Source organism: Bubalus bubalis, chromosome 13, assembly GCF_019923935.1.
Source record: "Bubalus bubalis isolate 160015118507 breed Murrah chromosome 13, NDDB_SH_1, whole genome shotgun sequence".
Classification (NCBI taxonomy): domain Eukaryota; kingdom Metazoa; phylum Chordata; class Mammalia; order Artiodactyla; family Bovidae; genus Bubalus; species Bubalus bubalis.
In genome coordinates this window covers 59459310-59524866 of record NC_059169.1, presented here as the reverse complement: position 1 = coordinate 59524866, position 65557 = coordinate 59459310, and the positions used below count along the sequence as shown (strand labels likewise).

Below are 65557 nucleotides of genomic sequence, written 5' to 3'. Positions count from 1 at the left end.
GTAAGCGTCTTTTAATTTCATGGCTGCAGTCACCATCTGCAGTGATTTTGGAGCCCAGAAAAATAAAGTCTGACACTGTTTCCACTGTTTCCCCATCTATTTCCCATGAAGTGATGGGACCAGATGCCATGATCTTCGTTTTCTGAATGTTGAGTTTTAAGCCAACTTTTTCACTCTCCTCTTTCACTTTCATCAAGAGGCTTTTGAGTTCCTCTTCACTTTCTGCCATAAGGGTGGTGTCATCTGCATATCTGAGGTGATTGATATTTCTCCCGGGAATCTTGATTCCAGCTTGTGCTTCTTCCAGCCCAGTTTTTCTCATGATGTACTCTGCATATAAGTTAAATAAGCAGGGTGACAATATACAGCCTTGACGTACTCCTTTTCCTATTTGGAACCAGTCTGTTGTTCCATGTGTGTTAGGAAGTTAATTTTTTCCTCATATTTTTTCCAGTTTCCTTTAGGCTTATGTTTTCATTTATTCATCTCTTCTGCATGGAGTTACTTTGAGCACCTGCTGTGTGCTGAGCACCGTGGCAGGTGCTGGGATTCAGCAGAGAACAAAGTCGACTGAAATCTCTGTCCTTGGAGGCCCTACCTCTTAGTGGAAGCTTCTAGTCGAGGGTGTCATTTCAATGGACACAATCATCTAGCTTCTAGAACACCTGTTTTCTAGTTAGATAAGTACCTATAATTACTTAAACATAATTGGTCCATTAATGCCATCTTCTCTTCAGAAAACCATTGTATTCACATGAATATGAAGCAGGAGACACCCCAGAGCTCAATCTAATGGAGAAAATTTGATAATATTTTCAAACAAGTATGACTGAAAGAAAACCTTTAAGCTTTCAGCTGGGACTCGAACACTTTCAGTGGTTATTTCCTTGTTTCCCTTCTATGCAGGTGCCTCTAAAATTTTAAACCATTGAACATCCCACAGTCTGGGGCTGGAGACATGGGGGTGTGTGGGTGGGGCTGATGAGAAAAGAGAAGTTTGGAGTCTTGTCTAGGCTCATGCTTATGTACCAAAGTACCATAACCTGGGTGATTCACAGACAACACAAATGGACTTCTCACAGTTGTGCAGCCTGGAAGTCCAAGATCAGGGTGCCAGCAGGATCATGCTTCAGTGAGGGCCTTCCGTATTGCAGACTGCTGATCTCTAGTTGTACCCTGACATGACGGAAAAAGATGGAGCTATCTCTCCAGCCTCTTAAAAGGGCACTAATCCCATTCATGACATCCCCACCAAAATACCTCCCAAAGGCCTGACCTCCAAATACCATCACAGTGGCAAATAGATTCCAACATGTGAACTTTGAGGCAACACAACATTTAGTCCATAACAGATCCCATAAGCAGACAGGAGTGCCAGCATTGTGCCAGGAGTGACTATATGGAATGATGATGTAACAGTCAATTTTACAAGAGAGTCTTTTCCCTCAATGGGGAAAGGAATGGGACCCTCAATAGTAGCAAAACTGCCTTTTTAGCAACCTGTGTGCACATGTGACTCAGGAGCAAATTAGGACTGCCCACCAAATCCTCAGCACTTGGAAACAACTCCAGAGAAGGGGATAGAGGGAATCCTGAATTGACAAGAGATTGTTTCCTAAGCAGCAGCAGAACAGGAAATCAAAAGAGAAATTGAACTGAATCATAGAAAGATAGAGTTATATTTCTTATACATCCGAAAGGTATCACTGTGTTTCTAACAGGAATCATAAGGCGGTGGTGAGGGATAGGGATCATCATTTAAACACTTAAATTAGAATTTCCCACAGTCCTGGGGATTCCCTGGAGGTCCAGTGGTTAGGACTGCAGGGGGCATAGGTTCAATCCCTGGTCAAGAAACTAAGATCCTTGTAAACACTGCAAGGTGGCCAAAAAAAGTCCCACAGTCCCTGAGGAGAAACTGAAAGTGCAAATGGAAAATTCCATTAAATTAGCATAAAAAGCTAACTTTTAAAGGTGCAGGTTGGAAAACCTAATCTGCTCCAATAATTCCAAGATGGAGTTCATCAATTCCTTCTTCACCTGTAGGCCACGCATAAGCACCATATACATAAATGAACTCCAGATTAAACATGGCTGCAGGCAGTTATGTTTTCCTAAACAGAACCAGATCAAACATAACTGACTCCAAAAGTTGCCCAACACAGATAAACAAAACAAGGTCTCTAGACAGTCCTACTCAGCAGATTCCTCCTTCATTTCCTCTCCTTGCACAGCACAGGCTCAACTCTGCAGCTTCCCTTAGTCTTTCCCTACCCCCTTTATCAGAAACTGGCCTCCATCACTCAGAGCTTTCTCCTAAGAAGCAAAGCTGGCTCTACCTAGAAGGAAGCAAGCAGAAGAAGGGTCAGAGAACCCAAAAGAAGGATCAGAAAATATGCTCAACATCACTAATCACTGAGTGAGTGAAGTCGCTCAGTCGTGTCCGACTCTTTGCGACCCCATAGATTGTAGCCTACCAGACTCCTCCCTCCATGGGATTCTCCAGGCAAGAATGCTGGAGTGGGTTGCCATTTCCTTCTCCAGGGGATCTTCCCAACCCAGGGATCGGACCCTGGTCTCCAGACCCGGATCTCCCACATACCAGGCAGACGCTTTAACCTCTGAGCCACCAGGGAAGCCCTGGTGGGGCTAATCACTAGGGAAATGCAAATCAAAACCACAATGAGAACACTTCACATCCATCAGGATGGCTATTACAGAAAGTAAGGAAGGGATGGAGGAAAGAAGGAAGATGGAGAAAGGAGAGACAAAGAAAGGAGAGAGGAAGAAGGAGGAGGGAGGAAAGAGAAAGAAAGAAAAGAGGGAGGGAGGAAGGAAAGGAGAAAGGAAGAGGGAAAGAAAACAGCAAGTGTTGGCAAGGATGTGGAGAAATAGAAACTTGAGCATTGTTGGTGGACAAATGTGAAATGTGCAGCTGCTGTGAAAAATGGTATGAAAAATTAAAAACCGAACTGCCATATGATTCATCAATTGTATTTCTGGATATGTTACCCCAAAGAAATAACAGTACGGACTCAAAGAGGTACATGCACATCTGTGTTCACTGTAGCATTATTCACAACCACAAAAATGTGGGAGCAACCCAGGCGTCCATCAACTGAGGAAGGGGTAAAGAAAATGTAGTGCATACACACAGCAGAATATGACTCAGCTTTAAAAAGGGTTAGGGTTGAATTCCGCCTTGAGAGGGAAATTTCAACTTATGCAACAATGTGGATGAACTCTGAAGACATGCTAAGTGAAACAAGACAGGACAAGTACTGTACAATTCCACCACATGAGGTACCAGCTGCTGCTGCTGCTGCTAAGTCGCTTCAGTCGTGTCCGACCCTGTGTGACCCATACATGGCAGCCCACCAGGCTCCCCTGTCCCTGGTATTCTCCAGGCAAGAACACTGGAGTGAGTTGTCATTTCCTTCTCCAATGCAAGAAAGTGAAAAGTGAAAGTGAAGTCAGTCATATCTGACTCTTAGCAACCCCATGGACTGCAGCCTACCAGGCTTCTCCATCAATGGGATTTTCCAGGCAAGAGTACTGGAGTGGGTTGCCATTGCCTTCTCCAGAGTGGACCGAGGGTAGCCATATTCCTAGACACAGAAAGTAGAATGGTGGTTGCCAGGTTTGGGCTTCCCAGCTGTCTCAGTGGTTTAAAAAAAAAAAAAAAAAAAATCAGCCAATTCAGGAGAATCAAGAGATTCAGGTTCAATCCAGGGGTCAGGAAGATCCCCTGGAGCAGGAAAGGGGAAGCCACTCCAGTATTCTTGCCTGGAGAATCCCATGGAAGGAGGAGCCTGGCAGGCTACAGTGCACAGGGTTGCAAAGAGTCAGACACGACTGAGCACACACATACTCCACAGGAGTGTTTACTGGGTGCAGAGTTTTAGTTTTGGAGATGGGTGATGGTAATGGTTGACAGCAGTGTGAGTGTATTATTGTCACTGAACTGTGTGCTTTAAAAACAAACACCGTTAAAATGATGAGAAAAGAAGAACTAGGAGGAAGGGAGGAGGGATGGGAGAGGAAAGTAGGAGCCAGAGTTGGAGGAAGGCCCCTCCCAGGTAAACCGAACGGAAACAGGAACACACACTAGAGTGGATTTGGCACGTGGAGAGCTAGAGTGAAATTTCCTCTTCGGTGTGCTGAGGGCACAGGGCAGCTGAGCCCAAAGGAGCTCTAGAGATCTGACTTCAGGCAAAAGTAGAATGAAAACCAGGCAGCTCTCAGGGTGTGGCACCAAGTTAAGGCCCCCACTCCCCTCCTCCGTGGAGCGGGGCGGGCGGGGGTGAGGGGGCTTCCAAGGCCTCAGTGCAGAAGTCAGGGAAAGCCGGGGGCCTGCAGTGACCACTTCAAGCGTCAGGGCGTGTCCGAATTGCCACTCCCTCCATAAAGGCCGTTCTGATGTCCCCCAAACCATGCATTCTCGGCGCGGGCCCTAGCCTCCCCCTCCACCCAAAGAGGGCAAACAGTGGTTCTTGCAGGTGGAAAAATTTTTCCATGCACCAAGCACAGAAGCGCATATGGCAAATTCACACCGCGGATCTGTGGTGTCATAATTTGGGAGGGTGGTGGTGGGTGGGGGCAAAATCCATGTTCCTCTCAGCTCCGGCGAGGGAGCACGGGCGACCTCACCCGGTCCAGCCCCTGCGGCCAGGCTCCCTGTCGCCGGGGTCGCGGTCACGGTCACCGCGCGCGGCCGCCACCTTCCCGCGCGAACAGGAAGAGGGAAGGGGGCGCGGCCGACCCCCAAGCCGCCGGGGCGGGGCCGGCTCCGATTCCGGGGGGCGGGGCCAGACTCAGGGGGCGGGGCCAGGGCCGGCTCCGGGGGGCGGGGCCTGCGGGCGGCGCCCTGCCCCCCGAGGAGCCCCCGCGGCTCCGCCCGAATGTCCGCCTGACGCCCGGCTCCTCCCGCCGCCTCCTCGGCGCGCTTCTCCGAGGTGCCCGCGAGGCAACGCCCCGGGCAGCTAGGGAGCCGCTGCGGCCGCGGAAATCTGTACACACCGCAGCGCAGCCCCGGTAGCTGGGTCTCTGTGGCGCAATCGGTTAGCGCGTTCGGCTGTTAACCGAAAGGTTGGTGGTTCGAGCCCACCCAGGGACGGTAGCGTTTTGTTTTTCCTCTATGGGAAAATTCATTTTAAAATGGCAACAGGGAGATTTTTATAATGGAGCGATACTGCGACGCTTCTAGGACAGAGGAAGACGACGTCCAGTTAATGGTGTTCGGTGCCGGTGAATCCGAGAGCGACGCTGCTGCGGCGTGGTTTGCTCATTCTAGTTCAAACAAGTATGTGGGGGAAACGTGCACCCATGGTCCAGGAGACCTGCCCGACCTTGTTCATCAACAGCAGACACTGCAATGGCAAAAACAAACCCCAAACACGCAATTGTTCATTGGCAGGTGAATGAATAAATAACCATTGGTTTCTCTAGGAAAACCCGAAAGGCAAAGTGGTTATGCAATTTTGCCTTATGTGCAGCCAGAAAGATTGGAGGAGCCGTGGAGATGCAAACAGGCAAGAGGAGACATCTCAGACTGTGGAGGCACAATTCATCCCAAGCCACTGTGGGCTGAATTAAGCTGTGCTCTATCTAGCTTTTGGACCCAGGACTTCAATCTAGGCAAAGGCCTTAACTATTTACTTTGTTTAGACTCCCAGCAGAATTTTTCCTGAAATTATAAAGTGTAGAGGTTCCTGTTAAAAAATCTCAAACGACGTGTTTTCAACTCATCGCACAGAAGACGCAAATATTTTTCAAGCAGACGATTAACACACGATTTCCTCTTTTTTTCTGATTTTATTGAGAAGTAATTGACATTAACACTGTATACATACGATTTTCTATAAAGATAGGGAACCGCATGACAATATGATAACATGAGGCTGTAATTCATTCCTGCCAAGACTGAGGTCACCTGGTGCTCAGTAGGTAGGTGCTTTTTCTCTGGGATGTACCTACCATGAATAGACTTTAGAGACCTAGAAGAAGGAATTGTTAAACTATCTCACTAGGGTGTCTCTTAGGGAATGCTTTGACAAATGCTGGCTGACAACTATTTATCAAGTTACTGTCGATGATAAAATATCCTCTACTGCCTTGTTAGGAGCCCTCAGGAAGAAGACACAACATTGCACTTTTGGTGGAATTCCAGACAGAACAGTAGCCCGTCCCCACCCCCCCACCCCCCCACCCCCCCACCTCCCCACCCCCCCCACCCCTACCCACTGCCCCCCCACCCAAATGTTCTTAGCTAGGAGCCTTTCTGAAGCTCCTGGAAATTCCAGACTTTCCACCTACACTTCAGGATAGCTAACAGTGGAAATAAGAGAATGGGGGGGTGGAGGTGGAATTATGTCATAAGATCATTTACAGACTGTTCAAATTGAGTCTCACATTTCAAGATGAAGAAGCTGTAATATTTTCTGTTAACTGAAGTGACGGATCCTTCCACTTGGAAGCTGAGTATATTTACACTAGACTCTAAGCTCCTTGAAGGAAGAGACCATATTAATGATCATTTTAGTATCCAGAGGATTCCCTTCACCCTGTTTCCGAATGAAACCTTTTAGAGGTTATAAGCACTTACCAGGAGTTCTTTGAAAGGTCCAGTCTGCCTTACACCCTCTTCCTGGCCAGATGTCTGCCCAGCGTGCCCTTCCCCATCTCTGCTTACCTGGGTCACATCTGCTGAGAAGCTACCCCTGGGGAAGCCTCCCCAACACTGCTTCCATCTGATATAGATGCCCGTCCTCCGCGATTCATCATAGCACCCTGCAACCAGGGAGTTACTTGTCCCCTAAAAGTGACCGTGATCTCTTTAGAGGAGGAACCATGCCTTTATTCACGCTGCTCGCTCACCTAGCACAGGCCTGTCCCATGGCACACACTCAGGACCAGAGCCATCCCTGCCTTCCTGGGTACATGGTTCACAGAGGCCGACAGTCACATAAAAATGCATATGACCAAGGGTCAGCATGAGGAACACAGAAAAATGTCCCCTGGCCCTGAAGAAAGAAGTCAACTTAGATGGGCTGAACTGTCTTCATGGAGGACTTGAAATGACCCTGAAAGATCTGGACAAGGCACAAGGCAGGGGAGGGACATTTTAGGCTGGGGAGATTTCAGGACAAGATGAGGGGGTGGTGGGGGTTGTGGGTGGACTATGTGTACTTAGGGTTCAGTGAAAATGTTCTTAGCTTGCAAAAGGGCCCTGAAGACTGAGGGAAGAGGCTGGGCTTGACTCTGTAAAGGAGTCACTGTTAAAGGTTTCTGTTTTAGGACAGAAGGAAATCTATTTTTGGTGGTCAGGCTGACAATAGCATCAATAAGAAATAAGAGATCAGAGGACAGTTGAGACACACTTATATTTCAAAAGAGAAGCAGTGAGGCTCTGGGCTAAGGTGAGTAAAGGAAAGAAGGCATGGATGAATTCAAGGGAAGACTGGTTGAAACTTCGGGACGGAAACAGGAAGGAAGTGTGAGGGTGAAGCCCACATTTAAAGCTTGTTGTGTTCAGACCCCAAGTCATGTCTGACTCTTTGTGACTCCATGGACTGCAGCACATCACGCTTCCCTGTCCTTCACTATCTCTTAGAGTTTGCTCAAACTCATGTCCATTGAGTCAGTGATGCCATCCAACCATCTCATCCTCTGTCATCCCCTTCTCCTCCTGCCTTCAATCTTTCCCAGCATCAGGATCTTTTACAGTGAGTCGGTTCTTTGCATCAGGTGGCCAAAGTATTGGAGCTTCAGCTTCAGCATCAGTCCTTCCAATGAATATTCAAAGTTGATTTTCTTAAGGGTTAAAGCCTGAGGGACCCAGAAAAATGGTGATGCCTTTGCTTGATCTGGGACTTTGGAGGATTCTTAAAGAAAACTTGAAATTCAAAAAATTATAAATTGTCCATATTTTTAGCTTATCTAACCTATGGTCTAGACCATTCAGGTATGACCTAAATCAAATCCCTTATGATTATACAGCGGAAGTGAGAAATAGATTTAAGGGCCTAGATCTGATAGATAGAATGCCTGATGAACTATGGAATGAGGTTCGTGACATTGTACAGGAGACAGGGATCAAGACCATCCCCGTGGAAAAGAAATGCAAAAAAGCAAAATGGCTGTCTGGGGAGGCCTTACAAATAGCTGTGAAAAGAAGAGAAGCGAAAAGCAAAGGAGAAAAGGAAAGATATAAACATCTGAATGCAGAGTTCCAAAGAATAGCAAGAAGAGATAAGAAAGCCTTCTTCAGCGATCAATGCAAAGAAATAGAGGAAAACAACAGAATGGCAAAGACTAGGGATCTCTTCAAGATAATCAGAGATACCAAAGGAACATTTCATGCAAAGATGGGCTCGATAAAGGACAGAAATGGTATGGACCTAACAGGAGCAGAAGATATTAAGAAGAGATGGCAAGAATACACAGAACTGTACAAAAAAGATCTTCACGACCCAGATAATCACGATGGTGTGATCACTGACCTAGAGCCAGACATCCTGGAATGTGAAGTCAAGTGGCCCTTAGAAAGCATCACTACGAACAAAGCTAGTGGAGGTGATGGAATTCCAGTTGAGCTATTTCAAAACCTGAAAGATGATGCTGTGAAAGTGCTGCACTCAATATGCCAACAAATTTGGAAAACTCAGCAGTGGCCACAGGACTGGAAAAGGTCAGTTTTCATCCCAATCCCAAAGAAAGGCAATGCCAAAGAATGCTCAAACTACCGCACAATTGCACTCATCTCACACGCTAGTAAAGTAATGCTCAAAATTCTCCAAGCCAGGCTTCAGCAATATGTGAACCATGAACTTCCTGATGTTCAAGCTGGTTTTAGAGAAGGCAGAGGAACCAGAGATCAAATTGCCAACATCTGCTGGATCATGGAAAAAGCAAGAGAGTTCCAGAAAAACATCTATTTCTGCTTTACTGACTATGCCAAAGCCTTTGACTGTGTGGATCACAATAAACTGTGGAAAATTCTGAAAGAGATGGGAATACCAGACCACCTGATCTGCCTCTTGAGAAACCTGTATGCAGGTCAGGAAGCAACAGTTAGCACTGGACATGGAACAACAGACTGGTTCCAAATAGGAAAAGGAGTTCGTCAAGGCTGTATATTGTCACCCTGTTTATTTAACTTATATGCAGAGTACATCATGAGAAATGCTGGACTGGAAGAAACACAAGCTGGAATCAAGATTGCCGGGAGAAATATCAATAACCTCAGATATGCAGATGACACCACCCTTATGGCAGAAAGTGAAGAGGAACTCAAAAGCCTCTTGATGAAAGTGAAAGTGGAGAGTGAAAAGTTTGGCTTAAAGCTCAACATTCAGAAAACGAAGATCATGGCATCTGGTCCCATCACTTCATGGGAAATAGATGGGGAAACAGTGGAAACAGTGTCAGACTTTATTTTTCTGGGCTCCAAAATCACTGCAGATGGTGACTGCAGCCATGAAATTAAAAGACGCTTACTCCTTGGAAGGAAAGTTATGACCAACCTAGATAGCATATTCAAAAGCAGAGACGTTACTTTGCCAACAAAGGTTCATCTAGTCAAGGCTATGGTTTTTCCTGTGGTCATGTATGGATGTGAGAGTTGGGACTGTGAAGAAGGCTGAGCGCCGAAGAATTGATGCTTTTCAACTGTGGTGTTGGAGAAGACTCTTGAGAGTCCCTTGGACTGCAAGGAGATCCAACCAGTCCATTCTGAAGGAGATCAGCCCTGGGATTTGTTTGGAAGGAATGATGCTAAAGCTGAAACTCCAGTACTTTGGGCACCTCATGCGAAGAGTTGACTCACTGGAAAAGACTCTGATGCTGGGAGGGATTGGGGGCAGGAGGAGAAGGGGACGACAGAGGAAGAGATGACTGGATGGCATCACTGACTCGATGGACCTGAGTCTGGGTGAACTCCGGGAGTTGGTGATGGATAGGGAGGCCTGGCGTGCTGCGATTCATGGGGTCGCAGAGTCAGACACGACTGAGCGACTGATCTGATCTCTGAACCTGTGGTCAGTTCTCCACCATGGAGTTCATTGAGAACCTAGTCTCAGAAACAATCATTTTTTTTTTTTTAAGTTTAAGTTCATTTTAAGTTAAACTTCATTTATTTAAGATGCGCTTCCCCGGTGGCTCAGCTGGTAAAGAATCTGCCTGCAATGCAGGAGACCTGGGTTTGATCCCTGGGTTGGGAGGATCCCCTGGAGAAGGGAAAGGCCACCTGCTCCAGTATTCTGGCCTGGAGAATTCCATGGTCTGTATAGTCCATGGGGTCACAAAGAGTCGGACATGGCTGAGCGACTTGCACTTTCATTTATTTAAGAGTTTCCAGCAGACCACTTGGGGTTTCACAGAGCCCTGTGAAAATCTGAATGGGAAGCTAAAGCTCTTCTCCGCAGAATGTACACATTCACTGATAAATTTTTATGTACAGCATCCAAGGGAGTCACAGAGCCTCTGGAGCAGGTTCTTGGCCCTGTTTTGTATTTTATCCAATATGTATTCTAATTACTGATAAAAGTCATAAAGCATGTCAAATCCAAAGTGTTTAGGTATGGAAAAGTTACTAAACTGAAGATTTTAAGGTAACACAAAGAACTAGAAGGGTCTAATAGTATTGACAAGTCACAAAGAGAAGCCAGTTCCTTTTTTTCCCTTGCTGACAAATTAAGTACATTTGTAAAATTAGTAATAAAGGACTTGAGACAAAAAGAGCTGCCTGGAGGTTTTAACATTTAATGTTTTATTGTTGGGGCTTCCCAGATGGCTCAGGGGTAAAGAATCTGCCTGCCAATGCAGGAGATGTGGGTTCGATCCCAGGGTCAGGAAGATCCCCTGGAGGAGGGCATGGTGACCCACTCCAGTATTCTTGCCAGGGAAATTCCATGGACAGAGGAGCCTGGTGGGCTACCTACAGTCCATAGGGTCACAAAGAGTTGGACATGACTGAGCATGCATGCTCTATTGTTAACACTCTATTGGAACCACTGGATGTACTCTGTGAAGGGCTTTAATATACTGATGCTTTCAGGGTCCCTTCTGTAGGGATTTATACCATCACCAGATACCAATTTACATTTCTTTCCTTGGGAGTTAATGACTCCCAGCAAACTGTCATATTTGCTGTCATGCGTCACCCTCTCATAGGAATTGAGCCTTTTTTTTTTTTGCAGTAAAAACAAACCAAAAATTATTGTCTGTCAAAGATGACTCAAACTAGTTATTCTGAAACAAGTAAATCAGATACACACTTTAAAATAAGGAGATCCTCAACTGCCTTAGTAATAAGCTGAAAAAGTAGAGCATAGATTATTACATGCACATGTTGAGTATAATGATAGTTTAATTATCTAATATATTCACTTGTACTAGCATATATAGGCTGAGCTGATAATTGGAATTCAGTATAGTACCAGTACAGAGGTGACAATCTGCAATGGATAAGAACTCAATATAGAATTAAAGATTTAAAGATAGAATTTTTCTATTAATGACCATCCACAGAGATGCTTTATGGTAACGACAAGGTCTGTATCCGTGGGACTCTAGATTACAACTCAACATTTTGCCATCCTTCTGAATAGGCCTGGCTTATGTCATCTTGGGCCTTGGGGGAGCTTTAAATATCAGGTGAGCTGTAGACACACTTGAACTTCTCAGCATATTTAGATCATCTCTGCCTCCAAACCCAGTGGGAAGGTTATAATAAAGAGAAAACTGGCAAGAAGGGTGCTTGACCCAGCTATTAAGTGCCTGCAGTAACTAAACAGAAAACGCATTTTCATTTTGAGATTTGAAGTATTTCATAGGAGCCTCTTTTCTCCCAATGACCTCTTGGTTCTTGGTTACATTTAATCTCCTGATTAAACTTCTCCAGTACCAGATTCCTTGGCACTTTGGCACTTGGCTGTTGTGAAGAAGTTATTTATATAAGTGCCTTTTGTGGGTTTGCTTTACTCAGAAATGTCCTGGTGTGCCTGTCAGCCACCTGTGTCTCTTCTGTGTTTCTTGAGGGAACATGGATGGGAGAAAGGGGGGTGAGGATCTCCTGGAGGCAAAAAGCAAGAGGGCCAGAAAGACAGTCTACCATTTAGATGCCTTTACCACCTACAAATAGCAACCCACTCCAGTATTCTTGCCTAGAAAATCCCATGGACGGAGGAGCCTGGTGTCCATGGGGTCGCAGAGTCAGACACGACTGAGGGACTTCACTTTCACTTCACTTTCACCACCTACAGAGTATCCACACACCATCTTGGCCTCCTGGTTCCTGTGTCTTCTCACTTGTCCTCAGCTCCTGACCCAACCTTGGCCTTGCACCTCCCTTGTCATCCTTCAGACCCCGTCATCACAGGTCAGTGCACTGTCTGAAAGCTCAGGCTCAAGCATACCACTTTCTAACCAGCTTACTTCCTCCATGAGTCCCACTCCAGCATTCTCTGAACCCATCTCCAGTCCATGGAGGTCTGCCACCACTTTTTGAATGACCATCCCTTATCCCATGCCCCTCCTAACCCTCCCTCCTTATCCTTTACTATAATCATTTTCTTGCCTAAAACCTGAACTCCATTCTCTTCTGTGTCGTTTGTCTGACAAAGCCTCTAACTTCAGCTAACTCTACCTTCCCATCTATTCTCAGTCCTGCACCCGAGCCACACACATGGTTGGAGAAAAACAAACAACCATTTTAGCTGGTCTCAGTAGAGTTTACTGAGGGTCGGACATGACTGAGCGACTTCACTTTCACTTTTCACTTTCATGCATTGGAGAAGGAAACGGCAACCCACTCCAGCGTTCTTGCCTGGAGAATCCCAGGGACGGGGGAGCCTGGTGGGCTGCCGTCTATGGGGTCGCACAGAGTCGGACACGACTGAAGCGACTTAGCAGCAGCAGCAGAAGAGTCAGGGGTTAGTTCTTGTAGCCACGGTTGGCCTCTGGTGCACTCGAACTTCCAGCCCTTGGAGTGTACAAAGGGTTTGGTGTGGCTATGCAGGGTTCCTGAGGCCTTGCCGAAATGCCTGTACACCTCTCTCCGCCCTTGAGAGGACCAGAAAGGAGGACAGTGCCACAGCCCTTGGGGGAGTCCAGGGCCAGCTGGTCGAAGGTGAGGCTCTTGCTCCCTGGCCTTGATACGACTCCGGGTGCAGCTGCTCACTCACAGAGCACACACCTTGTTTGTGCACTTCCTGGACATGCACATCAGTGATTATAGTTCCCACGATCACAGATGTTTTGCCTTCCCAGCTAGGAAACCCTATCTTCTGATCACCCAGGAAAGGGAACGCATCCAAAATTGAATAAATTCTTTCCTTTAAAGGTTTTCCTTCCCGAGTCTGTCCCATCTCAGTAGACAGAACCACCCATGTGTTCAGGCAATGAAATCTGAGCTCCCTCTTTGCATCCTCTTTCTACCCCGCAGTCAACCATCAACTCGACCTGCTGGCTCCACCTCTGAAATGCAACAGTGGTCCAGCTGTTTATCACCTCCACAGCTGTCTGAACTGAGACTGTCGCAAACTAGCACTTCCATTCTGACAACCGCAGTCAGTGATCTTTTAAAACCTCTTGACTAGATTGTACCATTCTCTTGTCTGGAAACTTCTGGTGGCTTCCTGTTATTTTCGGGAACCATATGTGATCTGGTTTCTGCCAACCTCTTTAACCCGATGTTCTAATTCTCCTTCCCTTGCTCACTGTTCACACTGGCCTCTTCCCTGTTCTCAACCATGCCAAGCACCCTCACACCGCAGGGCTTTGTTCTTCCTGGATAATGCCCTTCATTCAGTCACATGGTCAATTCCTTAACTTCACTGAAGGACCTGTTCAAATGTCACCCCCCCCCCAAGTCCACCTGGTCTAAAATAATCTGCCCATCACTTTTCTCCATAGCATTTAGTACCATCTGACATTTATCAATTATTAGCCTGTATTTGTGAATTTGCCTACTTGCTAAAATTTGTAACTCTAAAAGTCAATACCTGCAGTGCTTCTGTGGTCATCTGTGGATGTGTACACAGCACTGAAACATCTGAGTCCCTTGCAGAACATCTGGTCTGTGCCACAAGGTCCTCAATGTGCGGTAGAGATCACTTGGTGTGAACTGAACATGCTCATGTACATCTTGGATAGGACCAGACTTCAAGGACTGCTGGCATGGACCCAACGTCTTATGGACATTTTTTGTGCTTTTTGTTGGTTATTTTGTGGTTTAAAATTGCCCTGAAGCATGGTACTCAAGTCCTATCTCCTGTTCCCAAGCTCAAGGAAGGTGTGATGTGCCTTATGGAGGAAAATATGTGTGCAGGATAAGCTCCATTCAGGCACTGTTGGCCCCGTGTTCAACGTTAGTGAAGCAATAATATCTATTACATAAGGTATCTTTAAACAGAAAGACACAAAAAACACCATTTGTTGATCAAATGATGAAGATGTTGTGAACAGAGGTTCACAGGAACCTAACTGTACTGTATTCCCGCCAGGAGCAGTGGTTCAGTAATTGCTAATGCAGTGTTCAGGGCAACTTTACAGAACTACCAAACAGCAAGAGTCAACCACATCCATTTCCTATTACCACCTAACATTATAGATTTACCTTCTTGTTTAAAAGGCAAATGACTGAAAGGCAAGGATTTCCTTTTGTTATTATTTTTTTTTTATTGCCTTATATCAGCTTTATAACAATGCTTGACATTCAGCAGAAACCTAGAAATATTTGAGTGAATAAAACAAGTGAAGGATGGATAAGCAATGCCTCAAAGACATTCAAATGGCTAAGAGTTACTGTAAATATTCAGCCACACTAGTCATCATTGAAATGTAACCAAAATGAGCCAAGGTTCTCCCTCCCATGACCAATGCTACTTCCTAGTGCTGATGAGGATTCAGCAAAATGACTCAAGCCATTATTAAAAGACCAAAAATAAAAGTGCATATTCTTTGACCCAGCAATTCCACTCCCAGAAAATAAAACCTGGATCTGTGAAAAATTTTTGTCAATAGGTATAATTAACAATAACAAAACAGTACAAATCACTTCAAAATATAAATTGATGAAACAGTGGTAATACAATGTAACATTATGTAGCTATCCGAAAGGTGTCAAAAACTAAAGATGGAAAAAATGCTCATTAAACATGAACACAGATCATTAACAGGTATGACAGAAGCTTTTATTTCTTAAAAGTCTAAATGCATAAAAACATGAAAATGCAGTAGTTATTATCACTAAATGTTAAGATGAATAATCTGAAATCTTGGTGTTTTCTTGTATTTTCCCAGTTTCTCCTTATAATAAACATGTCACTTTTGTAATCAGAAAAAAAGGAAGGGAGGGAGGTTTGGAAGTAAATTTGATGAATCAATTCTGAAGTTCTGAGTCCCGAGCAAAGTATTCTTTCCCCAAGATGGCCACCCTTAAACCTTAGTAATTCTGCTACTAATTCAAATTAATACAGCAGGAGGTGCTGTTCGGGCACCCAAAGTTTAAATGAAGCTACAGGTTCATATAAGGAACCTTATATGTTCATATAGGAACATATAAATTCAGCACCTCTTATTGTTGTAGTAACCACTCTACTCATTCCCAGCTCTACAACTTATTAGCTCGATGGCGTTTCCTTAACTGTTAAAGGTGATAAGAGTACTTTGCTCATAGGAACGTTGAGGTTTAAATGAATTAACATTTCATTTATAATAGAACCCAACATATGCAAGCCTTACATGTACTGGCTATTTCTGCCAAAACATAACTGTTAGATGGTGTGTTCCACTTTGGCTACAGAAATAAGTGTCTTAGGGGAGAAAGAAAGATGATACTTATAATCTCTTAGCACATCAACACAAAAATACATTACTTTTTCCTTTTATAGATCATTTTTTGATCACAGCATTATGCAACATTCTAGTTATGAGTTTCCTGCCATCTTTTTTAAGGAGAGAGAGAGGAGACAAATTATATGGGGGGGAAGTTTACATTCTATACCACTCTACTGGTACAAGAAACACGCTTAGGCTCTTATCTAAGACCACAGCACCATTAGCAAAAACAGTCACATGCTCACATACCATATATAGTCACTTAAGTTTGTATCAACTAGTGTTTCTCCTGAACCAACAAAACTAAAATTTGAAATGTAGAAATTTAGTATACTCAACTGTAAAACTGCTAGAAACTATACACTACTTTTCATTTTTAACATTTTCAAATCCTCATTCACCTACAACCACAAAATGAAGCCAAAAAGAAGAACACATTCATCATTATTTAAACTTATGAAACAGATCACAGGCTTCATGGGCATGCCGCTGCTACTGCCAAGTCGCTTCAGTCATGTCCAACTCTGCAACCCCATGACTGTAGCCTGCCAGGCTCCTCTGTCCAAGGGATTCTCCAGGTAAGAATACTGGAGAGGCAAAACCTTCAGTAGCTTACATTTTGTTCATGACAAGGCCAGTGTGTCAAACACTACCTAGAAATACAGTAAATTTTTCCAAGAGTAGTAATAAATATTAAACTAAAAAGAGCCAAAAGCACTCAACAATTCTCAAACAGATATTCATCAAAATGAGGTAAGTCTAATGTGTCATTTGCTAAAGAATTTAATGCTGAAGCAGAAAAAAACTCATCAAAAATATCAGCCTTCATGGGACTTTCCGAGTTCAATGTTCTAATAAAGGCATTATTTGTGAGTGAATCTGGCTGAAGTTCACTCTGATTTTTCTTGGGGCTGCAGTAATTATGCTCCTGCCTCAGATGTGTGTTGTGGGCAATACTGTTTAATTCATTGGGAACTGGTGCCGGGATGTGACTATCTCCCACTTCTAAATACCTGAAGTCAGCCTCCCCGTTTTCTGAGAGCTCTGTTGAAACCACAGTGGCTGGGGACAGTAACTCTGCTAGAATTTCTTCATGCGACTGACCACCGTACGGGGAAACACCAGGAACCGTGGTGCACCCTGATTTATTATCGGCAATGTCAATTTGACGCTGCAGTTCTTGTAGCAAGCCTTCTATTGACTCACCGTCATTTGGAGACCCACAATGAGACACCTGTTCCGAAGGTTCACTTGGAAGTGTTCCGTTTTGGGGGGAAGACATTAGAGCGGCTAATTTCTTCTTTTTTGCCTTAAGTTTTTTAAGAAGTTTTAGACGGAGTTTATGAATCTGACCCTCAATTGTGTCTCCATGGTTTGGTGAAGAAACACCATTTTCATTTCCATGAGAATTGTGGTTGAGGTGAGCTCCACAGGAGGCACTTTCACATCTCTTCCAAACTTCCGAATCACCAGTGCCATCAGCACGGGGAGGGGAAACTGTGCTGGCTGGTGACTGATGGCTTGGAGGAGAGTTACTCAGCAGAGGCGGCTTAGCTGCCCTCCTGTGAGCTTTCCTGGAGGCCTGGCTGGCCTTTTGATTTGAACCTTTAGTTTGAAAGCCACCAAAATTACTTGCCCCCTTAACTGAAGGCTGCAAATCAGTCACAGTGTTTCTGTTATGAGCTGAAACACAAGAGGGCATAAAAGAAACACCCTTGCTTAATAAGCCTTTAACCCAACTTCCCACAAATGGCTTCTTCTGATTCTCTTTCAGAGGTGGATTCTGTAACGGCTTAGCCGTTACAGTTTGAGAAAATGCTGTGGTTTCTTTTTCCTTCCAATCAGATACCTGAGATGTAACATGTTGTTCTGGATTTAACTTCTCCGTTTCTGCTACAAGAAATTGTTTCAGTGAAGCATTCCTCTCTAGGGCAGCTATACCCTCAGTGTCTACTGACTTTACTTGCTGTGTAAGGTCACCGGCCTGAGTGTCATTCACAGGCTGAGTAACTGCAGTATCTTCTGTAGACACCTGTACTGATGGCATAGTTAAGAGTTGGGATGAAGAGCTTAAATCCATAGACTGGTTGTGGGTAAGCTTGTCCTCGCATGGGGCCACTAAAAAAGCTATGAGTGGCTCCTCTGACTGCAAAGTGTTTGCTTCAACAACCCCTGCATTTTCTGCCACAGGTTTGTGTTCTAATAAAAAACCTTCAGAGTTGGACTGTACTTCTTCAAGTGTCAAAGGTAAGATATCGCTGTCAACTGAACCTTTCAGATTTGGAAGGGAATGATGTCCAGGAGCTATGGCTTCATCCTGTGAGAGGGTATTAGGAACCATGGACACATCTGTGGGGTGCGTTCCTGAGGATGGTTCAGCTGAGGCAGCTTCGCCTGCAGAACATGCTGCTGGAGACGCTTGCTTCTCATCGCCAAAAGCATACTGGTCACTAGTCTTTTTAAGTGGATGGCAGGCAGGTGCTTTATCTGTCATCTGGGATGTTTTTCTTTCCCAAATAACAATATGTATCTCCGAAGCAGGAACCTGAAATGTCTCATGCCTTTCAGAACACAGGCCTTTTAAGTCATCACATTCTAGCCAACTTCCTGGGGAATGGGGAGTGAAAGTGAAAGAGGTTAGACGCTCGAACAGACCACTATTCTAGGTAACTTTCTTCTGGCCTTTTTAACTGCTATTATTACTGAATACCCACCAAAAGAGAACTTGAAAACACGGCCTTATCCTTATGTCACCATTTTTCTCTGCTGAATGTCAAGTCCTTGGATTTGGATAACAAGTTATGGACAAATATCCAGAAATGTGAAAAACTGAGGCAGTGTTTCCTCTTTTCTAAAATGCTCATAGAAATCAAGACAGAAGTATCTTTAACTTCTGGAATTCAGCGTGCAGTATCACCTGATATATATAACAATATCAGAAAATAGATTTAAGTTTTTCATATATATGAATTTTCAAGATAAATGAAGCTTGTTACCATAAGTACCAACATTAATTTGATTATTTTATTGGTGGGGGGGGGGCGGTTAGGAAAAAAATATAAGCTTAGGTTTTTGGGTGTCTGCTCTTATTTCTAAGCTCCTGTTTTCTCATTTGTCAAGTAGGGATGAGATGATCAATGACAGGGAAAGACATTAAATACCCCCTCTAAAACACCAAAAAAATCACAAACAAAACTATCTGCTAAATAAGTTTATGTCGATACAGTCTTATAAACAATCCGAACCCAGTACTTCTTATCCTATACCCATTAAAACTTTGAGAATATTTTCTTTGCCTAGGTCAGTGGATCTCCACCACAAACATATGTTAGAACCATCTGATTACTATTTGGGCTGAACTCTCAGAGATTAATTCACTGCTCTAGAGAAGAGACAGGACATTTTTTATAAGCTAACCATACAATTTTTATATATTTGACAAAGTTGGAAAACACCTAACGTCTTCTCTCTGAAGAGGATTTTTCATTCTTTGGAATGCAATTAGAAAACTAAAATTTTTTTTCAAATTTCTTTTTAAGTTATTGAGAACTCTAATCCCACCCTAAATTCTGAAGTAGGGTAAAACTTTAAGGTAATATCTATATTTATGAGTTTCCATTTGCAAAGTGCTTTTATAAGCATATTGTGATATGTATCCAAACTCTCCCCAGGAAGAACATTCAGTGAAAAACAGCAAACTATAAACCAATAGTAGTCTCTCACCTCAATCTCTGTTTAAAAAAGCAATATGCATATGCATGTGTATACTCATAAAAATGCTGATATAAACAAACAAAGGCAGCCATGAGTGATTCTAAAGCAGGCTGATGGGGTAGAGGAGAGGAGTGGGGTTGTAACAGGCAAGGACAAGAAGAGAGAAAAGAATGTCAAGGCAACGTTTGTCTTAAAAGAACAACAAACTAGAGTTCAGTCCCCATGCCTATTATCATAAAAGAAAAACGTTTAAGCACTTACCATCAGCATCTAAAATCCATGTTACAAAATGATTATTTGCTTGGTACTGAATTACAGAAGTTACTTGATAAAGACAGCCTTCAGAATGAAATGAATAGCGCTGCAAGTCATTATGGGGTAAGCCTTCCACAAAGTGCAACATGAATACGAGCGAGACTCTGTAGGGGAGAAAGGCAAGAGAAGTCAAATGAATGTGATGCCATGTGTCTGGCTGCACAAAAGATGGTCTGAGGCAAGTGAGTCACGCATAACACTCCCAAGGCCAACTGCACTGCTTTTTCTTGAGAACCTCCAGATGTGTGCCTTAATTAGAAACGGAGAACTCATTTGAAGACGTGTGTAACAGTACACCCTTCTCAGAATGGTGTCAGTGACAGTTGGAGGCCATCATGTAGTAAAGCTCTAACACAGGCCATTAAACAAAACTTGCTCTGTAAGCTGCAATAGTGCTTTGGCTTACAGAAGATCTCTTGAAAACTACCTCACAGAATCAAAAGAAAAAAATCTAGACCTTTGAGAATTTTCTTTGGCACCAAGTGCCCAAATTAACTGCTTTTTTGTTAGACGGGACAGGTAATATGTGAAACAAAATAACAAACCTAAAATATTCAAATAAACATTTTAATAAATCGAATAAGCTAATAATTCAGCCTATTTCTCTGTTTTCTCAGGAAGTAGACAGACCCATCAAGTTAAAATTCTACTTACAAAAAGTTTATTTCTAAGTAGAAAAGAAAACATACTGGTTGATTTACTATAAATTTCAAAACATCTGTAATTTCAAAAATACATTACAGTAACATGACAAACCAGAGAACAGAACCCAGAATAGGCCTCAAATAACTAAATTTAACAGAACTTTCAGGATTTATAAAAAGTGTTGAATATCTCTTTTCCCAGGTATTTAAACAGATGTCAAAACTTACTTAGCTTATCAACATTTATTCAGCTGAAATAAACTTGAATCAGTGTCCAAAAATGTAGATTATCCAAACTGACAAGGGATAATTTGTAAATTATCCCTTGTCAATCTATTAGAGAATAATCTGATCTTTACGTAACTATAAATAAAAAGTCCTGCAAACTGTCTATATCAATAAATTCTGTTTTTTGCCACACATTGATCTGCGATGCCACAAGTGGGGAGAATTTAAAAACTGTGAAGCGTTTAAGTGTTTAGAAAATTAATGGGCATTTGAAGAATTTGGAGAAAATTCACAATGCATATATAACAAAGCAAATGAAAACACAATCAATAACTCCAGGAAAAATAAAGAGCTATGAAAGAGATGAAACATAACCACATATACTCCTTGGCAGGAGAAGGGATGTATGTATACTCATAATAAACAATGAAGTACTGTTTTAACCAACAAATGTAGTCATATTGGAAGAACAGGGAGAGGTTAAACACAGGCGGGGCCCAGGTGATGGTGTGAGAGTCCCAGTCCTCAACTATTTTAAAAGGTGGCAAAGGCACACTGTACTGAAATGTCAAAGTGAATGCTACCTTAAAGGTTTAAAGCAGATGCCTGGAAATGGACTAGAAGGAACGCTGTTCTTTTCTCCTTTTAGGTCTTGGCACTAGTAGATTAACTGAGATTTTGTTACTTGGGTGAAAATAAAACCTTTAGGAAAGGTTCTGAGGGATTTCTTGGCACATTCAAAGCCATCGGGAAAAGGGAAGAGACGGTTAATGTCACTGATTCTTTACTACATCAAATGAAACCTCAAAACATGTCCTTTAGGGAGGGACAAAGTTACAGAGGAGGTACATGTGTGAGTGTGTTAACAAAAAAGAGAGAGAAACTGCCTAACGTGGAACTGCTGCTGCTGCTGCTGCTAAGTCACTTCAGTCGTGTCCGACTCTGTGCGACCCCACAGACGGCAGCCCACCAGGCTCCCCCATCCCTGGGATTCTCCAGGCAAGAACACTGGAGTGGGCTGCCATTTCCTTCTCCAATGCATCAGAGTGAAAAGTGAAAGTGAAGTCGCTCAGTCGAGTCCGACTCTTCAGGATCTCATGGACTGTAGCCCACCAGGCTCTTCTCTCCATGGATTTTCCAGGCAAGAGTACTGGAGTGGGGTACCACTGCCTTCTCTGAACATGGAACTGACCTGTGAGCTTTTACAGAGATGGGGCTTCTGATAATACTAAAAAAGAAAATTCTAATCAGTCCACCCACTGAGGAAAAACAGAAGGGTTGGTGATATATAATGAAGATATATCTGCTCAAGGACAGCAGAAAGCTTACAGAAGAATGAAGAATTAGCACGCTGAAGTCTGGGAGAAGATGGAAACTCAGATAGATGAGCCTATGGCTCATTTTGAATCATCTTAGTTCTTGAAACCAGGTTAAGGAAATCCCAGAATTCTAATGACTCTAGGCACTTGATACAGGTAAGGAAAGTGGAAGTTTAATAAGCTTAAAAGAGAGAGAAGACAAAGAAAAAAAGGAGGAGAGAGAGTAGGTGTGGGGTCAGACAATTACCCTAAGTCAGCTCTGCAGTGGTGTGTCACCTGAACAGCTTACCAGAGCTCCTGACAGAGAGAAGCACTTTGGCAATTCATAAACCTATGCTAACTCAAACTTCTGAAAAGCAAGTTGCAGTCATCACTTTCAATACTACACACTGGGGAAAAAAAAAAGTAAATCCACATTCACTTCGTTCTAAAAATAGTAAGGCAATTTAAACTCACTTTTCTAATACCATTTTTCTTATTTGTGACTTATTGTTGCAATTGTTACATGGACCAAAATGGGCAGCCTTAAGTGGGTGCCACTCAGGGATGACATTTGTAAAGGTGACCAGATTCTTCATACATCTATTAAAAAAAAAAAAGACATAATTTTGATTAAGTTAAATTCATTCATGTTACCTTAAATCAATGACTAAAACAGAAGGCACTTTATTTATTCATACTTTCCTATTCCTGCAAATTTATGTCAACGTTCCTTCCTAACCCTATCCTAGTAAAGTTCTCTGTAAGGACTCTCCACATTAATTATCTATAGTTTCTCAGCTATGAGATGAAAATGTTAAAGGCAGGGCTTCTCAAGGGCAATCCCGCTGCTATACGTTTCGCACTGGGTTCTTCTTCGCTGGAGGGCACTGACCTGTGCACTGGAGGATGCTGGGCCTCATTCCTGGCCTCTCTTCACACGAGACGCCGTAACAGCCTCCAGCTGCAGCAACCAGCTATCTCCAGACACTGCCAAACGTCCCAGGGCAGGAAAGTGCCCCGAGTGAAGGACCACTGCTTTAAGGCTTTCAAATGTACTACGAGTTCATCCTTACTCAAAAGATTCACCATCTGGCTATCCATTACTAACAACCAAAAATGAAAAGGGCACTTACAAAAACATATATTCGGGAATAGCAACAATTAATTATTTTGATTCTTAAACTATAAGTATCAGTTGTGAAAAAACACGGTTTTCACAGTTTACATGAGTTCTAAATTTTGCACTTAAGCCTGAATATTTGATAGCAAAAGCATCTGCAAACATGATCTTTACAGAGGCACACTACAATTCAACTCAATTAACAGTATCTTTAAAAGAGCAATTATTTATTATCTAAGAGACACCACCTTCTTTTATAAATAACAACAAATACCAGTAAGTAACTTATATGTGAGGTAAGCACAGGCTGTTACAAATAGATCAATTCTCAGGGAAGCTAACATTTTAAAGGCAAAGCCACATAAAGGTATCAACAAACGCACTGTTATTTCTGCTACATTCTCAGTTTCCAAAGATAAATATTAAGTAAAGGCTCCTATTTTTCATTAATAAAAGGGAGTTTGTCTCAGCAAAAAAGCATTAATGCCCCACATGACATCTCACATTCCTGAGCAGCTACGACATATAAGGCACTGAGCCAAACTCATCTACCAAAACATCCCTGTGGCAGGCGCTCTTTTCATCCCCATTTTACAGATGAGGAAAACGAGACACATCAGATGATAAACCTGAGAGACATGAAATGAGTTCAGGGAGCCCAACTCAAAGGTCTTTAACTGCCTGCAGAAACTATCTTCTAAGTCAAGTCAAAAGCTCTTAAACTAGCACTAAAAACAGCAGCACACAAACGAACAAGTTTGCTGATATTCTTCCACCAGATTAAGTGAAAGTAAGTTTCAATGTAATGCCACTTCATTTTAAGCTTTTCCCCTCTAACTACTTTTACTTTTAGAGCAAAAAAACTTTAACGAAAAAAAAAGGGAGGGGGGCAAGTGGTTGGCGGATTCTCTCCCTTGAGCTCTCATGGTTTTTCTATACGGCTCCAAAAGGCACTTTTCACTTTGTATTCAAAGCCAACAGATCAAAATAACTGCTAAGTCACTGGCCCTCTGTTATGTTTCCATGTTACTTCCCTAACTAACTGTCTGAATTTGGCCAGAATAAAGATGATTTCTGTTGAGTTCCTGGCACAGAGAATATGCTCAGTGAAAAGCTGTCAAACAACTGAGATAGAGATTCTGGAAAAGCTATCATCAAGCTGACTGTCGGCTTCAGGCTTGTTTCTGTTATTTGTATTATTTAAGACCCAGGTGGAGATTAGGCAGCATACCTCAGTGAGCAGGCAAGTCTGAGGGGACAGAAAGCCTAAGCCTTCTAAGTAAGAGTTGTTCTACTTACTAGTCTGTCACCTCAGGCATCAATTTAACCCCTTTCAAGTTTCAGTTTCCGCATATGTCAAACGAGGAGAAAGTCAAATAATTTATAGAACTCAATGCCAGAAGACCTAGAAGCAGATGCTTGTTCTAATACTCATACAAAGTTACTTAAGTCCTAGGTATGAGTGAAATGCTAAGTCTTACTCTGTTCCCTGATGGACAGGGAAGCCTGGTGTGCTGCAGTCCACAGGGTCACAAAGAGTCAGATACGACTGAGCAACTGAACTGAACTCTGTTCTAGTCCTTTTGACTTAACTGATCAAAAAAAAAAAAAAAAAAAACAAATGCTTCCTGGTTCTACAGGTTGGATTTCCTAGAGCATTCTCTCACACTCAGCTCTCCTTGACTAATCCCTAAATACCTGAAAATAGTCTCAGTTAAGATAATGAATATCTGAAGTAGTATTTCTTCATATACATTTATTCAATAACTTGGAGACTCCAAATTTTCTAGTTTACTAACAGATGAATTCAATAAAAGAGGAAAGGATTTTACCTCTATTGTAACAGTTTGAATAAATGACCAACAGAACCAGCGTGGTCACGTTTTAATTGCCAGCCAGCCAGTGACTTTCTCATACATGGACACAGCAAGGGTGTCGTGTCTGATAAATTTTCTCTCCCTGACTCCTCTTCCAAAACCTAATTTCTCTTTTTTTTTTTAATATGGTAGGGGTATGGAAGCAAAATAACTTAGCAGCTTCTTTCTTCTCCATGTTTCGTCCTGAGTACCAATCTCAGGGTCATGTACAACAATCGTGATCTCTCTAATCCTCACCTAGAGGCAGCAGGGAAGTAGAAAGCTGAGACAGTTCACGTGTAGAAGGATTCTGGTGGTGGCTCTTTCATAGGACTAAGGGAAGGAATGGGAGAGCATAAGTTACCTCTAACATCTGCTGCCAAGACTCTGGGAGCCTAAAATCAAGTTTCCACAATGTTGAAAACAAGCAAACAAAAGCCCTAGTCTCTAATATAGGAGTAAACAAAACACATATGACTTTGCAAAGAATTCTAAGAGGTATACTTACTCAGCGGGGAATCCAGCAGAAGTGGGGGAGGCAGGGGACTGTGCTACTTCACCATTTAGTCCCCACTTCCCACTAAAGAACTTCTTAACAAAATTCCTTCTAGTAATCTATCAAACCATTTATGTTTATTTATTATACCCAGCTGTGGATGTGACTGGTGATAGAAGCAAGGTCCGATGCTGTAAAGAGCAATATTGCATAGGAACCTGGAATGTCAGGTCCATGAATCCAGGAAAACTGGAAGTGGTCAAACAAGAGATGGCAAGAGTGAATGTCAACATTCTAGGAATCAGCGAACTGAAATGAACTAGAATGGGTGAATTTAACTCAAATGACCATTATATCTACTACTGCGGGCAGAAATCCCTCAGAAGAAATGGAGTGGCCATCATGGTCAACAAAGAGTCCGAAATGCAGTACTTGGATACAATCTCAAAAACAACAGAATGATCTCTGTTCGTTTCCAAGGCAAACCATTCAATATCACAGTCATCCAAGTCTATGCCCCAACCAGTAACGCTGAAGAAGCTGAAGTTGAACGGTTCTATGAAGACCTACAAGACGTTTTAGAACTAACACCAAAAAAAGATGTCCTTTTCATTATAGGGGACTGGAATGCAAAAGTAGGAAGTCAAGAAACACCTGGAGTAACAGGCAAATTTGGCCTTGGAATACGGAATGAAGCAGGGCAAAGACTAATAGAGTTTTGCCAAGAAAATGCACTGGTCATAATAAACACCCTCTTCCAACAACACAAGAGAAGACTCTACACATGGACATTACCAGATGGTCAACACCGAAATCAGATTGATTATATTCTTTGCAGCCAAAGATGGAGAAGCTCTATACAGTCAGCAAAAACAAGACCAGGAGCTGACTGTGGCTCAGACCATGAACTCCTTATTGCCAAATTCAGACTTACATTGAAGAAAGTAGGGAAAACCACTAGACCATTCAGGTATGACCTAAATAAAATCATTTATGATTATACAGTGGAAGTAAGAAATAGATTTAAGGGCCTAGATCTGACAGATAGAGTGCCTGATGAACTATGGAATGAGGTTCGTGACATTGTACAGGAGACAGGGATCAAGACCATTCCCATAGAAAAGAAATGCAAAAAAGCAAAATGGCTGTCTGGGGAGGCCTTACAAATAGCTGTGAAAAGAAGAGAAGCGAAAAGCAAAGGAGAAAAGGAAATATATAAACATCTGAATGCAGAGTTCCAAAGAATAGCAAGAAGAGATAAGAAAGCCTTCTTCAGCGATCAATGCAAAGAAATAGAGGAAAACAACAGAATGGGAAAGACTAGGGATCACTTCAAGAAAATCAGATACCAAAGGAACATTTCACGCAAAGATGAGCTCGATAAAGGACAGAAATGGTATGGACCTAACAGGAGCAGAAGATATTAAGAAGAGATGGCAAGAATACACAGAAGAACTGTACAAAAAAGATCTTCACAACCCGGATAATCACGATGGTGTGATCACTGACCTAGAGCCAGACATCCTGGAATGTGAAGTCAAGTGGCCCTTAGAAAGCATCACTACGAACAAAGCTAGTGGAGGTGATGGAATTCCAGTTGAGCTATTCCAAATCCTGAAAGATGATGCTGTGAAAGTGCTGCACTCAATATGCCAGCAAATTTGGAAACCTCAGCAGTGGCCACAGGACTGGAAAAGGTCACTTTTCATCCCAATCCCAAAGAAAGGCAATGCCAAAGAATGCTCAAACTACCACACAATTACACTCATCTCACACGCTAGTAAAATAATGCTCAAAATTCTCCAAGCCAGGCTTCAGCAATATGAACCATGAACTTCCTGATTCTCAAGCTGGTTTTAGAAAAGGCAGAGGAACCAGAGATCAAATTGCCAACATCTGCTGGATCATGGAAAAAGCAAGAGAGTTCCAGAAAAACATCTATTTCTGCTTTACTGACTATGCCAAAGCCTTTGACTGTGTGGATCACAATAAACTGTGGAAAATTCTGAAAGAGATGGGAATACCAGACCACCTGATCTGCCTCTTGAGAAACCTGTATGCAGGTCAGGAAGCAACAGTTAGCACTGGACATGGAACAACAGACTGGTTCCAAATAGGAAAAGGAGTTCGTCAAGGCTGTATATTGTCACCCTGTTTATTTAACTTATATGCAGAGTACATCATGAGAAACGCTGGACTGGAAGAAACACAAGCTGGAATCAAGATTGCCGGGAGAAATATCAATCACCTCAGATATGCAGATGACACCACCCTTATGGCAGAAAGTGAAGAGGAACTCAAAAGCCTCTTGATGAAAGTGAAAGTGGAGAGTGAAAAAGTTGGCTTAAAGCTCAATATTCAGAAAACGAAGATCATGGCATCCTGTCCCACCACTTCATGGGAAATAGATGGGGAAACAGTGGAAACAGTGTCAGACTTTATTTTTTTGGGCTCCAAAATCACTGCAGATGGTGACTGCAGCCATGAAATTAAAAGACGCTTACTCCTTGGAAGGAAAGTTATGACCAACCTAGATAGCATATTCAAAAGCAGAGACGTTACTTTGCCAACAAAGGTTCGTCTAGTCAAGGCTATGGTTTTTCCTGTGGTCATGTATGGATGTGAGAGTTGGACTGTGAAGAAGGCTGAGCGCTGCAGAATTGATGCTTTTGAACTGTGGTGTTGGAGAAGACTCTTGAGAGTCCCTTGGACTGCAAGGAGATCCAACCAGTCCATTCTGAAGGAGATCAGCCCTGGGATTTGTTTGGAAGGAATGATGCTAAAGCTGAAACTCCAGTACTTTGGGCACCTCATGCAAAGAGTTGACTCATTGGAGAAGACTCTGATGCTGGGAGGGATTGGGGGCAGGAGGAGAAGGGGACGACAGAGGATGAGATGGCTGGATGGCATCACTGACTCGATGGACCTGAGTCTGGGTGAACTCTGGGAGTTGGTGATGGACAGGGAGGCCTGGCGTGCTGCGATTCATGGGGTCACAAAGAGTCGGACACGACTGAGCGACTGATCTGATTATTATTATTGGTACTCTTTTAGTATGAAAAAGCAAGTAAATAATACAGTTTCTGGGGCTCAACTTTTTCCTTTTAGCAGTGGAGAAACTTCAATATACAAAAGGAAATTTTATCAAGGGTAAAGACAGCAATGCTACAAGTGGAAGCAAGTTTTCTTCATATTTCATTACCTGGAGACATTTTCAACAGAATGAATCCATTAAAGAAAATAGAAACACTAACCTGTTTTGATACTTGTGTCCACAGTGTGAACATTCAAAATTCCAAGAAAAAGAGTATGTGAAGAGCTGTTCAATGTGGGGTTCTATTTTTAAGAGCAGGGGAAATGCAAACACAGGACTTTCCATATCACCTTGAAGAAGAAAAAGAAAAATTATTGCTCATAATGAACTGAAAAAAAAATTACAAAGTGTCTTTTCTCACTATATTCACAGTATGAATATATGGGAATATGTATATATGACAGAGTAAGTTATTCACAATTGGGCAAGAGAAGTTTTCGAAGCACTTTCTAAAAATGCTCATCATTTTAATTCTGACTCGCTATCTTTCATTTGTCTTGTTGACACTTATGAAAACACCTAAGACAAAGATACAGAAGACTCATACTGTCTCCTCAGATAAGCTTTTCTCAGGGAAAAAAGAAATCCTCAGTACTGTGACAGTTGTAAAGCATCATAAAAACAAAGCAAAAATATGTAGATTTGTTTGGTACAGATGCTAAATATAATATAACTGGAGAAACCCTGTAGGATAATAATTTCCAAGTTGGACAAAACCATGAAAAAAAGCCATCTCTACTCTGACTCTCTTGTTCTACAAAGTGGTGAGGGCATGACGCACCAGACTCACAGGACCAGACTCCTCAGCCACTGCTCTTCTTAATCTTTTAACAATTAAACTTCAACAACTTTAAAACTAAAGAACATCTGAATTTTGTTGTCATTAAAACAAAAGCTGAACTGTGGATTCTGTCTTCCAATTTGGAGAGCAGCACGTTAGGAGGAGGACTTAGATTCTCCTCACGTTCATCCTCTAATTGCTTTCCCTCCTTTCTATCCTCCAGGGAGTTTAGATGCTGTCTTACTGATTTGGCCCAAGGACTAATCCAAGCCCTGCCATTGACTCCCTCCCCCAGGGGACTGCTTCACTTCCAACGTTCGCTTCTCCCCAACCCTGGAACTACAGCTGTCTGGAACACACTTGAGAGGAGTCATCTCAGTCGGCTGTATTGAGAGGCAGAATAGTGGATGTTCCTGCCTGAGAATCAGTGGTCTTAGGCACCACTCTATCAGTATCAGTGGTCACAAAGGTTATTTTATAGTCCCACTGCTATTTTTGTAAAAGAACAGAAATCTAAAACAAAATACTTTTCATAAACAGAAATAACAAATTAATCTCCTAAAAATGAACATCATATGCATAAAGAGTATGTAGTATAGCATGAGTTTGTAGTTATCAGCCTCTACTTACTTACTCTGTTGAAACTAATATCAAGTGAAAAAGTAAATAATTTATATTGCATTATGACAACATAATCTTTAGCTCTAAAAAATATATAGTTCTCAACAAATCAAACTATCACAAAAGAGCTCAAAACACAATTGAATAAGTTATATGATTACAGACCATTTTAGGTAATGTACATAGCTCCTAAATTTACCTTAATTATTTTTCTTTTGATTATCAGTTTTAGGTGTCTAAAGTATCCTATTAGAGAAATGTACAATACCAAAGCTTATTTCTAATTTTGATAACCTCCTGTCTAAATTAAGTGGTTTCTCTGTCTCTATTGCCTTAACCCGAACTCCTGCTCAACTATAGACCTTCCTCAACTCATGAAAGGGTTATGTTCCAATAAACCTATACATCATGGAAAATATCGTTAAGTTGAAAAGGCATTTAATCCTCCTAACCTACCAAATATCAAAAGTTAGCCCAATCTACCTTCAACATGCTCAAAACACTTAACATTAGCCTACTGTTGGGCAAAATCACTGAATACAATGTCTATTTTATAATAAAGTACTGGATATCTCATGTACTTTATTGAACACTACACTGAAAGTGAAAAGCAGGATGCTGGACTGGATCCAGAATGGTTGTAAGCATATCGGTTGTTTACCCTTGTGATCGCATGGCTGGCTGGGAGCTGCAGCTCACTCCCACTGCCCAGCATCACAAGCGAGTATCATAGGGCTTATCACTAGTCTAGGAAAAGATCACAATTCAAAACTCAAAGCACAGTTTCTACTGATTGCATTCATCTCTTTAACACCATTGTAAACGGGAAAAAAATTAAAAGTTGGACCACTGAAAGATGGAGACCGTCTGTACCTAGTTTGCATATTTCCCTGAAGTACCTTGTTCATCAGGATGCAAACTTTTCAGTGACTCCTTGCTGTCTAGCTATTCAGGTTTCCTCTTCTGTTACTGACTCATTAATGTGTCTGGCCACTTTTCTATCAGGTTTTTTCTCTTTTTTTTAAACTGATGTGCAAGAATTCTTCATAAGATATCCTGGATATTATTTCTTTGTTCTATCTTTACACAGAGGTTTTAAACTTTGATGTTAACTGCAGTCACCAATCTCTAGTAAAAGAGTGACCTATATTTTCTTCCAAAGTTTTACAATTCTGCTTTTCGTGTTTATGTCTTTAAATATGTGAATACTCTTAAGTTTCTTTCTAATTATGCTGTGAAGAAGGGCTCTAATCCCACCCACACCCCCTCCCCCACCAATCAGGAACCAACCCTCACCATTAGGAAAAAACCAAACGGGGGTGGGGTTGGGGGGAGGTGGGCACGTTTGGATCTGGACTTTCTATTCTGTTCTATTGGTCTGTCTATCCTGGTACACAACACTCAAAGACTAAATTACTCTCTGCTGCTAAGTCGCCTCAGTCTTGTCCAGCTCTGTGTGACCCCCACAGATGGCAGCCCACCAGGCTCCCCCGTCCCTGGTATTCTCCAGGCAAGAACACTGGCGTGGGTTGCCATTTCCTTCTCCAATGCATGAAAGTGAAAAGTGAAAGTGAAGTCGCTCAGTCGTGTCGGACTCTTCGCAAACCCATGGACTGCAGCCTACCAGGCTCCTCTGTCCATGGGACTCTCCAGGCAAGAGTACTGGAGTGGGGTGCCATTGCCTTCTCCAATTACTCTCTACACTTACAAAAATAAGTAGACACCATAAAATACTGGCTTTTTCCTTAAAAAAATAAAAAATACATATATACAATGAAGGAAAGGAAATATCAAATTGAAGATAGCAGTTACCTTTGTGGTGAGGTAAGGAATAATTGGGAAAGAGTACAAAAAGGGTATTAGTTGTAATATTTCTTAAACTGTGAGGAGGGAGAGCAGAGAAGATAGCTTACAATGTGTTTTTTTAAAAACAGTAATGGGGATTCCCTGGTGGTCCAGTGGTTAATACTCTGAGCTCCCAATGGAGGGAGCATGGGTTCGATCCCTGGTTGGGAAACTAAGATCCCACATGCTGTGTCCAATAAATAAAATAAAACATTAAAAAAAAAAAAAAAAAAAAACCAGTAATGAAAATGATTAAGTGTCTGGCTGATCTTAAAAATGTAACCAACATTCCAAGCCAGTATGGATTCTACTTCTCTTTCTTTAGTGGTTTAGAATACATGTCAATATTCAGAATGAGGACACACATTGTAAGATTCCAACGTGCTTCCAGAAGCAAATGTTAGGTTTCATTAGTAAGACCTTAAGCACTAACGTAGCCCCTCTCACTGCTGACTGAGTAGTGCAGACACATGTACAGGAAGAGCTACATGCCTGCCTAATTGCTATGAGTGCACAATTTTCAGACATCCCTTCTGTTATACAGAAATCCATATCCAAGGCAGCAGTAGAGCAAGACACAATCTTCCAAATATTTATAATGAGCAGGGATAAGCAGGGTGTGGATTCAGACTGGGGAAGAAACCACTCTTTAAAATTCAACTGGGAACTGAAGTAGGGAACCTGAATAAAACATCTCAGGTCACTCTGGGAGGGAACTGACAGCTGCAAAATGCAACATGGGAGCCCCTCAGTCTACACTCTGGTGATCTTACAGACAAGGCTCCTCTGGGATGAGTCCCCCACCCAACAGATGAGCGGCTGGAGTAGTCTACTGGGGGAAAGGACAGGGAAAGAAGCCAATGGTGTAACCCCTGAGTGCTGAGCTGGCTCTGAAAACTGCATCCACTCTGAAGGGACGGAACACATGCATGCATATTTATATAAAACAACTCCATCCTTGAATGACTTAACCAGTGATACATTTCTACCCAGATTCTCCCTTCCAAGAATTTGATCATCCCAAGTAATAAAACAGTATTGTATTTCCTTATGATGTAAATGTGTCTTTACAGTAGATGAGTAATACAGTTAAATTCCACAAATTACTTACCTAATGTACATCTAAGCTGAGGTTGAAGTCTAATAAAAATTTCATCTCTGACTTCATTCAGACAGGTCTCTATCTTTGCAAATATTTCTGAAGGAAGCTTTTTACAATCTCCATCTAATAATAAAATATAGAACTTTAGATTTCTCATCAACCTATATCTTTCTACAGACAATTAACACATTATCAAAAATGAAAGTTTCTCAGTCAACAAATTTTCCAGAGACAAAACGGAAAACTACAAAATTCCTTAATTCTTCTTGTCTTTGTAGTGTATCATGTGTTTATGTGCTTAGTCAACTCACTTGTGTCTCTTTGTGACCCCATGGACTGCAGCCCATCACGGGGTATCCACGGGATTCTCTAGGCAAGAATACTGGAGAGGGTAGCCAATTCCTTCTCCAGGGCATCTTCCTGACTAAGGAATCGAACCCAGGGTCTCCTGCATTGCAGGCAGATGCTTTACCATCTGAGCCACCAGGGAAGTCCCATAGTATACCATACATTCCCTCAGTCTTTTTTAACAGCACAATATCGTTAGTACTGACTGCCTGGCTCAACATCATTCTGCCGGAGTAAGATCTCAGTGAAAGTTTTTCTCACCCAAATAATCACAGGCCTAGCTAAAGAGCTACATGTTAATATTCTGCCCATCTCTGAAACATCTGAGGCCATTTCTTTCAATGCAATTGTTCCTTATGCTAAGACAACTTCTAATCAGTTAATCTTCTCTTTATAACTTTTACTGAACTTAACTAGATCACAGGAACAGATAAATTTATAAGGAGTCTTAATATTATGATTACTTCCCAAACTAACATTTGGTATGTTTCCCTCCTACATCTTTTTTGCAGGGAGGGGAAGGAAGGAGGGCATGAAGGGATCTTCATTGACATCATCGCATTTCGTACAATTCCACATTCTGCTTTTTTTACCCAAATGTGCTTCATTAAAAACTTTGCAGGCTAGTTATTACACTCCAACTGAACCATAGTTTTATTGGCCATTTCCTATCGCTGGACATTTAAGATTTTTCTCTTTATTTTACTATTATAAATACTATTATAATGAACATCTTGGGGCACATACCTGACCATGTTTTTGACATTCTTTAGGGCAAAAGTCCTCAAAATTACTGACAGAAAACTAAGAAAATTAAGAAACTAAGATTAACTAAAATTATTTTGAGTAAATGCCCCCATATGCACCTGATTCTAATTACTCTTAGGCTACTAGATCTTTTCACTCAAATCTCTTACTAGTCAATAATTCATATAGCCTGATAACACAGTGCTTGTGTGTTTCACTATGAGAACATCTGGAGTCTCCTATAATAAGAAGTGAGCACTGACCAGAATTTTTGGTATCTGATCACACTGGAAAAAAAGAGAAAACTTACAATCAACAGTAATGCAGCTGGAACAAATGTAATTACAACTATATTATAAAAACAATTATCTTGTAAAAGATGAATAAAATACTGAATAACCAAGGTCAAACTGCATAAAAGTAAGGATTCTTCCCTACCAGATACCAAGACCCAAAAGGCCATAATAATTTAAACAGCCTGGCACTGGTACAGCGACAGGAAAATATTCAAAGATGGGGAAACAATGTATAAGATTTATACAAAAGATTGCAAGACCAAAGTCAAGTTGAGTAAAGATGAGGACAGCAAGACCTAAAAAGCCTTAATAATTAACACAGTGTGGTACTGGTACAGAGACAAAGTGACTAAGAGAACAAAACTGAGTGCTAAGGAACTGCTTACACAGACTGTCATACAACAAAGGGGGCATGGCAGATCACTTGAGGAAAAAGGTGGAGCTAGAAAAACTGGCTATGCAATGGGGAAAAAAATGAACCTTTACCACACACCATATCCAATTACCTCCCACTGAACTTAGAATTTCAATGTAAAAAGCAAAGCTCTGTGACTTCTCAGTGAAAACACAGGTGAATGACTTTCTCATCTTGGATAAAGGAAACATTTCTTTTTAAAGCCACAAACATTACTAGCTACAAAAAGGAGATGAACAATTTCTGTACATCAAAAGACATCTTTAAAAAAGCAAAAGCATAAGATATAAACTGGGAGATGTAGCAAGCTATCTGACATAGATAAATAGAACAACAAGGATGTATAAAAGCTCAAATCAGTAAGCACATGACAACAGAACAAACAGGTATAAGACACAAACAGGCTTCACAGAGGGAACAGAGGGTCAATCTATATAGGAAGAGCTGTTCAACCTTTCTAAAATTGGGGAAAAGCAAATCAGGACCATTTTATATCATTCAAATAGCAAAAATCTCCAAGTGTGAAAATAGCCAAGGGAGGAAATATGGATGAGGAAGATCTCATCTACATTGCTAATGGGAGTACACACTGGTACAACCACTCTGGAAAACCATCAGCCTTTATCCAGTCTGTGTGAACTCAGAGTCTATCCTAAGGTAGATCCAAGGGAAACTCTTGGGCCCCGAGAGACTGGCCTAAAAACAGTCACGGCAGCAGTATTTATGATGGCAAGAATCAACCCAATGATAGATGAACAAATGCACTGCTATACTTACAAACTGGTATTCTGACAAACTGGAAATATTACACAGCAATTAAAATCGGTGAGCCACAGATACAAGCAGCTTTACAGATAAATCTTTATAGGAAAAAAAAAAAGGTCCCAGAAAAAATATACTGTGTATCTTTTTTTTATAAAGTTCAAAACATTAAATTAGGCAATACATTACTTAGCCATACATATGTAGGAAGAACTATTTAAAAAGAAGAAATGATAAAACACATTTTAGGATAATGATTACCTTCGGGGAAGTAGAGGATGGCATGGGGAGAACACAAAGGTACATGTAAATCACTGCAAATATTTTATCTTGGGTTGGAGGTGGTTCCTGGTATCCTATTTCATGAGAAAATAAAAATATATCCCTCACTATGAAGTGATTTTTGGAGAGTTGTGGGATTATGGGTGATCTATTTACTTCTTTATTCCACTTTACAGCAACTCAAAAACTTACAAAGTTTTTCTTTGATGGACTCTATGTTGATCACCATTGACTAACAGATAAGATATAGCCACAGACTCCTTACTGTTAGTTTTTGAAAAAGACTGCCCTGTGGGCAGTCACATAACACAACTGGTATTATCTCAAGCTTCAAGATATGGTCCCTTTGGTCCCTGCTCCCAGGTGTCCACAGAACAATGGGTACTAATGGCATCTTTTTCACACGCTATGAGACAAGTTCAATATTCGTCTCTCTAAAAATTAAAGAGAAATAAAATGTTATTACTAACCTTTAACTCCATCCAGCTGACTGGTGTGCAGAAGCTTATTGGCTTCATTATACCTGGTAAACAACCGCCCAAACACAGACTCCTCTTTAGAGCACAGGTCAGTCACAGTGCTTTTCAGCCCTTCCAAGTGCACCAGTGCTGACAGGATACAGTCTAACCAACACAGAGCATGTGCATTTTTCCACTGGACACACGAAGTCTGACAAAATGAGGTATGTTTGCTCTCCAGTGGCTTTTCCAGTTCAGATGTGCATCTTTCATTTTGAGGGCGAGTTCCTTCAGTTCCAGAAACATCAACCATGGTAGCATCTTCCTCAGAAGCCATGTCAACAGTATCAGCTTCCAAAGCCTCATTCTGCTCCCAAGAATCAGCTGTCCTAACTGGATTCTGCTGTCCACTGTACAGTGAACCAGGTAAGTCTGGTGAGGTTCCATCATATTCTCCTCCATTATGATTACTGTTCAAAACTTGTTCACTGTCAATGCCTCGATGATTTTTAGTCTTTTTGGAACCTGCTAAAAGAGATGAATCTTCACAGTTGGTTTCCAAGATCTTTCTTTTTTGAGGCTTATTTGGAGTGTGACAATCTTCCAAACCCGGAGAAATTAAGTTATTAAGTGATTTAGAGCCCAAAGGATAGATGCACTAGAAAGAAAAAATAAAAATTCAAATACGCTCAAGCTTTACTTTACCATTTCTATGTCATGAAAAATATGTATAAAATGTTAGCATTAATTTGATATGAGAGGGTATATAATACTATTAATCTAAATTTGAAGGAACAAGGATAAACAACTAGTCAAAAATTTAGTCCTCAAAAGAGTAATTTTTTCCTAGTTAATTTGAATAGTCAAGGGTTTACTCTAAGCTACACCAGGGTAAGCTAAGAAAGAAAACATACATATTTTTGCTTTAACAAAAGAATCCAATGTTGAATGAATTAAAAATTCTAAAATTCTATGATAAGTGTACTATTCTTTTGGGGATAGGTATACTTGCATGGCATTAAAAACTAGAAAAGTAGTTTCAACGTAAAAAGTTGCAAAGAGTAATGTCTACGTTACATAGTTTTGAAACTGAGTATTAACCAGAGAGCACATCAGTGGACCAATTTTACAACCACACGGGGTCTCAGAATCAAATTGGCTAAATTTTAATGACTTCACCATGCATGAACACAATTTCAGCCAAATAGCAAAAGTGTAAACAAATCACTAAAATTACCAACGAATTTTCCCTAAGCTTGAACACCAGCAAAACATTTTATAAGATAGATGCAAGAAATCTACATCCTGTGTGCCTTCACTTAAAACATGCCTTCTTCTATACAGGTATGGTAGACAGCCACCTCAGTGACCCCTAGTGAAGTAAAGAACTATATCTCCAGGTAGTCAGGCCCTAGGGTCAGCCCCCTGCCACAGCCTCGGTCTTGGCCACATGACTAGCTGTGATGGGACACGAACAACCAGGATGCCCACGGAGCCTGAAGCACTGGCTGACTGGACTTGCCCTCTCACAGCCGTCTTTCTGGAAGACACTTTCTTAGTTCTGGCTATTGCACTCTAAGGATCCCAATTACCCTTATGGAGAGATCCTTGTGGAAAAGAAGTGAGATTCTTGCTGACTACCTGAGCTGAGTTCCCAGTTGGGAGCTGGCATCCACAGCCTGCCACACAGACTAAATTTAGCTGTACCAGCCAACAAAATGGGAAGTGTAAGAACTGCCTTGACAACCCACAGAATCATGAGTGAAGCCATTAAGTCACTTTGTCACTAAGTTTTGAGATGGTTCATTTTACAGCAACAACTAACTGAAATGCACTAAGAAAGAAAGAAAGAAAGATGTCCAACTCTTATGAGCCCATGAACTGTAGTCTGCCAGGTTCCTCCATTCATAGGATTCTCTAGGCAAGAATATTGGAGTGGATTGCCATTTCCTTCTCCAGGGGAACTTCCTGACCCAGGAATTGAACCCAGGTCTCCTGCACTGCAGGCAGATGCTTTACCGACTGAACTACACGGGAAACCTGAAATGCACTAAATCCTCCATTTTAAAATATAGCATCTTCTATACAAGTGAACACTATATTCCTAATAATGCACTTATTTAGAAATTCTTTAGTTTAACAGGACAAGTTCTTCATTTTTCCATTACTAACTAGATGTGCAGTCGCCATCAACAACTTGATCCTCAACTTTTATATCCTGAGATTATTTCCTTAATCCTACCACATGTCAGATGATATAGAACACTTTAAACTCAATAGCAGTAATTTTGTATTCAAAAAGTTGTCCAAAGCAATTGAAAGCAAGACCCTGAAGAGATATTTGCACACCCATACTTTTATTACAACATTATTCACAATAGCCAAGAAGCAGAAGGAAACCAAATGTCCATGTACAAACAAATGGATAAAGAAAATGTGGTATATACATATTAACACAGTAGAACGTTATGTAGCCTTAAAAAAGGGAACACATGTATACCTGTGGCGGATTCATTTTGATATTTGGCAAAACTAATACAATTATGTAAAGTTTAAAAATAAAATAAAATAAAATAAAATAAAAAGGGAACTCCTGTCATATGGTACAATACGGATAAACTTTGAGGTCATTACACTAAGCAAAATCACAAAAAGACAAATACTGTATGATTCCACTTATATGAGGTACCTAGAGATTAGTCACATCCATAGACAATTAGAATAGTAGTTGCCAGGGCTACGGGGAGAAGTTGTTATTCAACGGTACAGAATTTCAGTTTTGCAAGGTGAAGAAGTTCCAGAGTTCTTAAATACATAACATTTAGAGGTTAATAACTTTCTCAGTGAGTCCCAAAGTTAATAAACCAACAGATAAGGTGACAACATCTAAAGGACCCCCAAAAGGTTTAAAAAAAAAAATCTTGAAATATATTCCCTCCTCTAACAAGTCTTAACATCTTCATGTAATAACTCAGGAAACTGAGTGGAAAAATAACAGAGAATATTTAAAATTGCATACCAGACAGATCTAGACTTTGATTATCTACATATTAAAAAACATACAGTCTAAAAACTACAAAATGAGCGCAAATTTAAGCAGTGAAGAAAAAAGCAAAAGGCTAAAACTTTGATACCATCTAAGATTAATACTTTACCTGCAGATCCTCACACAAAAAGACAGATTCTTGAAAACTAATTCGGTAAGGCTTTAAGGCTTTTAACTTTCCCTTCGCCCTACAAACAGGGCAATATCCATCTGACAAAACTTTCGCTGAATCACAATTCTAAAAGAGAAAGAAAGGAAATTAAAATAGAGACACGTACAGATTTTATCAAATTACAAAAAGTTAAATGTAAAAGCAACCAGAACATTTTTTAATAATTTTCACCTAGAAGCATCCTGGCAAGATATCTTAAAAGACAGCAAATAAAAGAAATCCATAAAGGCTTTAATACAGCTATTATTCCAAAAAGAATATATTCTAGTTTTAAATATTAAAATAGGTGTTAAGAATAGCATTAGTTTTATTTTGCAAGAGAAAAAGTAGCGTTAGCTACCACTGAAAATACTCGCTATTTTCAAACAGTAAACCATAAGGTCTATGTTTTCTTTCTACTTTCACATATCAATGAAACAGAGAGGTAAACAGAAACAGTCTTTCGCCATTACTGTAAGATTTCCGTGGAAGATACAATTTTTTAGAAATTAATTGGTAAAATTAAAACCAAATTTAAGTCTCAAAAACAAGAGGGAAAAAAACCAACTTTGCACTGAGGCAAAAAATAAGTGCACTAACTTTTCCCAAGTACCCCACCATGTGGAGTGAAGAGTTCCCTATATCAGGCCCTGGTCCAACCATTGGCAAACCATTTCCACTCTTCGGGGAATCCGTCATTCCGAGTCATTGGCTAATTTATGTCCCTTGAAACATGTCAATAGCACTAAGGATTTCTCAATGAACCCTGGAAAAAAAAAAGTCAATAGATAATTAAACAAAAATCCTATTTACTTTGAAAAAGAGTTATGCTATTTTAGAAGATGGATATACATTAAGTATATTTTGAGAACTATATACCCTAGGTTAAACAGATTCTAAAATTCTTATTTTGAAGTGAAAGCAAAATACCTAAATTTATTTATAAATCTAGCAAATTTGTGGGAAGAGGGCATAAACCAGCAATAGGACCAGTCTTCGTAGTAGACTCATTTAGAAGGAAACACCAAAACTTTTAATAGAGTTAGCTATTAGTTAACTGTATTGACCAGAGTTTGAAAACGTTAAGTTTTTAGTCTATATTCAATTTAAAACAAATATATAAACATTATATTAAGAAAGTACTTTACAAAACCTAGATCCATTGTGCTATTACTTTACAAGGAACAAAGAACCCTTACATTCCTATTGCTTTCAATTATCAAGAATATATCACCAGCTGAGAACAGTGCCACTTCTTAAAAGCTGACAATAATGTACTTTACATTAAATAATTTCTAACAGAACAAAAATATAAATACTGTCATAGTACAAATTACACATGTAACAAGTGTTTTTTGAGTGTAGTCCCCTGGAGTAGAATCACATTCAGTCAAGTCAAAATTATGTGACTGGAGCTCAGTGTAAGGGAAAGTAATTGTTAACAGTAGCTTAAATAAAGTACAAGGAAAACTAGATAAAGGAGAACTCTGAGAAGAGTGAATTACCACTTCACAGGGATTTGTAGAACACTTGGAAGAAAAGTTTTTCCAAGATCTAAGACTCCATGATTCTTATGACAACCACCTCCTGGGAAACTGGGGCTCACAGATTCACTTTAGAAACTAGTTATGCTATTCTGTTTCAGAGGAATATACTTTACACAGCTTTCAAGCCAAGGAATAATTCCAAAAATAAAAATGCTCTTTAGAAAAACATCAGTGAATCTCATGTTGCTATTCCTCAAGAACCATTCATAAGCAGGATTTCTCAACCACAAGATTACAGACATCATAGACCAGATCAATTTGTTGTGGAGGCTGTCCTGTGGGTTAAGGGGATGTTCAGCAGCATCACTGACCTCTAACTGCTAGATGCCAACAACACCCACCCCTCACTTGTAACCTATCTCCAGATGTCATCAAATGTCTGTCAAATGTTGCCAACCTGGGGGGTGGAGTTGGGGGTAGGGGGCCAAATTCAGTCCACTGAGTATCACTGCCAAAAGGGTAAAAAAACAAGTTTAGTGCTTTTTCCTTTTAAGTTCCTCAAGGACAACACCAATTTGTTAACTCTGGCTGATTCTGTTTATAACCTACTCACAGAAGGGAACTATACAGGAAGAGTCAAACTTCTAGGATTCACGAGTGGCTAAAAGCACGGGCTTTAGGTTCAAAACTGTATTTGGAAAATCAGATGATTCTAAGAATTAAATGCAATGCGTGTAAAATGTTTAGCACCTGACACACAGCAAATTTTAACTACTATTTAGTGCTCTTTTATACATTATGCAGAAAATAGGCAGCATAGCTTGGATCATTCTGCAGTATTCTCAAAAAAAAAAAAAAAAAGGCTGGTAAGCCATGTATCTGGAACAAATCTTCCTTGTTGAAAATTTCCATCTGCCTGAGGGATTAAGCAAACTTTTCCGGCTGGTTCTCTCTCTCTCTACTAAAGTAAAACATGATAAGAATTCAAATTTGCTCTCCTGATCCTATCACCCAACAATTTCAATGGTAAAACAGGTAGGCTGGTGGTTGAAATCCTGAATATGCAGAAGCCCCAAAAGAAAATTCGCTAAAAAAAAACAAACAAACCCCAGAGGTAGGCTATTCAAGTCTTTCAAATACAACTTACTTGGTCCTAGATAGGAAACCATGGGGTAGTTCTTACAACTTAATTTATCCCTGAATGACTGGCCTCATTGTCCTCTCTTCAAAAAACCACCTGCTCCTGCTCCTTTTGCTTTTATTTATCTTAGACTTTGGCACCTCTATGCTTACAAACACACATACTAGAAAATTTGAGTGGTTCTCTAGTCAAAGTCATCAAATTCTGTGGACAGTTCTTTGGAGGCATCTCAAACCCCTTCTGTCTTCATCTCCATCTCCACTCCTTATCACTGCCAAAGTGATGCTTTTATTAAAGAAAAACAAGTCTGAGTCTGTCGCTGCTCAGCTTAAAATCAAGTAATGATTCCAGTCTGATTACAGTAAAGTCCAGACAGCTCCGTGCTTGTGTGTTCAGTCGTTCAGGGTTACCTGAGGGCAATGCTAAGACCACCGCACTGTGAGACCACTGGCTTTCCAGTCTTACCGTCTACTCCACTTCACCCTCCGCGTTTTTTTTTCTGAGCCGCTCCCCACCCCCACCCCCACCCCCACCCTTTTCATTACTTCTGTGAGCCACTGACGCTCCAGAAGCCCAAATGTCAAGTACTAACCCAGCATCAAAGCGTCAAGTTGGCCCTGAGGCTAGCGAAAGCAGCAATTAAGCTGAAGTCACAGCCCAGTGCAAAATGGGGAAACCCAGAGAACCAACTGCTCGCAGAAGGCCTTACACCCGTTTAAGCTTTCCCTCCAAGGAAGGGGGCTCGGCACGCAAGCTGTCAAAGGTGAGGCCACACAGACTTGAAGCCGAGGGCTAGGGCTGGCTTTCGGCGCCCAGCCCTGTCTGGTACCCAAGCCAGCCGTCCCGAATCATAGACCAGGAGACGTCAGTCTCAAAACCCAATCTTGGAAACCCGAGGAGACCAGGGTTCCGTTAATTCACGCTCCTTATGAAGGGGGGGGGGGGGGGGGGGCGGTGAGGGGAACCTCTGGTTTCTCTTCAGCATTTACCTCTCTGAGTCCAAGCGAATGAATCTGGGACTCGATTCTAACACCTTACTCACCAAGCCTTTCCCCCTCCCAGCCTAGCCCCTCCTTTCAACCAGCGGAGTACCCCCAAAGATCACCCCAGCTCCATCGGCTTTTCCTATTTCAGAAGCTGAAGGAAGCTACTCCGTCTTTTCTCTTACCTGCCGCCGGCTCGGTCCTTCCTCGCGTCCGGGTCGCTCGGAACTCCCGTTCCAACTGGAGCTCCCACGCCAGAGCGCGACGTTCAACCCACGTTCTCCTCGGCCCGCTCCTCCCCCCGAGCCCCTCCGCTAGGAAAGCAGCTTCCGGTTTGAGTCCCCGGAGAAATACTTCCCCTTCCGGCTCTGCGTGGGGGCCCCGAAAGGGCGTCAGCCGGGCAGGGAAGGCGAAGACAGGAGCACTTCCGGTGGGCCTCCGCAGAGAGGCGTGGCTTTCCGCTCGGCCGCCGCAGCCGCAGTTGTAGCTGCGGCGACGACTAGGGGCGGGGCCGGTGGCTGCAAGAGCCCGCCATATGTGAGTGGCTGGGTTTGGGGAGGCGACGTTTCTGGAAGCTGCTGGAAAGCGCTCGGGTGGCGGAGGTGACGCCGACGGCCAGGCGGGGGAAGGCGGGGGAGAATGGGGCGTGATTAAAACTAGTGCGCGGCCGGCAGCGGAGGGATTACGCTAAGGAAAGATCCCAGCGCGCGTCTCGTTGCGGCTTGGCCGGGCGACCCCGGGTCGAAAGCCGACGCGCCCTGAGTGACTTGGGTGGGCCGGCGGGCGGGCGAGGAGCGAAGGCCCCCACAGCTGGCGGAGGGTGCGATGGAGGGGCTCTTGGCCGGCGCCCGCCCGCAGCGCCGAGGTTTCCGCGTCGGGGCGGGCGGCGCGGGGGCCCCATAGTCCGCTCTCATGAAAGCCTCGGTGAGAGCCGAGCTGCCACAGAGCCTGTTCACAAAGGGTCCCCACACACGGAGCTGCCCCTCCCTGTCTCCCTAAACCCCAGTCTGCGAGGCTAGGGCCTTTTTTTTTTTTTTTTAAACCAGGATTCTGGGTGTTTCTCCTTTCCTCCCTCCCAGATCTTCTCACGGTAAGGGGAGTAGCCGCAGCACGGGGACCCCATTCTTAGCTAGTCAAGGGCCGAGATGTCTCTAGCGCGCTCCTGTCAGCTGCCCTGCCTTGTAACTTCAGAGAAGGGGAGTTCTCTATGAGTCGATGAGTTTTCAGGCTCTGCTTTCGTAGGAAGGTCCTGTGGCTTCACGGACATCATGACCGCGCGTGCTGTTTCTTGAGTCTTGCATCCTGAATCTTGGGGCAGCATATTCCAGAAGTCCTTGGCTCGGTTGATCCTACGTCCTAGAATAACAACATGTTTCTGACCCATTTCCTTACAGAATAGTCACCACTGGCATTTTGGACTGTGGGGCTTTTTTTTAAGTGGTCTCAAGCTAAGTAATTTAAGTATTTAATGCTGATCGTTTTGATAAGATAGTATAGAGGAAGTCAGTCCCCTGTACCAAGAAATCCAGTGAGAAGGATTTTAGTTTTCGGTACTACTGGATGTAAATAGCTGAGAAATGGAACAGGGAATTTGTTTTTTCCAGACTGAAAAATAGTCTGGTTAGTTTTTGTTCACCTTTTTTGTTGCCGTACTAGGTAAGTAACGTGCGGGTATACTTGTTGTTAAGATCTAGCTATTAGGTTTTCTTTTTCTTATTTTAACGAATTAGGAAAATATGAGAGGGTAGTATTTCGTTCTGAAGTAGTAGCCAAAACTCAAGATTTATTTCATTTTCACACTTGGTATTTCCATTTTTAGAATGGAATACACTTTTCTGTAATAAACACTTGCTGAATGTTAATGTCATATATTGAACAAAGTAATTGATTCAGTTAAAATGTCCATACAATTTTAAGATTGAAAATCAACGTCCCCAGACTGAATCATATCAAACATTGTTGCCAGCAGAGTTGATTTGTAGTCTTTCAGTGCAAATTGGGTATTTTGCCCAGGAAAAAAATCTATAGTAACGGAAGCAAAGTGGAGGTGGGGCTTGAGTTACGGAAAGAAAAGAATGGATTTTAGTGTGCTCAGTTTGGATTGCAGAGCTTTTTCCATTTGTAAAAAGTAGAGAAAAACATGTAAGACTTTATATAAGATTGCTAATAATATAAAAGTCAATCAGGAGAGGTTGACTAGAAAATTTCCCTTGGTTTATATTAGAGTAATTATAATTAGAGAAAAATGTGTACATTTCTGCTTATTTCTCACCATTATATTTGGAATCCCTCTTTCTATGAACATTGGTCCCCAAAAAGTGCAGTTATCTTCCCATAGAATTCAAAACTGACTGCCCCCATACTCTTGTTAGCCGTATGGGACAGGAGTTTTATTTACCCATTTTCATTAAAAAATAACATCATCTAATCAAATGGAGCTGCCTTATTAAATTAATAATTAATGAGCAGCTCTGATAAGAATACAGTATTGTACAATTAGGATTCCTGCCCACCACACCCTGCCCCCCCCCCCCCCCCCCCTCCGTCAGCTTTTGATCCTCTTTGCTAGGTTGGATTCTTTAGTGATAAAACAAGTCTCTCCAAACATGGGATATAAAAGCCGCCTGGTATAACTGCTTGTTCTGGTCTCATCCAGAAGATGAGAGTTGAAGTGATTAATCGCATCTTGTAGCAGCACTGTTGTGAATACAGCCCATAATATCTCTAATACCAACATTCAAAAGGATTTGAAAAGCAAAAGCATTTTAAGCTTGGAGATAGAATTCATTTGGGAGCAAAATGCAACCTGAACTAATGAAAAGGTATATATAGTCTTCATTTATCCATTATGTTTTGCTGAAGAAATATTAATATGCTTGATTATGAGGTGCTGCTCTTGGCCACTGGTATGTAAGGTGTTTTGAAATGGTTTGTGTGCCTTGTGACATTTTTTAGTTCACAGAAATTCTTGTTTCTAAAACATCCAGTCCCTGGTTTTTGGTTAAGCAATGTGAATGTATATTAATATTTTTGGCAGTACATTGGGCCAGTATTTGCATATTTAAAAATATAAGAAATTTTAGTTCTTGCACTCAGTGAATTCAGTTCAGTTAGGAGGACAGTTAGCATACTGTAATATGTGCAGTGATAGAGATGTACACAACCTATTTGTGAATACAGCCATATAGTGACCACACAAGAAAGTAGTATGAGAGTTTGATCTTATTTTGTACTTTTAGACTATAATTTAGACAGAAGGTGACAGCCCATTATGTAACCTAAACTTAACTTGGCTCTGATTTTCACTCACAAAATGAGAAGACAAAAGATAAGGAAGAGCCCTAGAGCAGATGCTGAAATTTTGGATTTCTAATCTTAATTCTTCTGCTGTGTGACCTTATATTCCAGAGCAACATGCAGTTCCGAAAGCCAGCAGTGCATTTTTTCTGATGACAGAATGACGTTCTATAAGTAATTGTTGAAGTAATCATACCACACGTTGATTAGCAATCAGGCGGGCTTCAAATCAAAAAATGAAAGCTGATATAGAGGAAACACTCTTTCCTAATTTGGAAAGAGGTGTCACTTTGAGATGAATTTAATAGTCATAAGGACTGAAAGGAAATTAGTATTATTTGGAAGGAATCTTGCATTCCCCAGAGTTAATGCTGTCATTTAATTTAGGCAAGAGAATCTGCCTAAATTTAATTTAGGCAGGAGAATTCTTATCAGATACGTGTTGGCAGAAACAATAGCAAAAAAATTGAAAAATAGAAGGTTGGGGAATGTGCTGTAGTAACTTCTCCCCTGAAGCTGACATTGCAGCACATGACCCACACACACCTTCAATTCATTTCAGTTCAGTCGCTCAGTCATGTCTCACTCTGTGACCCCATGGACTGCAGCACGCCCAGCTTCCCTGTCCATCATCAATTGCAGGAGCTTAATCAAACTCATGTCCATTGAGTCAGTGATGCTACCCAACCATTTCATTCTCTTATCGTCTCCTTCTCCTCCCACCTTCAATCTTTCCTGGCATCAGGATCTTTTCCAAGGAGTCAGTGCTTCACATCAGGTGGCTAAAGTATTGGAATGTCAGCTTCAGCATTGTCTTTCCAATGAATATTCAGGACTGATTTTCTTTAGGATGGACTGGTTGGATCTCCTTGCAGTCCAAGGGACTCTCACGAGTCCTCCAACACCACAGTTCAGAAGCATCAATTCTTTGGCGCTTAGCTTTCTTTATAGTCCAACTCTCACATCCATACATGACTACTGGAAAAACTGTAGCTTTGACTAGATGGACCTTTGTTGGCAAAGTAATGTGTCTGCTTTTTAATATGCTGTCTAGGTTGGTCATAGCTTTTCTTCCAAGGAGCAAGCGTCTTTTAATTTCATGGCTGCAGTCACCATCTACAGTGATTTTGGAGCCCCCAAACATAAAGTCTCTCACTGTTTCCATTGTTTCCCCATCTATTTGCCATGAAGTCTTGGGACCGGATGCCATGATCTTAGTTTTCTGAATGTTGTATTTTAAGCCAACTTTTTCACTGTCCTCTTTCACGTTCATCAAGAGACTCTTTAGTTCTTCTCTTTCTGCCATAAGGGTGCTGTCATCTGTGTATCTGAGTTTATTGACATTTGTCCTGGCAATCTTGATTTCAGCCTGTGCTTTGTCCAGCCCGGCATTTCTCATGATGTACTCTGCATATAAGTTAAATAAGCAGGGTGACCATATAGAGCCTTGATGTACTCCTTTCCGATTTGGAACCAAGCTGTTATTCCATGTCCAATTCTAATTGTTGCTTCTTGACCTACATACAGATTTCTCAAGGGGCAGGTAAGGTGGTCTGATATTCCCATCTCTTTAAGAATTTTCCACAGTTTGTTGTGATCCACACAGTCAAAGGCTTTGGCGTAGTCAAAAGCAGAAGTAGATGTTTTTCTGGAACTCTCTAGCTTTTTTTGGTGATCCAGTGGGTGTTGGCAATCTGATCTCTGGTTCTTCTGCCTTTTTTAAATCCAGCTTGAACATCTGGAAGTTCACGGTTCACGTACTGTTGAAGCCTGGCTTGGAGAATTCTGAGCATTACTTTGCTAGTGTGTGACACTGCTGAATATTCTCCTCTTTGCATAACTGACTCTCACCCTTCAATTTCAGCTTAAATTTCGCTTGTCAGGCTGTGCACCTATGTAAGCTGCTCTTACTCTCCACCCTTACTCTAGTTCCTCATTTCACCTACTGTTTGTTTTCTTCGTAACATGTATTTATATGCTATTGTCTGTCTTCCTACTAGGTGTAAGCTTTGTGAGGGCAAAAACTACATCTGTTTGTTTTTTTTTCCCCCCATTTTTGTATATACGTTGCATGGTACATACTGCATATTTGTTGATAAATAAATTATTTTGGTGGTTCCCAAATTACATGGCTGACAAAACCTGCTTAAAAATGGAAATGTTTTCAACAGTGTGTTTCCCCGTGTTCTTATATTTGTTAGTTCAAGGTTGATATAGGAAATGTGTTGATATATAACTTATGTACTCATCTTCTTGAGCTTTTATTGAATGTGCAAGGCACTGTGCTAAACGCTAGGTGAATACAAAGGTGGATGATGCATAGTCCTCCCTAAAGAGAAGCACAAACGTTTTTAAACAAACAGCTTTAATGCAAGGCAAAATGAAATAAATGCTAAATTTGTACAAGCAATGATGTATAGCAGCAATGAAGGAAAAAATGATTAATTACAGGAAGGGCTTTACAGAGTTTAATTTTTATTTTGGTCTTGAGATAGAAAAGAGGAGTGGACGTCCTTATAGAGACAAATATTTAAGGACTTATTTTCACTATCTTTCACTTTAAAAGTCCTTAAAATTATAACATGGACCACAAAGCAGTCTTATAAAACATTGTCATAAAGCAGTCTTTGAACTGCAAGGAGATCAAACCAGTCAGTCCTAAAGTAAATGAACCCTGAATATTCATTGAAAGGATGGATGCCAAAGCTCTAATACTTTGGCCACCTGATGCGAAGAGCCGACTCCTTGGAAAAGACTCTGATGCTGGGAAAGATTGAAGGCAAGAAGAGAGAGGGGTGACAGAGGATAAGATGATTGGATGGCATCACTGACTCAATGGACATGAGTTTGAGTAAACTCCAGGAGATGGTGAATGACAGGGAAGCCTGGCATGCTGCAGTCCATGGGGGTCGCAAAGAGTTGGACATAGTGACTGAACAACAACAACAAAGCAATTTTTAATAAAATTATTCTGGCCTTAACATTATACTTCTAAAATTAAGGCTAGCTATACAATTAGTTTGACTGTTTTGACTAGTTTGGTGCTTTCCAACTAGTTGATAAGTCATCAGTCTTAACCGTTGGTTCTTGACTGACTGCTAATGACAGTAATTATTTAGTAAACTAAACAATTGAGACAAAACCATAATGATTAAACAGTTATTTTTTGAGTGCTTTTTAAGCCACTGGTGGCCTTTAATGTATGATTCTCTGGCTGTATCACAAGTTAAAATATAGTCTGTTTTGCAGTGGTCTAATTTTTTTTTTGAGTCTGCTTTTGCTTTCCTTCTTTTGTGTGTTTTCCTAAGCAAGACAGACCTCCTTCCCAACTTACTAAAAGCAGCAACAGCAGAGCCTTTAGATTGACAGACTTGATTTCATCTTGGCCACTTCGCTTCTTAATCACAGTTCTGCCCCTTTACAATTTTGTTACTTCTGACATATTTTACCCCCTTGAGGCTCAATTTCATCTTTAAAATGAAAATTTCTGCTAATCTCATTCTGTCATTTAACTAGTTTCATGAGTTCAGGCAAATTATTTAATCTGTTTGGGCCTCAGTTTTTCCATATATGAAATAAAATCGTCTTAAACAAGGTAATATATAGGAGAGTGTCTACAGTTAATAAGCCCTCAGCAGATGTTTTCCCCTCATCCTCTTCCACCTCATCCACCTCTTCCATCCCTGTAAATCTTTCAAAATTTGGTTCAAGTTTTGTTTGCTATCATCTTTCCTTTGCTAGCTCATAGCAGGCTCCTTTTTTCCAAAGTCATTGCACCTGCCATGTATATCTTGGGTTGGGGCTTCCCTGGTGGCTCAGACGGTAAAGAATCTACCTGCAATGCAGGAGACCCAGGTTCAGTCCTTGGGTCGAGAAGAACCCCTGGAGAAGGGAATGGCAACCCACTCCAGTATTCTTGCGTGGAGAATCCCACAGACAAAGGAGCATGGAGGGTTGCTAGTCCATGGGGTCGCAAAGAGTCAGACACGACTGAGCAGCTGACTTCCACTTTGACTAGATTCGTATGGATCAGCATCGTTTTGAGAACTTGTTAAAAGCGTAGTTATTTGGGTCCCATTCCTGAGTTTATAGGTTTGGCATGGGGTAGGTCTATGTTTTTACCTTTCTCTTTCAGATGTACTGATTCTCACAGATGATCATAATTTCTCACATGTTTGGTAATAATTACGTGCTTCTTAAAGTTTATATTTGTTAGGTAATTCTTATATTATTATGTAACCTTTCAGGTGTTCTAGTTTATATGCCAAATAGACTATAAACTGCACAAGGGCACAAAATACCCCTAATAGTTTGTATTTAGTTTAGAAGTTGATAAGTTGCCCCCTCCCCTTTTTTTCCCTTACTGAAGTTTGGATCCAGTTTAGAAATAGGACACAGAAGTCAGATAGATGAAGATTCTGATATAAGTTAATTACTGAAAAAGTTGTTTGGAAAATGTGTCTGAGGTTTGCAGAAACAATGAAGTCCCTAATGTGACACTCCAGAATTACACAGATTTAAACCTCATGTTTCTCTGTCTACAGGAGTAGAGCTTGTCCCACTGTATTTACTGTGTGACAGGGCAGACCAGAACAAACAGCTCTTTTCAGTCAGACAAGTCCCAAGTGGAAAGGAGATAAGTAGGTGAGATTAGACAAGTATTAGACAAGTAGGCTTCCCTAATAGCTCAGCTGGTAAAGAATCCGCCTGCAATGCAGGAGACTCCGGTTCGATTCCTGAGTCGGGAAGATCTGCTGCAGAAGGGATAGGTTACCCACTCCAGTATTCTTGGGCTTCCCTTGTGGCTCAGCTGGTACAGAATCTGCCCGCAATGCGGGAGACCTGGGTTTGATCCCTGGGTTGGAAAGATCCCTGGAGAAGGGAAAGGCTACCCACTCCAGTAGTCTGGCCTAGAGAATTCCATGGACTATATACAGTTTATGGGGTCGTAAAGAGTCGGACTCGACTGAGTGACTTTCACTTTCACTTCACTTTTAGATGAGCCTCAGAATTCCTTCTCTCAAACTTGTTATCAGACCAGTTACTCCCTCCTACCTAGGGAAGAATTAGCGAGAAGTTAGAGGTCAGCATGAATATTACCCTAATGAAGTTTCATGTGGAATATGAGAGAGCTTTTTTGCCCTCAGTGGTACTCAGTGGGTATTTGTTAGTGAGTTTTGTTTTTTGTTTTTAACTACCTTACATTGCATCAACATGTGATTTTTAATACCTAAATGAGAAGTTAAAGAGAGTTATAACTTCAACCAGTTAAATTAATACATGTTATTAAATATTATCCCTGGCTTTGTAAGAAATTCTCCCAAAACTGCCTATAAGACAGCATTTATTATTTCATGCAGTTTTTGATGATCAGGAAATTGGGAGTGATTTAGCTGGGTGGTTCTAATTCGGGGTCTCATCTGGTTGCTTGAGTGTCCTCCCAACATGGCAGCTGGCTTTCCTCCAGAGCAGATGTCTGAGAAAAAGGCAGAAACCACAATATCTTTGATAATATCGCCTTAGGAGTGACATCCCATCACTCTGTTGCACAGACCCACCTTGATGTGATGGGAGGGATAAACACGGTGTAAACAGCAGGAGACCAGGCCCACTGGAGCCCACCTCATACTGGCTACTGCAAATATGTAAAATGTTAGTTTGATTTTGTTGCCTTACATTGCTTCATATGAGAGCAAGTAATTCAGTAATGTTTAAAATCCCATTAAAATTATTAAAGTATTAAGGGAGTTGTGTGGAAGAGTTGTATTTTTGTATATATTACTGTATAATATCCTAGCTGGAGAATTGAGAGGATGATTTTCTACTGGTTGGCCTTGCCCTCCTGTCTAGCTCTGTGTCTAAAGTTTACTTAGTATGATCATGGTCTTCCTGCTAGTCTGTGAAAGTTCCAGTGAGCTACAGGCTGACTTACTATAAGGTAATAATAACTACAATTTTTATCTTTATATGGTTCTGGTCCTAGGGAAAGTGCTTCTTAAAGTCTGATTCCCAATTTCTGATTTATTCAAGTGAAGGTTTTTTGCAGTGGTAATCTGGGTGAGGTGGACTAGATGACTAGTAAAGGTCATTTACCTCACTGAAATAGTCTGTAGACCCAAAGGAATTGAAAACCACTCTAAATAAGTGTCAATGATTTGATTAATATTCCAGTGTCAAAGCACTAAAGTCCAAGTAAATGAAATAAAACGGTTAAAAATCGTTAACAGTTTTGTTTTACTCATTTCATCATAATTTAAATCTCACATAACATGCTAAATAGTTTCAGTTTTGTAAGCTAACAATTGCAATGCAAGGTAGAGAGAATTTATGTTGATTGAATTAAAGAGTATAAAATTCATTTGTATAAAAAATTCTATTTTTAATGCTTTCCAACACTATGAAAAAGATGATAATTTGAAGATTGTGGCAGAGAATGTTTTAAGATGAATTGACAGAACACCAAAGAATTGATGCCTTCAAACTGTGGTGCTGGAGAAGACTCCTGAAAGTTCCCTGGACAGCAAGGAGATCAAACCAGCCAATCTTAAGAGAGATCAGCCCTGAATATTCACTGCCAGGACTGATGCTGAAGCTGAAACCTCCAGTATTTTGGTCATCTGATGTGAACAGACAACTCACTGGAAAAGTCCCTGATGCTGGGAAAGATAGAGGGTAGAAGAAGAGGGGATCAGAGGGTGAGTTGACTGGACGGCATCACTGATGCAATGAACATGAACTTGGACAAACTCCAGAAGATGGTAAAGAACAGGGAGGCCTGACATGCTGCAGTCCATGGGGTCACAGAGTAGGACAAAACTGGGTGACTGAACAACAGCAACAACAAATGTTCCTTGAAATTCTAGCTGTAAACATTGTTATGTCAATTTGCATTTTAAGTTGCTTAAAGAACATTAAGTTGTTTAAAGAATTTGTACATAAATGACCAGTTAAAGAAGCCAAATATTAATATAATCAAATTTTTCATCTGTGTTTAACCTGTTTACTACATTGACGGAGGAATGTACAGAACATACCAGCACCAACCCAGTAAACTCATCTGGCTATTATAATTTCCAGTCATGTAGGCATTATTTGACAGCAGCTTTCACCCTCAAGTATAAGGAGGTACTATTTTGCTAATCAGCAAAGAAATTTCAGAGACTTCATTTTACTTTCCAAATGTAATTTGTCATGATTAATCAATAAAATGATATTTGGTTTGGGTACTGATTAGCTTTAAGATGAGATCTCCCATGAATTCTTACAGTAAATGGAGATGATAGTATATTTTTTCTGAATATGGAGTATATAAGCCCTGAAATTTGCTCAGTTGAGTATGAAAAAAATCTTGGAATAAATTGAGAATGTTCTGAAACTAAAAGACTTTACAGAGAAAGAGATCAGAAAGTTGGGAAATGTTAATTTTAGGATATTGTGCCAAAAATAATAAATACACTTACTACCCTCAAAACCTTCCCTTCCAGGACAGAACAAGTTAAATGTCGTAACAGAATCATCCAATACATTTTGTAAAACAGATCTTTTCAAAAAGGCTTTGAGAGAGACCAAAGACGCCTGATAACCAATTGCAGTGCATGGACTTGGGTTAAATCTTGGTTTGGGCGGGGGGTGGGAACCCGCTTTAAAACACAGTGGAAAATTCAAGTATGCCTAGCTATAGAATATATTTGGGAATATATTTTTCTGAGTGTGTTTATGGTTATTAAAAGAGCCTGTTGATGAAAGTGAAAGAGGAGAGTGAAAAAGTGGCTTAAAGCTAAACATTCAGAAAACGAAGATCATGGCATCCAGTCCTGTCACTTCACGGCAAATAGATGGAGAAACAGTGACTGACTTTATTTTTCTGGGCTCCAAAATCACTGCAGATGGTGATTGCAGCCATGAAGACGCTACTCCCTGGAAGGAAAGTTATGACCAACCTAGATAGCATATTAAAAAGCAGAGACATTACTTTGCCAACGAAGGTCCGTCTAATCAAGGCTATGGTTTTTCCAGTGGTTATGTATGGATGTGAGAGTTGAACTATAAAGAAAGCTGAGCGCCGAAGAATTAATGCTTTTGAACTGTGGTGTTGGAGAAGACTCTCGAGAGTCCCTTGAACTGCAAGGAGATCCAACCAGTCCATCCTAAAGGAGATCAGTCCTGGGTGTTCATTGGAAGTACTGATATTGAAGCTGAAACTCCAATACTTTGGCCACCTGATACGAAGAGCTGACTCATTGGAAAAGACCCTGATGCTGGGAAAGATTGAGGGTAGGAGGAGAAGGGGATGACAGGATGAGATGGTTGGATGACATCACCGACTCAATGGAGATGGGTTTGGGTGGACTCTGGGAGTTGATGATGGACAGGGAGGCCTGGCGTGCTGTGGTTCATAGGGTTGCAAAGAGTCAGACATGACTGAGCAACTGAACTGAATTTATGGTTATTACTCTTGCAGGAGAAAAGGCTTTTGTAAGGATGTGTGTCAGAAGGATATTTAGATGTGAAGTTATCTTCAATATTCAGACATGTGCATTTGTGTGTGTGTATGTGTGTGTGTATACGTATATAGGAAAAACTAATGTGAAAGTGTTAAAATTTGAATCTCTGGTAAATATAAGGGAATTGTCACACTATAAACTTTTCTATGCATGTGCATATATAAGTTGGTAGAAAAGAAAATCCCCTCCAGATATTGTTGTTTCTTGACTCAGCTTTACAAAGGCTTCAAAAGAGCGGATCATTATTTATAGCTAGTATCGAGTCCAGGCCACTCAGATTTTCATTCCTACAGCCCCACCAAAACTGTTCATTTCCACACCAGTGTTGGCTTCCTTGTGACTGGATTTGATTGTTTCTTAGCCCTCATTTTCCTTTTGACATCTGAGTGGCATTTGACACTGTTGATCATTCTTTTCTCTCCTCCTCCTACCTCAAGTTGTCTTGTTCATCTTACTAGTATCTTTCACTAGTTCCTCCTCTTTACTTTGGAATGCCTCAGAGCTCAGATATTGTCTCACTTTACATTTGCTCTCTAAATAACATTAGCCTGTCCCATAGCTGTAAATACTGTACAGATGCTAAGAGTTCCAGGTTTATTTCTGCAACCCCAGCCTTGCCCCTGAACTTCAGACTCATATCCATTTGCCTGCTTGATAAATTTATTCACTTGATGGCCGAGTGGATAGGTATTTCAATTTAGTATGTCTACAACTTGATGCTTGTATTTCCATCTGTTACTTCTCACTCCCAAATGAAAACAAAACTCTTGTTCCCCTACTTGCTGCTCCCACCACCCTCCTCATCTTAGTACAAGACACTTCATCCTTCTAATAGCTCAGGTGAGAAACTTTGGTGTCATCATTGATGCCTCTTTTTCCTTCATATTGTCCATTTAATCCCTCAGCAAATATGGTCAGCTCTACTTTAAAAATATTTAAAAATACATCTAAAATCTCAGCACTTGTCCACCTTTCGCCACTACCATCTTAATCCTAGCCACCATGCCATTACAGGTAACTGAGTTTCTCAACCTCAGTGCTATTGACATTTGGGACCGGAATTCTTTTGGGGAGGAGTGGGCCTTCCTGTGCATGGTAGGATGCTTAAGTGTCTGTAGCCTCTGCTGCATTCTATGGATTTCCAGAATGCTTTATCGTTTGTGCTGATTCTGTAGGTGACTGAAGTTCTCTTGGGTCCACTTGTGCAGGCGCTGTGAGTTGGCAGCTGGCCTGGGGTGAAGGATCTGAGGCCAAGGTGCTGTGTGTCAGCTGGGCCTTTGTCTGACTCCAGGCTATCTCTCCTCATTTGTAGTCTCCCTTGGACTTTTTAACAAGGCAGCGGAAGTGTTCTAGGGGGACGGAGCAGAAGGCGACAAGGTCTAGTCTCAGAAGCTGCACATCAGTTCTGCTGCCTTCCGCCACACTGTTTTATGTGTACATCAACTTACAAACCTCACAACAGTGGTATGAAAAGTAGGGTTATCTACTGTTATCACCTTTATTTTTAAAAGGAGGAAACTAGAGCTCAGCACTAGAAGTTTGACCACATGTATCCACCAAACAAGCCACAGAACCAGACATGGGTTTTAATCTCTCCTTACCTATCAGCAAACTCTGATGTTACTTTATCTGAGCCCATTTCCTCATCTGTAAATGCAGTTAATACTACTATATAGAATTATTTTTAAGAGTGAATAATTTGCTTTCTAAAATTTGTAACAATACATGATACAGAGCAGGTACTCAAAAATGTTAATTTCATCACCTTCCCCTTACTCTTCTCAGGTTTCTTTATTAGGTGAGGGGAATGTTTTTATACATATTTGTCTCACCGTTTTTTGTTTGTTTGTTTGTTTGTTTTTTAAAGTATGAATGGCCTAGACTAGAATTATCATTAAAGAAGACTATTATTAACATTCCAGTAGCTGAGCAGTAATAAAATTCCATTTGATGGAATTCATAATATTTTAAGACTGCAATCTTAGTTGTTCTACCCTAAGATGTTAGTGGCTAACGATCAGTTAATTATATTATTCTTCCAGAGATTATTTACATTTTCAGAGGAAACAAAGTGCCAGTGAAGGAATAGAAGGAGTTTAGGATTTGTGGCAAGCCAGTGAGGAAGCTTTGATTAGGAAAGAGACCTTTGGTGCTCCTTGTGGTCCACCCACCACCTTGGGCCAGCCAGCCCTGGCAGGTTATCAAGTAAATCACCACACTTTGTGTGCAGTTTATAGATTTGGGTTTCTGCAGAAAAGAGATGCTTTTTAATAAATTCAGATCATCATGCTGTATTACTTAATTTGCATATGTGACATGTAAATAAATAGAGATGCAGTTATTGCACTATAAATGCAAACGAGTGCTGACAATGTGTGGGCCTGTTATGAGCTGAATTGGGCTCCCCACCTCTGCCAAAATTCATATGTTGACACTTTTCACCCCCAGTACTTCAGAATGTGCCTGTATGTGAAAATAAGTTCTTTAAAGGCATGATTAGGTTAACATGAAATCTTTAAGGTGGATCCTAATCCATTATGACTGGTGTTCTTATAAGAGGAGGAGATAAGGACACAGATGTGCAGTGTACGGAGGGAAGGCCATGTGAGGACCCAGTGAGAAAGCAACTCTGTAAACCAAGGAGAAAGGCCTCAGAAGAAACCAGCCTGCTGATACCTTCATTTTGGACTTCTAGCTGTGAAGAAATAAATCACTGATGTGGTATTTTGTTACTGCAGCCCATGTAAACTGATACAGGGCCCTTTTCCCACATTTATAGATGCTATTTTTATCATTTCAAAACCAGAAATTTTTGTTATGGGAGAAGTCAGGAATGGGTTATAGGAATCTTTTCTTAATAAGATTTTCCTTCCACTTCTCAATCCTTTTCACCCAGCCCTACATTACTCTATGCCATTCCAGCACTCACGCATACCGGATAGCTGGCTTCTTTCACGTTGTATTTGTAGGTATATTCTCTAAACAAGCTTTAGTTGTTTTTCCTAAGCAACAGGAAAATCTTCCATCTTGTTTTTCTGTCTTCGTAAAACACAGAAGTCCAGTTGAAAAAGAAGAGAGGGCCTGAGCGTTTATGGGGCACCTGTTTTATGCTAGGTGCTACTGTGTCGTTCACTTTGCAGAAGCCCGCTCCTTCAGTGAGGAAACAGCAGTGGCCCAATTTAGAAAAAAGAGAAGGGAACGCAATAGCCCGTGACATCGTTTTGGAACTTTGCATCTCTTGCTTTTGCCCTGCTTTCTATAGACTTAGCCCTGCTATCAGATCCACAATGCCTGTGATGCCTGGTGATTATGAAAAGTACCTTAACTATTTAACACTGGATGTTAATCATTTTGGGAAAAGCAGCATATCCTTGGGGAATGTCCCAGGAAATAACATGGGAGGCACTAGTGCTTCTGAGAGTACTTAATTGCCAGTCACAGATAATTTGCATGTGCATCCCTCCTCCTAGAAAGTGAAAGTCACTCAGTTGTGTCTGACTCTTTGTGACCCCCTGGACTATACAATCCATGGAATTCTCCAGGCCAGAATACTGGAGTGGGTAGCCATTCCCTTCTCCAGGAGATCTTCTCAACCTAGGAATTGAATCCATGTCTCCCACATTGCAAGCAAGATTCTTTACCATCTGAGCCATCAAGGAAGCCCCCTCCTGCTCAGTGGAGAGTAACTGGAGGAAAAATGGGGAAAGATGGCTTTAACTCAAGTACTAGATATGAACCTCATTACTCTATAATCAATTGTGTATTACGATGTAATGAGGTTCATATCAAGTATAGTACTTGTTTATGCTAGCTGCGTTATTCGAGTCATCTTTTATGTGCTTTCTACTGATCACAGAACAATAAATTATAGGCGGATCAGACTTAGTCCAACATTTCCATTAGAAAAACAAGCACATGATGCACTATTTTGGGTTGAAGCCGCCTTTGTACATTTGGTGGAGAAGGAGTTTGCCAAAGGTCAGTGGTTACTAGAGAGAATGGAAGCGTATGTGTTCAGTATACCCTCATGGTGACGGTTGGAACTTCATGGGGACGTTCCTTGGTCTGGATCTCTGTTGCCTATTTCAGTAGCATTTATGGGCAGGTGATGCATCCTGCGGTTCTCATTACAACTCTTCTACAAGTCTCACTCCCTCTTTACCATTGACAATCTACTTTTTATAGTTTCATCCCCATTTCTTTAAAAGAAGAGATGAAGTTTTCTAAAATCCGTTGTGGAACTTCCCCCAGTGATCCAGTAGTCCAAGTGCAGGAGACCCAGGTTTGATCCCTGGTCAGGGAACTAGATCCCACCCATGCCGCAACTAAGAGTTCACATGCTGCAACTAATGATTCCACACAAAGTGCTCCAACAAAGATCAGAGATCCTGTGTGCTGCAGCTAAGACCTGGTGCAGGTGAATGAATGAATACACAGTTTTTAAACAGTAAAATCCCCTGTAATTAAAGGATTCTGCACTTCTAATTCTGTGAATGGGAGAAAGACTCTGTTGCATTTGAGGTATCCGTTGGTTGGGGCAGTTCTGCATTTAACTTCATACTAAGGATTATGTAGCAAACAATTGGACAGGCTGAGACCAAGATGCACCCGTCTGGAGTGGAGTAAGTGTGAGTGGTGGGTTCCCAGTACCTGAGTATAACAACTGTGAAGCTTTCTTTGAATACATTCTACCATGCGCTCAGTTAAAAGAGGGAGGGGTATTGCCACACTGTCACATTCCCTGTCGCAGTTATGGCATACTTTCTCAGGGAAGAGCTAAACTTAGACTATACCCCAGAGATAATCACCTAATAGTTGTTTGTCATTGGCAGCCAAGGGAATGGAGTTATTTGCACCTTCTCTGTCCTCCCTTGGTATCTTCTATCTTTTGTGGCAGTTAGCTTCCAAGACAGCCCCCAGTGATCCCTGCCCCATGTTACTCATGCCCTGGTGAAGTCCCCTCCTGTACTAAATAGGGTTGACCTGTGTAACCAGTAGGACACTGTGGAAATGTCAGTGTGTGACTTCTGAGGCTAAGTCCTAAGAGACATTGCGGCTCCTGCTGTGCTGTCTTGCATTGCTCACTCCCAGGGAGGCCAGCTGCCATGTTCTGCATGCACTGGAGCAGTGCTGTGAAGTCCATGAGATGCGGAACTCAGGCTTCCTCCCCACGAACTGGTCTGCGTGTGTGTGAGCCACCCAGGCAGTAGACCTTGCAGCCCTAGTAGCCCTGGGAGGACTGGAGGCCTGCCTACATCTTGTCTGCCACTGAGTCCTCTTGGGTTCTTGGCCACAGAAGCTCTATGAGACAATACATGTTTATTGTTTTAGGCTACCAAGTTTGGGGAAATATGTTCTGCAATGGTAGAAATATCTTCGTTGTTTCTGACTCTCTTTTTGATCATAGTTATATCTTTATCTCCCATTAGACTTTAATCTCCCAAATGACAGAGTTTGGGTCTTAATCCACTTTTGTAGGCCTTACAGAGGTGATTATGGTTTTCTGAAAATATTTTTAATTATATATGATGAACCTAGAACACCTGGGTTGTACCTGTTGTTTCTGTTCAGAAAGGTTGTGAATTACCTCTGCTATTTTATTTTGGAGTAAATGCAGTATTCTCTATAGGTTTCCCTGAAAAAGAAGTTAGATTGTTTAAACAATGAAAATAGACAAGAACACAGTTATTTATATAAGAGAATTGACATCTTAATAAGTGTCTAAGCAGACAGGAGGAGAGACTCACAGCAGAACCAGGAGGACCGTTGGAGTTGGCTACCTTGAAAGAATATACGGAGAAAAAGAGAATGTCCTTTTCTAATTACCTGTTCTTACTCATTTGAAAGTAGTTTCAAACTTATAAGTTGATAACGTTGAAAAAAACAACACCTGTATACTTTTTACCTCAATTTGCCTATTAAGATTTTTGTCTCATTAGCTTTATCATTTATCTTTGATGCTCCCGTGTGTTCACTCTCAGTGCACATGTGTGGGTCTATATGCACAATGTTGTCTCTAAATCATTCAAGGGTAGTTCATACATCATAGCCCTTGATACCTAAATTCTTAAGTGTGTAACTCCTGAGAATTACAGTTAACTTGAGTCAATTTAACCTTGATATTTCACTGTTTTTATTCCAGTTTTATCACTTGATCCAATAACATCTTTTATGCCATTTTGCCCCTTCCCAGTATGGGACTGAGTATAGGCTTACGCAGTTAGTTGTGTATCTTTAGTCTCTTTTGTAACATTTCCATAGACTTTGTCTTTTATGACATTGAAATTTTGGAAGAACACAGGCCTTCCCTTTTTTAGAAGAATGATCCTTGTTTGGGATTTGTCTGGTGTTTCCTTGTGATTAGATTCAATATCCTTTTACATTTTCTAAAGTGAGAAAACTATTCCATTCAAGGGATCAGCTCAAAGCAAAATTTAGGTTAAACTTCAGTTCAATTCAGTTCAGTTCAGTTCAGTTGCTCAGTCGTGTCCGACTCTTTGCAACCCCATGAATCGCAGCACACCAGGCCTCCCTGTCCATCACCAACTCCCAGAGTTCACCCAGACTCACATCCATCAAGTCAGTGATGCCATCCAGCCATCTCATCCTCTGTCGTCCTCTTCTCCTCCTGCCCCCAATCCCTCCCAGCATCAGAGTCTTCTCCAATGAGTCAACTCTTCGCATGAGGTGGCCAAAGTACTGGAGTTTCAGCTTTAGCATCATTCCTTCCAAAGAAATCCCAGGGCTGATCTTCAGAATGGACTGGTTGGATCTCCTTGCAGTCCAAGGGACTCTCAAGAGTCTTCTCCAACACCACAGTTCAAAAGCATCAATTCTGCAGCGCTCAGCCTTCTTCACAGTCCAACTCTCACATCCATACATGACCACTGGAAAAACCATAGCCTTGACTAGACGGACCTTTGTTGGCAAAGTAATGGCTCTGCTTTTGAATATGCTATCTAGGTTGGTCATAACTTTCCTTCCAAGGAGTAAGTGTCTTTTAATTTCATGGCTGCAGTCACCATCTGCAGTGATTTTGGAGCCCCCAAAAATAGTCTGACACTGTTTCCACTGTTTCCCCACCTATTTCCCATGAAGTGATGAGACCAGATGCCATGATTCAAAGGAATTATTAGAAGCCAAAATGGGAAAGCAAAACATGTTGTAGAATCTTAGAAAATGTTTACAATAAGAGAGTTTTCTATTTTTCATGTTACTGTAAATAGTATTGATTGACTCAACAACTGGATTTTAAAAGTAAAGAAATGTCTTGGCCTTGGGATGACCTTAGGTGGTTTTATTTAGCTTCATCCTGAACTTGTCTCCCCAGAAAAGCCAGTGGTATCTTTCCCTGGAAACAAAGGATTTTCTTCCACCTATTGCTAAATTTATTTAACAAACACGATTAAATTCTTATTATCTGCCAGACACTGGAGTGAGTCCTGGGAATACAAAGAAGAATATAACAGACTTCGTATGCCCTGTTGTATATTAAAAGACGATCACAGAGGCTGGCATGCCATAGAGGTCAGGAGGAGCCTCTGCCTGGGGATAGTTGTAACCACACCAAAGTGGGAAAGCCTAAATGCCCTTTTCTGTTCAAAAGGAAATTGCTGTTGCTCCTATAAGAGTCACATCCACCTGCTAGAAAAACTTATCTTGCTGTTGTGTGACATTTTTACCTATTCTAGTGTATTAAAAATGACTAGATCATGTTGAATAATTTAGTGCAAGTAATCCCTTTAAGAGACTGGGGCATAAGCTAGATTATTTCTTCTAATGCTTAAAATATTGAATTGTTGCACTTCGTTTTGTACTATATAAAATGCCTGGGAATTCACTTTTTAAAAGAATAACAGCACTAAATTTTTTATTGTATATCTATTTTTGCATGTGTTATTCCCAACAGTATCACAAGTGTAAAGGCTTAAAACATTACTCTGAGATGAAAAATGTTTTTAAAATCTGAAGATAAAACAACGTTTAACCTTCTGATGCTGTGATCATAGTTATGGTTTTGTTCCTGACTCTTCCCACGTGGCAGTATCTTAGGCAATTCATTTCATCTGAAGACTAACGCATCCTCAGCCACTCAACTTTGTGATTCTGGTGTAGGGAAATGTCATTATACATGGCTGCCTAAAATACTGTAATTTAAACTTGGAAATAAAGTGCTAAAATGCTGAAAGTATAATAACTTCTAATACGAGTACCACTAAAGATAATTCCTTACCTCAAATATAACGTAAGATAATGGACATGGCTGTACTATTGTAGAAGATGTTCTTTATCTTTAAATTATATTACCTGAAAGATTGATATTTTCATGTAATTCTTAATATAAAAATAAAAATGTATCCTAAATTCTGTATTATATTTTCTTAGGACGGTAACTAAATACCAGGCTAAAACAGAGGAGCTGTGATTTTATTTTGTCAGAAATGAGGTTTTTAAAAGGCACCTATAGATCAGAAAGGAATTCACGAAGATCAGAAAATCTAATAAAAGATGGAGATTTTTTTTTAAGTCATTGTATATATGTCCTGGCATCTGTATGGGTGAATATTGACCAAAGAGAAATATTTTATTGATAAATATGTATTTTAATCAGAATAATTCTCTGATATGACATTCAAATAAGCTAACCAATTTTGAAAATTTTTCTTCACTTAAAATTGAGAGGAGGGAATTCTCTGGCCATCCAGTGGTTAGGACTCTGTACCTTCACTGCCAAGGGTCCAGATTCAATCCCTGGTCAGGGAACTAGAGCTCCCAAGCTGTGAGCAGAAATAATGAGCTCACAAGTGTGGCAAAAATAGTAAAATTTTAAAAATGGAGAGGAAAAGAATACAGATGCTTTTCACCAATGCAGTGTAAATACAGTTAACATTCAGTTCAGTTCAGTCTCTCAGTCGTGTCTGACTCTTTGTGACCCCATGAATCACAGCACGCCAGGCCTCCCTGTCTATCACCAACTCCCGGAGTTCACTCAAACTCATATCCATCAAGTCAGTGATGCCATCCAGCCATCTCATCCTCTGTCATCCCCTTCTCCTCCTGCCCCCAATCCCTCCCAGCATCAGAGTCTTTTCCAATGAGTCAACTCTTCGCATGAGGTGGCCAAAGTACTGGAGTTTCAGCTTCAGCATCAGTCTTCCCAATGAACACCCAGGACTGATCTCCTTTAGGATGGACTGGCTGGATCTCCTTGCAGTCCAAGGGACTCTCAAGAGTCTTCTCCAACACCACAGTTCAAAAGCATCAGTTCTTCGGCGCTCAGCCTTCTTCACAGTCCAACTCGCACATCCATACATGACCACTGGAAAAACCATAGCCTTGACTAGACGGACCTTTGTTGGCAAAGTAACGTCTCTGCTTTTTAATATGCTATCTAGGTTGGTCATAACTTTCCTTCCAAGGAGTAAGTGTCTTTTAATTTCATGGCTGCAATCACCATCTGCAATGATTTTGGAGCCCCAAAAAATAAGTCTGACATTGTTTCCACTGTTTCCCCATCTATTTCCCATGAAGTGATGGGACCAGATGCCATGATCTTAGTTTTCTGAATGTTGAGCTTTAAGCCAACTTTTTCACTCTCCTCTTTCACTTTCATCAAGAGGCTTTTTAGTTCCTCTTCACTTTCTGCCATAAGGGTGGTGTCATCTGCATATCTGTTAACATTAATATATACATATAATTGATCTTTCAAACTAGCTTAGTTATTAGGCTGCCCACAGTAGAACCATATTGTGAAGCATAAGGTAAGCTCTGAATCTGATTATAAATGGAATGTAGATTACCTCGAGGTTACTTCTTGTTTATATTTTTAGTATCAATTATAAATTGACTAGGTTGTCTTAAATTTGAAAATCCCTGTTGCTTTTTATAGAGTTTAGAAAGCGTTTTAAATTCTGTAACATTGTAGTATATAAAATTGAAAATCAAAACTGGTCAAATATTGGAAATTTTATATGATTCTGCCTTAAAATGGATTTCTTTGTTATATGGCTCCTGCCTCCCTCTCTAACCTCCTGTTCTGCCTCAGTTCACCTTGAACTTCATCTTCTTTCTAACAGCATTTAGCAGTCTGTCATTTGCTTGCTCACATCTAACTTTCAGAGTTGCACTGTCCTGCCTGATAGCCAGTACTTGCATGTAGCCATTTAAATTTAACTTCAAATTCACTGAAATGAAATTTAAAATCCAGCTCTTGCTTCACTGGTCACATATCGAGTCCTCAGTAATCTACCTGATGACGCTGCATGTATCAGGTGTTCCCATCATTGCAAACTGTGTGTTAATGTTAGCATTTTTAGCAGTTATCTAGTTGCTAAAAATAAAACACTTTCTAATGCAATGCCTCTGATTGACCAAAATAGTAACTATTTTATTTAAATAATTGGAAAATACTTAACCAAATAGCAGTGTTTGATTAATTACATTTCAAAGCATATGTGATTTGCTGAGAAAGTGAAATGATCTGTCGAATGTTTTGTAGCTAGTCAATAAAATTGCATTAAGCACTTGTATGTTCCAGACACTGTTGCCAGTACTGATAATACAGAACTGATGTCTGCCCTCAAGGAATGCTTACATTTTAGAAGGTGAGGGGAAGACAGCAAGCACATAGTACTTAGTATAGTAGTATGCGCTGATACGTAGTGTAGTCCTACTTAGTACTTG

At 41.0% G+C, this 65557-nt stretch overlaps 1 protein-coding gene and 1 non-coding gene across 6 annotated transcripts; one reads left to right on the top strand and one right to left on the bottom strand.

The window, feature by feature from the left end:
• The first annotated feature begins 5042 nt into the window (after positions 1-5042).
• Positions 5043-5116, top strand: TRNAN-GUU. Its single transcript has one exon. It is a non-coding gene; the product is annotated as a tRNA-Asn (tRNA).
• A 9538-nt stretch (positions 5117-14654) lies between these two features.
• On the bottom strand, positions 14655-43577 carry USPL1 (ubiquitin specific peptidase like 1). 5 transcript variants are annotated; one of them, XM_006078588.3, is made up of 9 exons: positions 43259-43568; positions 40063-40228; positions 39421-39549; positions 36278-36923; positions 32967-33080; positions 28769-28898; positions 22517-22642; positions 19816-19973; positions 14655-18447 (listed from the first exon to the last, which is right to left on the bottom strand). In XM_006078588.3, the coding sequence occupies exons 2-9, from the start codon at positions 40159-40161 to the stop codon at positions 16559-16561; spliced, it is 3291 nt and encodes a 1096-aa protein (XP_006078650.3). In that variant the 5' UTR covers positions 40162-40228; positions 43259-43568; the 3' UTR covers positions 14655-16558. The 5 variants fall into 5 exon arrangements, with proteins under 5 accessions (XP_006078650.3, XP_006078651.3, XP_006078652.3 ...); XM_006078591.3 differs by having other exon boundaries at positions 18304-18757; positions 43259-43577; XM_006078589.3 differs by lacking the exon at positions 32967-33080 and having other exon boundaries at positions 43259-43573.
• Between the last annotated feature and the right edge of the window lie 21980 nt (positions 43578-65557).

Coding starts and splice junctions, on each gene's coding strand:
- USPL1 (XM_006078588.3), bottom strand. CDS start 40,161: ATGACGGATTCCCCGAAGAGTGGAAATGGTTTGCCAATGGTTGGACCA. Junction 28,899..32,966: donor TCAGCTTAGATGTACATTAG/GTAAGTAATTTG, acceptor TTCTTCTTCAAG/GTGATATGGAAAGTCCTGTG. Junction 19,974..22,516: donor AGAAAAATGGTATTAGAAAA/GTGAGTTTAAAT, acceptor TCTCCCCTACAG/AGTCTCGCTCGTATTCATGT.